The sequence below is a fragment of the Aquila chrysaetos genome, chromosome 4, assembly GCF_900496995.4.
Source record: "Aquila chrysaetos chrysaetos chromosome 4, bAquChr1.4, whole genome shotgun sequence".
In the NCBI taxonomy this organism is placed as follows: Eukaryota; Metazoa; Chordata; class Aves; order Accipitriformes; family Accipitridae; genus Aquila; species Aquila chrysaetos.
In genome coordinates this window covers 74,788,971-74,861,059 of record NC_044007.1, presented here as the reverse complement: position 1 = coordinate 74,861,059, position 72,089 = coordinate 74,788,971, and the positions used below count along the sequence as shown (strand labels likewise).

The window sequence follows — 72,089 nt, the reverse complement described above, 5'->3', positions numbered from 1 at the left end:
CTTTTCATCACACCTTCACAGGTAAGAAGTTCCTTCACGTTCAAACTATTGGCAATAGTTATGTGGTCTCGTTTACAGGGTGGCATGGATGAATAGAGCTAATACTGTGCAATCTGTGCTACAAGAAGCTCAGCAGCTAGAGAGGAAAATAGAAATCATCAGCTTCTTGTAGTGTAATGTCTCATTGCAACCTACTCAATATTTATGCAGTAGGCAAACCCATTTCTGAAAATCCCAGACAGAAGTTCGATATCCTCATTATTCTAGATGTCACTAATCCAAGCAACCCCAGTAGCCAAATGCTGTCCTGCTGCTAAGAGTCCTGGCCCTCCTGCCATTGCTACCACAGGCATTGCTGGGAGGGACTCGCAGCCCAGTAAAGCAGCGCTGCCGTGACTGGGAGCAGGCCACTGACCCTGAAAGCCCTCAGGGCTGAGGCCACTCAGGCATGCTTTGTCCAAACTTGTTTTTTGCTTGCCTGGAACTTCATTTTGGCATATTTAGTTACATCAGCAATTTCTCCAATGACTAGGTGGCTGTGCCTAATTTATTTTATTTCTTATCTTTTTATGGTGTAACCATAATTTTTATATACATAGTAGTAACAAACAGCTATTCTGTGTAAACTAGAATATTCAAAACTGCAGTATAATGATGCAATGTAGAGAAACACAGACCTGGTATGACAGCAGAGCCCTTGAAAGGGAGGACAAGGGATGCAGTGTAGGGGAGCGCAGGCATGGGATGGAAAGAGACAGGATGATGTTGAAGACTCCAGAGCTAGAAACAACTCAAAGGGGAGATAAAGAAATGCAACCATGGGAGCTGGGTAAAACCAATTTAAGGGTAACAAAGAGAACAACAAACAAGTATTCAACATATCTAAAATACACTATATATAGGAAATTTGAGTGTGACATGGACTTGCACACCAAGGAAGACCAGTGTGTAAAGCAAGTTAGAAAACATATAAAATTAGCCCCAGGTAGATCCCAGAGTGGGGAAAAAGAAGCCATTGTGATCAATTTCACACTTTTTCTGGCGAAAAAAGAGAAAGAAACCCCATCAACAGCATTACTGTCCTCCTGGTGAAGTCTGGGACACTGTCAGCTCCCTGTAAATCCCCTCTTCCACCTCCAGCCAGACTGAAGCCACTCACCTTAGGACTCAGAGGGCTCTGGATGGGTGAGCATAACAGCAGAGAAAAGGTGTAGGTACTAGAAAGTCTGCATATAACAATTTTAACCGTATTGTTCTTATTTATTGTTTTTAAGCCTTTTTCTGTAATAGCTTCTTTACTTTCATTCTCTTTTTTTCTATGTACTAATTAGATTTGTACTAAGAATTATTTGATTAGGCTTTTAAGATTTCAATTACACTAACAAATTCTTAGCTTTGCATGTAAGGTGTTTCTGTTTTGTCAATAGAATATTTTGAGTGTAACAGGCTATCTGAATAATGTAGGAATGTTCAGCGAGAGATCTATATCTGAACTACTCACCTTAAGCTTCCTTTATAGTCAATAAAAATCAGTCCATGATCAACAGAGTCAAAGATGTAATTCATCTTAAAGCAAATATTTAAATTATATCCTCTGTTTCCAGTGATTATAAAGGGAACTTCAATGTGTAGCTTTGACAGAACATATACGCCGAGGACTTCTGAAGTTAAAGGGATGAGTTTCATTGTGTTTAGTACATGAAAGTTAGCATAGCTTTCATTTTTGTATGGTGTCAAAAGCTTACATTTCAGTGCACATTCAGCCCAACAAAAAGAGTATAGCTTTGAACTAGCAAATATCATGTTGCAGGGATTCAAGTAATCACACTGCTTCAGTATTTGGATCAGTGGGAGCAATTCCACTCAGTGTAGCAGCAGAAAAATCAACACAGTGAGCCTCTATCTGCCATATACACCATCACAGTCTTTCGAGACTACGTACATATATAAGTAAATCTGGCAAGGCTGCTTTTCTCCATGTTCATGACACCCTTTTCTCTCAAACTTCCCTGCAGTTCTTTAATTCTTACAGGAGTATGTCTCAAAGCAGTACAAGTTAAATTATTGGATGTTGTAATCAGAGTAGGACTATTAACTGTAATGCTGTGTGAGTATTTACTAGGGAAAGATCTACTCTAGTGTTCAATATAATACACAGCAAGAAAGAAAAACTTAATTACAGGTCACCCAGTCTGGCATTATCTTCTCCCTCTTCCAGGCTCCTTAGCAGCAGAGCTAAGAAGCAGTCTTATGGTTTCCCCCATTCACAAAACACACAAAAAATAATTATTCAGTTGAGTGTGACACTGCTCATCTGATGCCTTTTTACTTCAGTAAGGGAGGCTTCCAATCCCCGAAGATAAATAAGAAACAGCAATCTCAAAGTTAAAAACAGCTGTGAAATATACCAAATATTTGCAAAAAGCTAATTGGTTATTTTGCTCAGCTCTACCTTCAAGAAATAAATTAATTTGGATCCTGTCTGTACTAAAGCAATCAGCTTCCTTTACAAACAGGCCCAACAAGAGAACACTGCAATTAGTAAGTGTGGGCACAGCCTTGATTTATAATGAACCATGAAATAAAATACTTTATATACATGAACACAAAACATTTTGCATACTTAGAGTGATTTGATCTTTAAATTTCAATTTGCTGTTTCTGAAAAAGTGGCTCAGGCCTTTGACTGAACAAGTTCTTCATATCCAAAAAACTTTGCTTACTTTCACTAGCTTGCTTTAAGTAGCCAATAAATGTTGCTTGCTTTCATTAACTAATGAGGACTAATATAAAAATATTGGTGAGAAATATAATTATTTTACCATTTTGATTAAATTTTAGAACTGCTTACAAGTTGGAAATACCTAGCCTCATATGTATTTTATTATCAATTTGTTGCACCAAGTTACAGAAGGTGCTTTAAGTTTTACTAGTTTATTAGACTCAAAATCTACTTATGGGCAAGAGGAACATACCCCAGAATTATATTTTTAGTCTAACTAAATCCTAACAGACTAACCAGAGAACTGTTACTAGTATCCTTACAGTGATCCTAATACTTGTAGTTCAAGCTAAATATAGTTAAAATGACACACACACAAAAACCTTCTAGGGTCTACCACCTTTTGCCATTATGCTCACCCTTCCACTGCCCCTTTGGCTCCTCGGTCAATCAATGGCTTCAGCTGGGGCAAGCTGCCAAGCGTCCCATGTCCTGTGCTGGGAGGAGTATGACACAGTCACTGATGATTTCTTCTTCCTCATTATAGGGTCCAGGTGGGGTAATTTTTATGTGTTTACTAACATGTTCTACACTATGCTCTTTCTTCAATGGTCTGTAACTCCACTTTACATCCAGATTTGCTATATATGGTTTTAGATACTTGTTCATTTTCTTTCCTTAGTTACCCCGAAGTCGCTTTAGCTGCCTCCCAAGGTTACCTCTCATTGATGAGTAGTAATCATCCTAATTGAGCTGTTTACAGCCCTAAGTCTCCCATACCCTCCTGCGCCTCTCTTACCAACTCATGCACATACTTCTTTAGGCAGCATTCTATTCTGGGATCATGGATAGCTCATTTACACAGAATAACTACTTATTATAACAAACTCTTAGTTATACATCTATGTATATAAAAAAGTATGTATTGTTTTGTGTGTTTATAAGATATATACACCATAGAATTGTACAAAAGCTTAAACATAGGAGGTAACACTCCCCTGGTTATTAGATAATTGTTTTTAGTTACACAAGCTAAAACATGGCTCCAGAAAGGCCAAGAGAAGTCCAAACATAGCCCAACAAGCACTGAAGCATGTGCTGTGAGCTTAATGCACAGCCTATGGTCTGTTACTAGCAATGCGACATCATATTTGCTGCACTACAAGGTTATAAATTCTTTTAAAACAGAAAACAAAAATTAGTCATGAAGAGGTCATTTCAAAGAATTTTCTTGGGCAATATTCAGGTCATGTTAGAAAAATCCCATTTATAGTTATAAAGTATAGCTTTCCAATAACAAAAAGCAGATCTTGGGCAATGTTCAGGCCATGTTAGAAAGAAATCCCATTTATAGAGTTATAAAGTATAGCTTTCCAATAATAAAAAGCAGAACTATGCATGAGTAAGAGAAGAGCACAAGCACAGAGCAGTAGCTTAAGCAAAGTCAATGACGAAAGAGCTGGGCTTGTGTTACACAGGATGGAAAAAACATGAAGGGGTAGACAAGGAACACTAGTACTTTCCACTGATGAAGAGGACAGAGTAAAGTGCTTTCTTCATGCCACTGGGGATAGAACAAAACATAACAGGGCTCATTTAAAGAAAGGACATTACATATATATATATAAATTCTAATTTAAGTAATATATGTACACATACATAGTTTTCATAATGAAGGATGGGAAGCAGGATAAATTGCCTCAGAAGGTTGTAAAATGCCATTCCTGTGTAGAGCAGCAGTCCAGAATAGGCTGGAGAAACATAATTAGATACAGCACAGCACAATCCTCCTTGGAGATAATAGCTGGACTTAGGAATCTTTCTAGTTTTTCTCCCCATAATTCCTCAGGTAGGCTCTTGTGAACCCAAAAAGTCAAGTACAATAAAATTAAAAATAATTCTGGGGAGGAAAAAAAAAAAAAAAAAAAAAAAAAAAAGAAAGTATGTGGGAACCTGCAATACAGCCCAGATGCCTCAGATTTCAGGAAAGAAAACAGCAACTTTGTTGGTGCCTTTGAAGACCCAGTGTCCCACTCTAAGGGAATACAAAGACTTTGGCTAGTATTGCACATTTCCTCAGATAAATTGACCTAAATGGGTGAGCATTCTTGATGTATTCAGAATCGAGCAGGGTTTAAGCAGTGACAGCACAAAAGTCCTATGTTCTTTGTGGTTCTTCACTACAGCTCTGCAGAATATGCCCAGTTCCTATTTTACCAGCAGTGTATTAGTTCTAGTAACAGGACTGATTCCAATGAACATATTCTTGTCACCCTGTAAGCAGATCTTGTGATTTTAGGCATAAAGATTCACTCCCCTCTGAAATAAAGTTCACACTACTTTACTAGCAAATAAATTTTTATTATGAAAATGCATTGCTGCAAAGTGTATGTTGCTCTATGTGAATCCTACACCATCATCCATAAACATGTATGAACTGGATGTTTAGTGGACAGACACCTAAAGGGCTTGTGCTCTTGATGAATTCTTGAAAATATATTGACTGGAGTTATGTTTTTCAGTGAATTATTACATTCAAAACATAATTAAGTTACAAATGCATAGAAAGCTCATGTTTTTTCTAAGTAAATTGATACTAACAAAACTACCATTCATAAGTACACACATGAACATCTGCTTATGCCAGGCAGGGACAAATGTCTACTCTTCACTCTGAAAAATAAATCTGGAAAATCTAAGGCAAAGAAAATTCAATTAAAGCATGCCATGTTACATACTAATGTTATGACAAAATATGCTGAACCATGGCACGCTTCTGAAGTTCCAGAGTGCTCGTTTTTGTTTTCTGTATATCACATGGTTACAATGTCAAATTTGTACTCTAAATATAATTTCAAGAGCACTGTTAGTGCGTAAAACTCTCCCTCTTTTGTAATGTATTTCTTTCTTAATTAAGGAGAAGGTAGGCTGAAGTTCAGTGGCTAGAAATGCTTACCCCAGGCAGAGGGTGGGTGTTTAGCTGCTGACAATGTTTGTTGGAGCACTTAGTTTATTACTTCAGGGTTCGAATGTGATCCTCTCCTTTATGGCAAAGCTGGGTGTGTTAATGTATCCTGCAGTGATGTTAAAAGGCTTAAAGTGGTGATGCTGTCAAACTAGCTGTTTCACCACATTCAAAGCTTTAAAGTGCAGTTACAGCTTGAAAAATGATTATGAAAAATACCATATTCTTACCCAACTGATCTAGTCCCTGTATACGCTTGATGTATATCTGCTTACTTTACTGACCAAAACAAATGTTTTGTACTGTTAGCACTGCAAAACCAAGACAGCTCTGAAAGATTGCACAGGATTTCCCTCTGGCTCATATATCACCAGCAAACCTGTCAGATGAATTCCAGCTGCAGAATATTTATTACTGATGACGATATAACAGAGAGGAAGAACAGATTCCTAGCTGAATTTGCACAGTAGGCAGTTAAAAAAATTCATCTTAACTCACACACAGAAAAGAAAAAAAAAAAAAAGGCAAATCAGGCAATCATTACAAGACAATGGAGAATATTTATCCCAGTTATTTTGGTCTTGAATGTCAGTGTCATTCAGAAGACCAAAACTGGGGAGCTCAAGTCCTCTGTCAGTCAATGAGAAAATGTAGGTGTCTCTCTCTGAGAAAAAGGCAATGTGTGTGTTTTGTGCTGTGAGATTTCAAGTTAGATATTTGAAACAGCCTAAAATGAATGATGTGAATTTGCATCAATGTTACTCCCCATCTCTTCAACAGTCTTTTTCTGAAGTGTCCACACTGTTATGAATGTATACATGTGAAGTTTATTAAGTATACCTTCTTTATCAAGAGGAATGACACTTTTCTGATGTACTTAATGACATCAGTTACTGAAGCTTTCTTTTTAGGCAGTAGCATGGGTTATTTTAATAACTATCTACCTACCTACCTGTAATCTTCAATCCTTTCTTAGAACCTGAATCAAGCAAAATCACATTGCCCTAATATAGACACTTTTATTGGACTCAGGACTGTCTACTAGTGTTCCCTGGTTATTCCTGCATGGTTAATACCATAGCCAGCTAAAGGGAAATAAGGGATATGGATGCTGTGTATGCCACCTGTAAGTATTTCTGAGACTGTTCTCACTGTCTGTGCAATGCAAGTCTCTGTACATGTTCCTGTAGGTTCTTCAAATCTGGTGCCTCAATGTAGTTCACACTGGCTCTTGCCCTTTTTGAACTGAGAGCCTGGACTTTATAACTCTGTGCCTTAAAAGAGCCTTGGTGCACCTCATTATCAGGAACCATGGCAAACCAGTAGCTCACTGTAGCAAAAAAACCTCTAGATATGTGTATATAGTCTGTTTTTAAACTCTCCTTAATGTGAAAAAGCACAGCAAATTTTTCCCAGACTGATGCAATCCACAGCTGAGACCCAAGGACTTTGTTCTTCCAGCTTCTTAGTTTCTAACCAGTACCACTAGCTGTATTATGAATTGAGATCGGGTATGAAAGCTACATAAGGCAATAGCTTTTCTTTCTCTCTGTTTGGTCAGAAACGAGATATGCTTGCTCAGTAGCTAAAGTATGAGTTTGTCTTAAGAACTTACGTGTCAAATTTCAAGCTCAAAAGAAAAATAAAGCACACAAAAAAGTTATAGACAGCTGAAACAAGCCTTAGGAAGAAATGTATGTGTACCCTTAATCAGCATCAGTTAATTTGCCTTATACTGCTTCTGTGAAGATGTAACTCCAGCATCTGGAATTCAGGCTGTTTCCAGTTTAAGGCTGATCTGCTGGTCTTTGGAGGCCTCCACGGGATCAGATCTAACTGCCAGACATCAGCTGTCACACTGTGACCATAAGATCCCAGCAGTAATGTCTTCTCACTGGAATCAATAAATTTGCTGTGCTGCAGGAAGAGGTTTGTGAATATGGGACACAGAATTTTCACAGGTGCTTAGCTGAGAAGTGACCCTTTTTCACTTTCAGCACTAAATACAAAATTCATTTCTTTCAGATGAGTTTTCTTCCATCAATTCTTCACACATGTAAATCCAATATCCCCTACCCCTTACCCCCCAAAAGAGTCAATTCTGTTTCTCCCAAAGGGTATAAAATAAAAAAGATTGTTCATTTCTGTTTTAAAATATTAGGGAGATTTTACAGGGATCAGGACTTAGAAAGCATGAAGATTAAAAAGAGACACAGAAGCAAAGGCTAGAATCATCCACAAAATTTAGATGGACCCATGTATTTTCACAATGAATAGCAGAAGAAATGTGGCTGACAGCTATTCAATGATTTTTGTTCCTTCGCTTATCCTTTTAGTAGGGATCTTACTTTGCTACTCCAATTTTACAGATAGGCAATGTACAATGTGATACATGAGGGAACTTCAGTGGTTTATATGTGGAAACCTGTTAGCTCACACTAGACCAAAACTCCAACAAAAGTTTTAAAAGCCAGCTTTCAAAAGATAAAGACTATTTCTTATTCTCCTAACAGGCTGTCTATTTCAGGGTAATACAGAATCTTCTATGTTCAAGTATGTGTTAGAAACATAAACCCCCCCTTGAATAGTGTTCACACAATTCAATTTCGAGAAAAAATATGCCCAGCAAGCTGACATACTTGAGAAATTTGTTCTAAATCCTGTGTACAAGCGACATCACACACTTCTGAGGTCTCTTTCCATGTTTGATTCATCTGCCTGAAGCTTCCATTTTTGTATGATACCATTCTTTGCATGAAAAGGCATAATTGTTTTGCTGTGGGTATCTTAATTTCTCTTTAGAAATATATTCTGAGGCTACAGAAGTGCTTATCTAGAAAACATCAGGCAATCTATAAAAAAATATCAGGAGAACATTCCCCTGACTTTGATGCTGGCACTGAAACTAATGGAGTTCCCCCCTCAAAAATCTTTGATAGATAGCTGGTGACACCAGATGACTCCAAGGTCCTACCACCTCCAGCAGCCACCATATCATTTGTTGTTCCTAAAATCAGCTGTTAGCAGCTCAGCCCTCAAATTACAAATTACCTTGTCTTTGGATAGAATCAGCAAGGAAAAAAATAAATAAGGTTACTGAATTTTTCTTAAGTTATTGAGAGTTTTATAAGCACAGCTAACCTCTTTTTCATACTAGCTTGTATGCATATTGCACACATATGCCATCTTAAAAAACACCCTCAGTGCCGGAAAATACAAGCAAATGACAGACATGCAGAAAAAGTCACCTCTGCAGCATTAATTCATTCTTGGGGTTTTGTTACTTGGTCAGATACTTACACATGACCCCTGCCTTGCTCAGTACAAGGATGGATTACATTCAGGAAAATAATGAGGTGTTCAAAAATTTTTCTATCGTCTTTTTTTGTAAAGTGTGGCCTTAGGTCTTGTTTGCACTGCATTATTCAAACTCTTCTTTGAAGCCATTTGTTTAGACTTCTCTGTGGTGCCCATGACTATATTTCATGAACAGCAATGCCTTTACTTTTACAACTGCCTATAAAGTATGACTATAATATTATCCTACACTGGGTAGATAAAGCACCAAGATTAAGCAGCACTGATCTGGGGAGCCTGCTGTCTGGGATGACTCAGACTCGAGTGCGCTGCCTGCTCCACCCTGCTCGAATCACAGCTCCCAAAGACGGCAGCCTCCACACCAGTCCATCAGCTGCCTTCCCATTTGGGGAACTCCTACCACCAAGTATCAAAGGCGGGTCTTAGCGAAATGTGAAAGGTCATTAGTCAGCACTCGGAAAAACGTGTTTTAAGCAGCTTGCCTAGCATCAGGCAAAAATTCTGCAGCAGTGTCAGGGACAGCAGTAGAAACCAGCTTTTCAGTGACCTCACCATGAGGTAACCTTTGTAGCTTTGCCTCATGCATGGTACGAGTTCCAGCTTCTGTTTGAGGGAGGCGGGGGGCCCTGAGGAAGCAGCCTCCCCCATGCTCCGAGGCACTTCATTCCCATAGCCCAGTCCGCCCCCTCCGAGACTGAAGTTGGGTCCTGCGATATAAAAGCACGCAGATGCGTCATCAAGAACATAACAGGAACTATGCTGGAAATGACCAAAGGTCACTCAGTATCGTGTCTGACAATAGTTAGTAGAAGTTACTTAAAGAAAGAGTGTAAGAAACAGATGAAATATGGACTGACATCACTTTCTGCCTTGCAGCAACAAGAAGGTTCAGGTGTCCCCCACCCATACATTTTTTTAATATTTTTTTTTCTTTTTTAAGCCAGAAGTTGCATCCAGGCTAGTACATTTAACAGCCACCAATGGGCATTCATGAAATAAAGCTGTTTAGTTCATTTCTGAACCTTTTATTTTCCCCCGAACAATATCTTACAGCAAAAAGTTTCACAGTTGAGCACTGCAACAAATACATTTATTCAAAATAGCCTACAGTCCTGTTTAGGACACTCCTTACAGGGTGGGGCTATGCATTTGAAACCCTTGGGTTCAGAAGAGAAATTATCCTGAATCCTGCACATTAAAGGATGAGTGCTTTAACCCAAATGTACAAATCAAGATATTGATTGCCATGTATAACCCAAACAGTGAATATGTCAGGCAAGCTTTTTGAATGCTTAGACCCTTCTGGCACCCCAGCTCATGTCCATCTCCCATTACAGACAGCAGTTTCTCTGACATACACCGTATATAGGAATAACACAAGAATAATGACTTTTACAGTTCCTAACTAACATGAACACAAGGTGCTCACATATAGTCAAGGGGCATTATATACTTGGAAGCAGATGGTATAGAGAAAACTTGACTGATATTGCTCAATAAAGCTGAATGCCCAGTAGAAATAGACCTGCCTACTTTCTCCCCATCTATAACTATACACATGTACACACAAAAATGATGCAGTCATTTTTAATATTGAAGAAGTGAATTTATCTCTGAAAGAAAACTAAAAAATGTTAATTTTTTTTTTTTTTTTTACTCTCCCCTGGAGATGCACCAGATGCCTTTTAACCATATGGTGAAATGTTGAGCATTTCACCTTAAATTCCTTGCTGAAGTCCAGGGAGGTTGCTAAAATATCGAACTCCAAATGGCTTAGGAACATCCAGCTCATATGATTAGAAAGGTTCTACTACATAACCTTGGAACAATTAAGTCTTGCCAGTAGATCAGACTAGTAGCCATACGCCCAAACCATATGGGTAGATATCAGTTCAATGAACCACCATTCAAGGAAATTATAAATGACTGACCTTTATCAGGCAGTCATAAAAGGAGGAGCAACTATACATCACCCCCAAAAGCTTTCTTTTTAAATCTCAGACACTGTTCAGCCTATTATATTTATCCTAACTTAGAAACAGTAAAATGTTTAGTGGGACAACTTAGGGAAGCAGAATGTATGAGAGAAATTATGCAGTTAATGGGGAATTGCTCAAGTTGTAATTTACTAAATATTGTTGCAGATTCCTTGTGTCAGGTTGCAATAAAAGGAAGATCTTCCTAAATTATTTTATACTGGTTAATTAACTCCTAGATAATAACTAACTATACTTTTACGCAACATGAACCCAATATTTTAAGCTGGACATCTGAGGTTAGACACCCAAAATCTCACAGTACCGGCTGCTGTACAGATCCTCAGCCTGACCATGGACTTAGATGGCTGAAAGCAGGCAGCCACATCAATATTGGTCTGTCACAGCGCCACTGTGTTGATTCAACAATTAATATAATTTGTTACTTCATTCTGATTGACCCCTGTATATCTGAGACATTTGCTAAAAAATTTGTTTCCTGAAAAATTAAAGTAAGGATGAAAAATGAAAACTGAGCTGCATGAGGATTGTTATAAACACTGCCCAGGAGTACAGAGGAGTATAGTAGGTAGTTATTTACTTGAGTGGCACATATTTACTTGAGAGTGCTGGACACTCTTCAATAATGCATACTACCTCAAGCTAGGAAAGTATGACTAACTAAAGGCAGGGATGCAAATGTTGCTGTGTAAGCCTTTTCTTCTGTTCTTCAGTCCTTTATTTACAGTGGAGAGGGGGGCAGAGGGGGAAGGAGGGAAAGAAATTATAAGAAAAGACTTGGTGTGCTACATTTGCTGCCTGGGCTTGCTCCTGCTGCTTACCTTTAAGAAGTTCTTACATGGCTGTTGCTCTAAGAATAAATAAATAAAAATAAGTAAAAAAGCCACACTTTCAAAGAATTTGCTTTGTGAAAAGCCTTGACAGATTTTTATAACTAACTGTGGAAAAGCAGCTGGAGAAAAAGTCACACCTGCACCCCAAATTCAAAGAGAATCTAAACCAAGGCATACTTAATAGCTGAAAAGGTTAGCTTTGCTTTTTTTACAGAATCCATTTTCCTATTCATTATCCTTCTAAAGTATGGAAAAGAGAAAGCCCCGATAAAAATATTTTTAAAATCCTGCCGGTAATTGCCTATCTCTGTGCATTTTTAATGCTAAGACTCTATAAGGTACAAACTGGAGCAACTCACTGAAGCTAACAGGGCTGAGGATTTGACTTGTACTCATTTTACACTGTTCCTCTGATATATGGCACTTCTAGGAAGGGCAGTACCACGCCAGGAAAGCTCAGTCAGGCCCTGGCATTACAGCATCACCCTCAGACGAACTGTGCACACGAAGTAAAGACATTGTGCTACAACAAGTGGGCAGTTTTAGCAAGTGGCCACTGACAAGTTTAACTTAGGACCAATACATCAGCTTTCACCTGTGAATTCCAGAGCTCTTTAGAAAGAGTTATCATCCTCAGCTTAAACTTGGTTAAAGGACTTCTTGTTATTTGCAGCCTTCCCAATGAATCAGAGCAAGTCAGTGCCACACAAGGATCAGAGCTGAGCTCCTCTGAATGCATACCTGATGGGGTTTAACCAGCAGGCTGAACTGTAACTTTCAACTAAAAGTTTATAAAACTGCATTTTGACACCTAGATAGCTCACTGAGGGGAAGAATTTCATACCGTGGGTTGGTGTTTCCCAATACCTCATGGACATTTCATGTCAATGTATGAAAGCATCATACCAGGAGGGAGCCTGGCCCTTTATTTGTTGACAGTTCTCTTTAATTAATTGAGTCTAGCTCTACTCTTTTTGGAATAGAGAAAGCCACATAACTAACAGGTGGAGCCAGCACGTGCTTTGGGACAGTGACAGACAGAGAAAGCTGTACGAGTTCAGAAAAGCGCCGGGTAAAGACAGCGTGAATGCCACCCTGCTCTCTGCCCCCTTGCCCCCCGACCTGTGGGCTGCTGGGGGAAGGCAGGCATCCCTCTGCAAGCATCACTTTGTCCTTTTTGAGGCCAAGGACAGAGGCATCTTCTTACACTAAGTGCAAGAAGTGTTGCTGCTGTTGGGCAACTTTTAACTTCCTTATCACTCTTCAAGGTACCTGCAGGAATCAGACCAGTGTGTTCAGAAGCAAAGTCCATCTTTCTTTACTTTGTGCTTTCACAGGCTGTTACAATTTACTAAATGCTCCCCGGGGTTCAACTTGTGTAGCAGCGCTGTGCATTATGTGGTAACTACCATCACAGTACTTACACCATCACTGGAGAGAATTACACCTGAAATGCTCCCTTTGGTTTTATAGTACAGAACAGTGCCCTCTGCAATGCCTCCAACTTTACAGTATAAAGAACTAGAATGACTCACTGTCCTACTTCAGATTCAAGAGAAGGCAGACTTTTCCCTTGCTATTAAGGAAAAAAAAAAAAAAAAAAGAAAAGAAAAAAAAGCTTTCAGGCATCTTCTGTTCAGCTGTAAAGATGTGGCAGGCAATGTAAATTGAGCATTCTTGGCAGGTAGCTTCTTCCTAATGTTTATGGGTCAGGTTGTCAGACATGAACAGCAGGGTCAGCCAACTTCTTTTCTACAATAAGTGACATACATTTTTACTTGTAGAGATCTAAGTGATTTTGTGCTCTGGTCACCTTATCCCTGTGTTTGTCTTCCAAGCAAAATTTTAAATGAACTTTTAAATGATATTTTAAATTATCTTCAATCAAATGGGTATGTCCTATATCTAGATGCAAAAGACATTTTGTTTTACTTCTTTCTCCGTTAGGTACTGTGCTGATAACTCAGGTTTTCTTAGCATTACTTTGTAATAATGCAAACCAGCCACCACTGACCATATTTACCTCTAGTGGATATCAGTGAAACAATTAAATACAAAAGCCTTCCGTAGATGGGAGTTTCCAAGTGCTGAAGGAGCCTGTACAGAGATGTGAAATCAAAGTCCTAGTTTCTCAGACTCAAAATTGTTTCTCTATTTAGAGAATACCGATCTGAAATTATAGAATCAGGCTATTAGGAGTGCAAGACACCACTTGAATTCAGGGTAAAACACCAATGACTTGACATCTCTCATGGCAAGAGATGAAGCTTTTGCAGTTTAAAGAGATAAATATTTCTACCAAAACCTTACCAAAATCTTCCTGAGGAATTTATTTTTTTTTAAGCTAAGAGAGACAGAAGTCAGAATCCCTTGATTTCAGTATCAGAAGAATCATTTTCTCAAAGCTTTCCTCTGTTGTTAAAGCTTAATATCATGGATTCAAGGAGACAACAGCATTCTCAGAAAACATCATTTACCATCAGCATTTCTTTTGTTTTTTTATAGATTTCTATTCCATATTCCATCTTATGATTTTTCATCCCATTAAGTGATTATATGAGTGTAAATGAATGTTAATGTCTTTCTCTTGGACTCTTATGTTGTGGAAGAATGGAGGGAACTATGGAAACCTTATGAGGGCATTGGTTGCCCAAGCACAGCACCTACCACATAAGTGGCACCTTAGGATATCCTGACTCATCTCTAGCTGCACTCTCAAACAGGTGTAGGATCACTCTAAGTTCTGTTGCACATCTGCCAACCCCATGCCCATGCCTGGGATAGTCTAGGGAACCTAATAATAGGAGCAGATATCTTCAGCATAAGCAGCTGGATTGCTCCCCTATTTCGGAGCAGTGTTAAAACTCCAACCAGCACCAGCAAAGCGTGGCTTAGGGATGTTACTTTCCTAACCCCTGTACCTAGAGGGCAATGGCAGCAACAAGGACGAAGCTCAAATACCTTCTGGTTCTCCTTTTAAAATACACCTCAAGTAGTGAGAGAAAAACCCACTGCCACCCAAGCTAGGTCCCAGAATTAGAGAATTATCTTGGACAGACATCTTTTCACTCTTCCAAATGCTGTATTAATTAAACTATCTTGTAATCTTCTGCAGTGGCAGCAAAAAGCTGCTGTTGTGGCAACCCTAGAGCTGTCCCTCATGAACAGGCTCATGCTGAAATCCCCAGTTTACAATATCTTCTTCTGAACAGCCCAGAAACTTGGCTTTAACTGGTATGCATTGCAGTTTTCAGAGTAATTGTGACATTTTATTTGTATGACTACAGAGAAAAATATAAATATTTCAACAGAGGGATGGAGCCAGTTTCCATTTAGATCAATGGAAATTCTCACATTCCTCTTCTGAAATTATATCTAGCCCTTAATAAATAAAACTTTATTTTACTTAAATAAAATATGGAATCATACTATTCCACAGAAGGTAAAAATAGTCTTTTTCTTTGAAATGCCTGTATCTGCAGGTTCCTTCCATTTCCAACAAAGGCATTAGCGTCACATTTCAATTTTGTACTTAATGTCAAAATATGATATTAAAAAAACCCAACCCTGGTTCCTTATTATGCTGAGCTGTACTTGCATAATTATTCTTCAGGCTTCACTTAATTATATGCCCCACCATGTGTTACTTTTCAACATCCTAAGTGGTACCACCATACAGCTAGGAATATTAAACAAGAAAGGCAACACTCTTTTGTTTGGTTACACAGCACGCTGTGTCTGAATTCAGTCTCCTCTCACAGGTGCCCCCTCCCGGCTTCTGAATTATATCCTTTATAAGTGTTTCAAAGAAGGGCACTTACAGTCATGCTTGCTCTACAATGTTAGGGTTGGTCTGTGACTTGTATTTCCTGTATCCCAGAATTTCCCCCGTTATTCAGAATTAACTTTTAAAAAAAGTAATGAAAGAGAAGAATGAAGAGAACAGAAAAAGCAAAAGAAACTACAGAGATTCAGAAGTTTCATTTTAGGTCATTTTTTTCTTACCCTGTCAAGATTACAAGCTAGTAATCAAGGTGAAGAAAGAAGCATTGGAAAACCTGCTTATCTACAAATGGTATTTCTTAGATATCCAACACTGTGTTACCCTAAAAGAACAGGAATGCTGAAGAATAAGTGAAGAAAAACAGGCAGTAACTAAAAAGATACTGAAGATTTTGCTCCAGTGCAATCGGATGGGAGTTCTGATCAAGCCTTCTGCATCCTGAATGTTTTTTCATCATAGTCCAAAAAACATGGGACCTCCTGACCTCACAAGTGTCAAACATCGTTAGATTGACTAGCCAACCCAGAAATACTATTTTTATAAGAATGCTTTTTCTGAGAATAATTTAAGAGTTTGATTCTGAGAAACACATTGGCAATGTCCAAGTGAGTGAGACAGATGGGATTTTTATATGGTCAACACTATTCTTTATCAGCCAGAGAAACAGTGACTCCTAGGCCATTGACGTTAAATAAGAGACTTCCATTGATTTAAATCAGCTTTGTGTCAAACTGAAAATGAGAATATATTAGGAGTATCCCCAAGACAGGAAGTTATTTTAATAGTTTAGCCCAATAAAAGTTCACTTTATTTTATGGCTTATTTTGTATAACAATATTCCAAATTACAGTCCTAAAACAAAACCCCTCAAAAAAACCAACCAAACAAAACCCCCCCATGCTCAGATTAAACCTTACTGATAAATCATCCTGAAAAACAAAGCAACCTATCAATCATTTCCAATCAACAAATCCTAACATTTAATCACAGGCATATTCACACTTCAACATGGATCCACTTCTGTCTTTAAGCTTCTAATTAATAATTGTGTTGTCAAAATGCAGAATCATGAATAGTCCTTAAGGCTTTTCCTGTACAGCAGATGATGAATACTTGTACTTAGCCAATCAAAACTTTATTTAATTGTTAAAGAATATGTCTCTTTAAAGTAGGTTCAAACAATCAAAATTACAGGCTTTTTGCCATTTTAAATCCCATTTTGAATGTTGTAGAAAGTGAATAGCCAATAAATAAGTACTGAAGAAGGCATTTCCCTCTGGGTTGTGGACTGCTGTTCCATGGATGTTACCTAGGTTGGATGGATGGATGATGGATTGGATGATGGATTTATTGTACCATGGTGGGTACTATGGGGCAAATTTTGTCATCCTTACTCACATTTCATTCCAAGGATATAATTTTCTTTACAGAGAGGGGATGCGTGCAAAAGTAGTGGAACCTATTCTTACTGATTCATTGGATAAGGAAGACTTAGTAAAATGTAAAAAAAAATGCTGAGAAAAAAAAAATCAGATTTTTTCCTAAGGTGACTATGTCAAAGGTTGGATTGTTTCTTTTTAACAAAGCTCAGATGAAAACTAGGCTGTGATGGGCTTCTGCTTACCAGCTACCTTTGTAACCAAAACTTTCCCAGTTTGCAATCATCTCTGAAGCTTCCAGTCCCCCTTGGCTTCTTGGTCCTGCATTGTGAAGATAGCCTCACAGTTATCGAGTCTACTGGAAAGCTACTGTCTCATAGGTGGGCAAATGCAGTAAAATAATGCACAAAGACAAATGCTGACAGTCTTGCTTTTTCTTTCACAAGGAAATATTTCCTTTCACAGACTGAAACTGCTATGGTAGCTGTTTCACTGAACTGCATAAAAATTAGAACAAAAGAAATACCTGTAGTTAAAATGATGAAAGTGGATTTATTTACTGAAAAAATGAATAATTTGTATGCAAATACCTGAAGCTATCCCAGTGTTTTTCAACATCTCTATGAAGATTTCCAACGTGTTGAAAGGGCATTATAATAGACATTTTACATTGTCACTGGCTTACCTCAAAAGGATATGCAATATCCATTGTTGACACAAACAGCCTGCTCTTTTTGAAATTCTTATATTTGCTCTCATCAGCAGCATAATGAAAGATTACAGTTTTATGAAATCAGAGAGCTCTCCCTTTTCAAGCTAGGTGTACTTCACTGCATAGTTTTGTGAAAGATGCTTTTCTTTATTTTTTATGTTGGTCTTAAATGAAAAAAGCATACAGGCATTTGGGGAATAGCTGAAAGGAACTGAATTCTGCAGATGAAAAGTTTTCTAAGTGCCTCATGCTTTTCTGGATGAATAATCACAAATAGTGTCCAGTGATCTTGTCCTATCTGACCATAGACAGAAAATGATCAAACAGTACTCCCAGTTTCCCAGCATGCTGGGAAAATTTGTAAACAACTGCCCCTATCCTCAGCTGTTCCTCAGTCTCCTTCCCTAAAGAACTGTCCACAAGAGGGCTAGGCATAGCCTAGATTAAAAACACAAACCAAAAATCCATAAAAAACTTAATATAGATACCAATGTCATAACTGGATTTTGATATGGACTGGGATTTTTCTGAAATGCAACTGCTATGGTAGGTAGAAATTCATAAGCCTGTACGACAGTTAAGCATGTACAACTTGTGCACATCCATAAGGCTTAACTAACAATTAGAAATTACAAGTTAATAAAAATGACCACAGAGCAATGCTGTTCATAAAGACTTATTTGAATAAATAGATTTTGTTTCAAAAACAAATTAACAGATAACACCTACCATGCAATAACAGAAAAGGTATTTTCAAATGCTAAATAAGGAATTTGTCTTGCAAGAAACCAGTTTTCCCCTAAGGCTACTCTGTACCTTCATGATTCATTGTAAAACTTTAAACTAAAAAAAAAAAACAAAACAAAAAAAACAACCTCCAAAAAAACCCCCAACAAAAACCACGTAACACCTCTTCTGCTTTCTTTGCTGCTATTTCAGTGTGCAGTTGCACCCAACATGCCCAAGCCAGTGAAGGCATGGAAAAAAGAGAAAGTAAAGAAGTGAAAAATATAAACTCTGCCAGAAGTATTCCTTTGTTACTCCATTAAGAAAATTAAGTATGCTCTTTGGGCATTATGAGAACTTTCTTCCTTCATCAGACTGACAGATCTTAAGGAATCAAGTACATTTTAGGGCTACCTCCACAAAAAAAAAAAAAAAAAAAAAAAAAAAATTATTTCATGGACAGAGTGTGATTGGCCTTAGTCTGGTTCAAAGAAAGGAATGAAGTCTTTTATCTGACCAGCCTGATAGCTGTCTCCAGCCCTCCTCATTTGCTTGAACCTGCTGAGTACACCTCTTGCTAACCACACACTAAATGGCATGGACAAACCAGCCCGGCCACTGTCCTGCTCTCCAGTGTGCCTTTCTTCCAAGAAACCCCCTCAACTATTACTGTATTGGGACCAACATCCTCAGAGATGCAGATGCAAAGAAAAAAAAAAAAAGAAAAAAAAAAAAAAGGAGAAATCAAACTGAAATCTCAGTGAAGCTTGAATTTAGAAAACTGCAGTCAATATCCATAGTTCAGACAGTATAAAATCCTACAATAGAATTTCTGCATCTTATTTTTTTTTGTGCTAAAAAGCTCTGACTATATGATCCTAAGCAATTTAGGAGCTCAAGTTTTTCAAAACTCACTTAAGCCAGAAATACTAATTTATCCACTGTAAAGATACTTCTACACTATTCTGGGTACGAACCAACTGGAAAAAAAAAAAAAAGGACCAAAAAAAGGAGGTTCATAAGACGAGTAATACAACATCAAAGCTTTCTGCATAGAACATTTTGCTTCACATGTTTTCCATAAACCCAGGGTACAGACTGTGCTTAAAACAGCTTTTTGGGTGGTTTTCTGTTGTTGTTGTTTTGCTTTTTCGCTAATAAAAAACAAAGAGAAAACCAAGAAAAAAGCATTTGGATTGATGCCCAAAGTCCCATTTTAAGGTTGTGTGAGTTTTTCTCCCAGCTACCTAATGGTAGAGAAAGACAATGGTAGAGAGCGAGCCATAAAATGTTCACTATAAGTAAAAAGCTGTACTGAAAGAGCATTGTTAAAGTTGAAAAATCAAGCACTCAAGAGACAGCAAAGCAAGAATTAATCTTGCCTCCCTTCATATGCAACATCATGTAGTCTTTAAATGCACCATGACACGGGTTTTTTTTCTAGACCCTCCCCCCACCTCATTCAGGGTACGTGGAGAATGGAGTTCAAGTAATGAGCAGGTCTTTGATATTTTGGTTATTTTTATTGTTCAGTGTGTGTCCCTAGGCCTCACCCGTGCACACCACTCAAACCCTGAGCTGAAGACAGAATTATTCATTTCCTTATGGGCTTCCCTATGGTGCTCATCACGCAAAGCTCTGTAAGCTTCATGAAGGTTAATTTATCTTAACAAAGCCTCTCCGAAGCGACAGGATAATATATCCCACTTTAAAGACAGGCAGCAGAGGCACACAGGCAACAGTCAGTGCCGAGCTACCCAGGACCCAGGTCACGGGCTTTTGTCACATTTTGTAATAATTTGCACCTTGAGGCACAACACCCATTCACTTCAATTGCAGCTGTTACTGCTCCGTGTTTCTTCATCTCAGCCCTCAGGATCTTGAGGTGGGCATTCAGAAATGAGAAGCACACCATTACTGACCATCTGTGAAACATCTCATGTAAGGGACTGTGCAGCATTGCTCAGGAACTCTGGCGGTCAGAGACAGGCTCGCCTTCTCCAAGCCAGAACTTAGCTGCCCTGAGGGGAAGGCATCCCTTCCCTTCCAACACTTGTAAGAAACAAGGTAGAGGTACCACAAAAAACGCCATCCTTTACTTCCCGGGCCTGAGCAGGAAGCCATCCTCAGACTAGGACAACTTTGTCTACTGAGTGAACTACGAGCCCATGTGTCATGGTTTCAGCCCAGCCGGTAACAAAGAACCACACAGCCGCTCGCTCACCGTCCCGTCCCGTGTGTCCCCCCCACCACAGTGGGATGAAGAGGAGAAAATATGAAGAAACGCCCGCGGGCCGAGACAAGGGCAGGGAGGGATCACTCCCCACTCATGGTCACGGGCAAGAGACGGGCTCGACTCGGGGAAGGAACACAATCAGTTTCACTCACTGCCGACCAAAACAGCCCGAGGCTATCGGGGAGTAAACCCAAGCCCGGGAACACCTTCCCCCCCGCCCTCCCTCCTTCCCGCCTCCGCTCCCGGTTCTCTCCACCTCCTCCCGCCGGCGGCGCAGGGGAACAGGGGACGGGGGCTGGGCTCCGCCCGCCATACCTGCTCTCTGCCGCTCCCTTCTCCTCGGGGGGAGGAGGAGGACTCCTCGCTCGGCCGTGGGGTCCCTCCCGCGGGAGGCAGTCCTTCACAAGCTTCTCCAGCGCGGGTCCTTCCCGCAGGGCGCACTCCTTCAGTCACAGACCGCCTCGGCGCGGGCTTTACCACACGGTCCCGGCCATCTTGGGGGGCCCCCGCTGCCCTCCGTGGGCTGGCGGACACAGCCTGCCGCCTCACCGCGGGCTGGGGGGGCATCCCCTCCTCCTTCCCTGACCTCGGCACCTGCAGAGGGGTTCCTCTCACACCCCACTCCCCTCACTGGCTGCAGGTTCCCCTTCTCAAACCTGTTCCCCACAGGTGTTACCACTCTCACTGACGGGCTCGGCCCGGGCCAGCGGCGGGTCCCACCTGGAGCCGGGGAAGCTTCTAGAAGCTCCTCACAGGAGCCACACCTGCGGCCCCTACCCCGCTACCAAAAAACCCCACCACACAAACCTGAAACACCATGTTAAAAATAGGAGGGGTTCACCTGAAGTAGAGCTTGCTCATAATTACATGCGAAGGAAAGGAATGACTTAAGATAATGGACAAACTTCATTATGATATTTTCTAACTTTCAGCTCCTTCATTGGTACTTCAGCTTCTTGTCACCCCTTTCTTTTCTCTTGCCTTTCTCCTGTTTCTCCAGATTCTAATTACAGGTGGTTTTGCTCAGCTAGTTCTTTGCATATCCGTTCACTCTGTGATGATGCCATATATGCACTTAGTCAGCATTCAAGGCTGTGAGGAGTTTAAGCACAATGAACACACACAGGCTTCTAAGGGATATGAGCTATTATTGAGTATATGCAACCCATATTTCTTCAGACCTTTGAATATGGCCAAATGTGCAGGAATTTTCACAAGAGTGGCAAAGCTACAATGTCCAAACACAAATGATAACTCTATAAAATATGATGTCCCTGATCTGAAGAGTAGGAGGGTGAAGGTATTTCAAAGAAAAGATCTTAAAGGTAAAGCAGTACTTATTTCTAACCTTTATTATAATCCCCTCCTCTTCCACTATTGGTTTCATAGATAGCTGTGGTGGGTTGACCCTTGCTGGACACCAGGTGCCCACCAAGCCGCTCTATCAGTGCCCTCCTCAGCTGGGGAGGGGAGAGAAAATAGAAGGAAAGGCTTATGGGTCAAGATAAGGGCAGTTTGATAAAGCAAAAGCAAAGGTCGCACGCAAAAGCAAAGGAAAACAAAAGATTTTATTCTCTACTTCCCATCAGCAGTTGATGTCTGGCCACTTCCTAGGAAGCAGGGCTTCAGTACACGTAGGGGTTGCTCCGGAGGACAAACGTAAATAACGAATGCCCCCCCTTCTATCGCCCTTTTCTTAGCTTTTATTGCTGAGCTGACACCATATGGTATGGAATGTCCCTTTGGTCAGTTTGGGTCAGCTGTGCTGGCCGTGTCCCCTCCCAAGATCTTGCCCACCCCCAGCCTGCTGGTGAGGGGGGAATGGTGGAGAGACAGCCTTGACGCTGTGCCAGCACTGCTCAGCAGTAGCCAAAACACCGCTGTGTTATCAACACCTTTCCAGCTACCGATACGGAGCACGGCGCTGTGAGGGCTCATATGGGGAGAATTAACTCCGTCTCAGCCAGACCCAATACAGTAGTTGATATACGCTTGAATAAACACGGGAAAAAAAAAAACCCAAACCTAACCACCACCACCTCAAACCCTGCAAGACATAGCTAACATAGAAACATCACAGCCCAAACGCTTAGTTTCACAAAATTACACATTTACAAACCATAAGCATGGGGTGTATGGCTTGTGTTTATGCAGAACAGTAATCAGAACAAGCAATCCCATTGAAGTAACAAAAAGCATCATTTGGCAAGAATTCTTCAGACTGGTAAGTGTCCCAAATGCTACTAGTTTTGAAAGGTCATACCTTTATTCTCTGTCATGGTTAAGGTTACGGTGTTACTTTCATTGTGAAATGGCTATAAGTTGCATTACTGTTTCTGGGAGCCCATAGTGACATCATACACAGATATGAGAAATTCTTGTCCCAGAAGTACTTAAAACATACAGATTTTTTTAACTTTTCTCTGTTCTTCAAAGATTACAAATTCTCTGAGCCTAATCAAGGCTCTCACTGGTCTGGATATTGGTATCTCCTTAAACTGAATAAATACGTAATTGTGTAAGAAGTCCCACTGATACGCTCAGGTTTGAAAGTTAACCCTCTACGATTTTTTTCAGAATTATTACCAAAATAATTACTGTTGTGTTATGCTGCTACTAGCTCTGCTAAACTTGCAAGTATAGAAACACTGAAAAGTGATTGGTTGTTTGGTTCATTGGTTGGTTTGTTTTCCCCATTACAAATCCAGCTTGTTCATAGACTTCCTATATATTTTAATTACCTATAGCAAAGATACAGGGATACTGTTGCAGAGAGGCAACCGTGATATGCTGGAAGAGGCTCATACGACCACTTGGGTTAACAAAGCAGTCCTCAGTGAAGAAAACTGACCTCCTTTTTAATTTTTATAAATCAGAGATTTCATCAGAAAATGCAAAATTTCCCTTGAAATAGTAAACAAATCTTTGAAATAACAGTAATGATGAAAAAAAGCCGAAAATATCCATCAAACAAACAAAATAATATCAAACAAAATACCACAAGGTAACTTTTTTTGTTTTCATCTTCCACTGAGCTTGTTGGAGAGCAACGCTCAGTCAAGGTCTCATGCAGAGAGGTAGGTCAGCAGCTGACCAGCTTCCTAAAGGGCAAGGCAGCCCATACCAGCGCGTCTTTGCGGGACCAAAGCACTCCAACCTTATTGCTGACTGGCAGCACAATAGCTTTCATTTCTAACCTGTATCGAGCTTGGAATCGTAACCTCCATAGCCACCTTTTTCCTTAATAGTTAAAAGAGATGCACAGACCTGGGGTCTATAAGCTGGGCAGAGGGGTGGTGAACAGGCATGGCCGTTTATGGTTTTGAAGGAGCACTTGATCTGGAACATGTACTGAAGTAGTAATAAGACACAGGATGAGCTACACAATTCAGCTCCAAGGCAGCATAAATGGGTCTTCCATTATTACATTTCTTTGGCGTGTTCAAAAAGTCATTCCCGTGTGCATGGACATTCTGGCTATGACCTGGGAGTGTCCAGTGATGACTCATCTGTTAGCATCATTGAAAGGGGGAAAAAGCGACAGTAAAGACCTCACATAAACCATATCATTCATGCCATAAAGCACAACTGATACTGCTCACGCATGTTAGGCTACACGAAAACTCTACAGCACAAAAGGCAGAGATTTCACACAAGGTAACTGGGCAAATTCACTGCCCAGATTCATACAGCATGGCTGACTGTGGACAAGCCACATCCATCAGGGTGAAATTTAACATTGATAGCATGAGGTGGATTACTTCTGTTTTCTGCTTGCAATATTTGACAGAATCATATGGCTTGTCGCAGCACGTGAATAAAGCAAAAATAATAAGTATATAACCAAGTTTTAGGATTCTTTCAATTAAATCCATTTCCTAATAAATACATCCTCTGTTTTGATATTTTAATAACGATATATATTATTTTCTACCTCCCTCTGAAAGTAATTTAAGATTTCATTAGTCCCATTGACTACAAGGTATCTGGGAGAATTATTCTTGTTTCTAAATTACAAACTGATAAAATTAAATTTACCTATCAAGTATCTTCAGTTGGAATAGGCAAAAAAAAAGAGAAAAAAAAGCGATCTATTTTTGTTTTCTGCTTTCCTTCTAAACCAGGTGATGCTGCTTAGATTCTTTTTTCCTCCTGTCTAATTTACATTTAACTTGGCTGCTGATAATATGTCTCTAATTTGTAATTTCAACTGATTACTGATGACGTACATGGGTTTGAAGTGAATCCTATAATCAGCCTTCATTTTCAGGAGTGACTTAGGATTTTGGCTGCCCATCTGAAAAGGATCTGATTTCTTTTATAGAAATTATTGAAACATTCACCATCTGAACCTGTAAAGACCCCTATAGTGTCTAATCACTGAATCACTCACAGTCCTTGGCTACTTCAGATAATTTAGGTCCACCACCTTTAAAAACTTGTGCTTCTCTCTTGTTTTGCAGGTTTTCTTTGGTTTTGTATATATCCATCATGACCTCCTTTAAAGTAATTAAAACTCTGTGGTAGTAGAAAATCTTTCAGGCAACATAATTATTTTCCTATTTGGGGGATCATTTTAATAGCGTCAATTATATTTGATTTATTGTACTCATTTTTTACTCCAAATTATTGCTATGCTTAAGGTATGACATCAGTGGAATAGACCATTACCATGGGGAAATGCCTCCCTTATTTTCATAAATAATGATGGGAACTCATGCACTTATAAAACAAATAAATGCTAAAATGTAGACAAAAAGATTGTTCTCCAGTCAGATGGCATTAGTTCTGTGGAAGAGATCTCTGCAGCTATGTCAGATGTCTTATATGCATGTAATAATTTGGATGGTGCAGTAAGTAAGGTGAAAGTTGCATCTTGTACCATTGTGGAACTGCTGCACTCCCATTGCCAGGAATGACAGAACCTGCCCAGTTCTTCATCCAACAGAAAAACATATCGCCCATGCGGACAAAATTCTCTTTAATTTGGTATGGCTTATATCTTTTTTTAGTCTGTGACTAGCAGTTAAGTTCAGCTACTTGGCAGTGTAAGTGATTATCAGGTGCTCTTTTCAGATTCTATTTATTCTTTGTCTCAGCCTTGTGAAGGTATTTGGTGTTTGCTTAGTGCAACAAGCACTTTCTAGATGGCTTCTTACTACAAGCAGCACCATGATTTTAGCCAGACAACTTCCCTCAGTGCAGATGTTTTTCAGGGTGTTTTGAACATCTAATACAGTTAAGGTTAGTCTCTTATCTAAACATTATTAATATACATAGGCAGAAAACAGGGAAGAGAGAAGGAAACATTCACTGCAGGAGGAAGCATTCTTTAATATGCTGTAAACACCTTTTCTGGTGTACATATATATGTTACTGTGAGTAATCTGTAGGACATCAAAATCCACTTTTATCTAGCTAAATATTTTTTCCATAGAAATCTATATAAGTACATGTTTCCAAAGCACACTCTTAAGTATCATCTTCTTTATCTGCCTTTGAAGACAAAATGAACAACATTGTAATGCAAGATGCTAGAAGCATAGTCATTTGGAGCAGGCAATAGCGAGTGCAATAGGATTACTGAGTAACTATTTTCCCCTCAGACCCTGCAAGAGGGAGAGGAAAAGGAGAAAACAGAAACAGCTTAACTCACCAAAAATCAAACCACTGCATTGCCCTCTTAGCCACTGAGTGTTTTGGGATGTAAGACCGAAGATTACATCAGTAAAATAAAGGCTCCCTGCTCTCTCTACAATCACAAGCTGTACACTATGCAAAAAAGAAAAAAAAAAAAAAAAACAAAAAACGCGCAGCTTTACCCCAGCATCAGCGCCAGTAGAAGTCAGAACAGGTAGAGAGGTGTGGAGAACAGGGGGAGAGAGGGAAGGGTTAAAGGCATTATCGCAGCCATTAGAGGGAAAAGTTGAAGCAATACAAGCACAGCAGACTTCTCTCTCTTCCCCCCCGCCCCCCCCCGCCCCTTTCTTTCCCCCACTCCCCTCTTCCCAAGCTGGATCAGTGTGTAGGGAGGGCAGTCATCACGCCATCCTGAGCAGCAAGAGCTGACGCTGGACGAAGCTGCCAGGTAGCTGAAAAAAGGCACAGAAGGCAGCTGATACCCACTTTTCAACGTGTTGGGTGTTTTTTTTTTTTTTTCAGTCTGAATCTGGACTTCAAGCAACACAGCGCCTGAGACAGCTCATCTGAACCACACTGTATTGCAATACTCGCTCTTCCCAAAGAAAAAGACTCCACTGAGTAGCAGAATGCTGCCAGTGTCGCAGCTAGGGCTACAATACAGAGCCTTTCTGTAACATTTTAAAATCTCTTTCTGTTCATATATTTAGAGATACATACCTACACTCACATATCAATTCTTCCTTTTTTGAGGGCACCTTTGGCTTTTGTTACCCTGATGTGACTTCTTCTTCGTCTTGGAATGATGGGGATCTTTCTAGCTTATGTTGGATTCATTTTCTTTTCAGTTATGTATATTCAACAAGGACTTTCTACCCAAGGTAAGATCACTTATTGTCAAATGTGTGTATGTGTTTTTCTATGCTAAAACAGACTGACAACAGTACTGGGGGGCGGGGGGGGGGGGGGGGGAGAAACGGACGACGGACGAGGAAGAAGAGAAAAAAAGAAGGAAAACAACCACAATGGATGGGGGACGAGGACACCAAGCATCAGATTTACATTTAGCTTAAAAATTGTCTGTAAATAGGAAGAAAAGTGAGAAGTTTCCCCAAAGTGGGAATAAAACAGGCTTTCTTTACTTGATTGCAAAGAGGGAAATGACAGGCACCTTGCAGAAGAGTAAAGGGGTGTTTGTGAATGGACATACATGTGTTTGGGTTGTCCATGTTTATATCTATGCATGTATGCATACAATAAACACCTACCCGTGCATGCATAACTATCGCATTCAGACCAAGTAGCGGATGGCTAAATCTACTGCCTCCCTTAAAATATTGCAGTCTCCTTTCGTGCTGCGTCCGCTTTCCTCTCCTATTACCCTGCTATCCTCCGAGTCAGACCTTCATTTCGATTCTGTGACTACGTGTATTTCTGCTCCCTCCCCCCAAAGAAAAAAAAAAAGGGGGGAAAAGAAGACAAAATCGACTTATTTGAAGACCTCCCCACCACCACCACCACCCCCGTCGCCTTCCTCCCTCCCCGCCGAAAGGCGCGCCTTGCATTTCAAGCAGCCCGGCCGCTGCGGGAACCGCTTGGTCGGGACCTCGGGGCTGCGGCGAAGCGGTCAGCACCACGGACAGATCCCGCGGCGCCCACCCCGCTTGTCCCCCGCTTGTCCCCCGCTGTCCCCTCCCCGCTCTCCCCCGCTTGTCCCCCGCTGTCCCCCGCAGGCTGTCCCCCCCTGCCCGCCGTTCCCTGCCGGCAGGCTCCCCCCGCCGTCTTTGCGAGCCCGCAGCGGGCTGCTCTCGGCGGTGCGATGGAGGAGGAGGAGGAGGCTGGCAGCCTTCCCCCCAACACCCCCCCCCCCCCCCCCCCCCCCCAATCCGCGTTCCCCGCACCGCTCGCACGCACTGACCTGGAGGGGAGGGAAGCAATAAACAAATCAAAGAAACCGAAACAAACTTGCAAGCCCGGGATATACAAAATGCACGGTCCTTTTGTCATTTTAACTCGGTGACTAGCAATCACTAGCTTGGGGGGGGGGGGGGGGGGGGGCGCAGAAAATGGGACACCGTGAAATATAAAGCTAGGAGCTTCGCTAAGTATCTGTTGCCAAGCACAAATATGAGGGGGAAAAGAAGTAGCACTGGTTGAGCATATTGCTAAATTATCCCACCTATTCCAGGTTAGCTAGGAACACTGGATAAAGAGAGAGAGAGATAGAGAGAGGGGAGGAGACAACGAGCAGTATTTCCTTCGCATCATAATATGCTCTAGTCAATCTGTAACAACGCATAACAGAAAGCAACATTGCAGGGTCTTTCCACATTTTGCCCTTCTTGAAACACAGACTTTATTTATTACACTGTTCGTCTGTAGTCACCCTCACCTGACTATCATGTTTCATTAGGTTGCACAATTTTAAAGTGAGCTATAGGAAAGGATGAGGAGGAAGTAAAGACTGAGACTTGAAGAAATACTGGTGCCCTGGACTGTGTTGGTCAGGATTAGTTTTTAAACCTAGCAGTCGTACCCTGAAATGGGCAGATCCTGTCTGGTAAAGGACTGGGACACAAAGCTGAAGGTTACTTCTAGAAAGTGTCTGCCAGGACTGAGAAACAGAAGATGTATTGCTTCCCAGTCTGTTTATGCAAGCAGAGGTTCTTAGAAGGGGTAACCAACTCAGGTAAAGCCTTGGAAATGAGCATTTTGATGAGTGGTTGTAACCCAGACCTCAGAAGAGTGCCAGTTCCAACAGCCGCTCCAACCGGCTGTGGAAGGTTTAACAATTTACACATCTCCAGCTCAGCCCTACAAAATACAATAAATCAGGTGGGGTTTTTTTTCCCTCTTCCAAATTGGTCTTGCACAAAATCCCTCAGTGAGTCTGGTGAAATACTGCATTCTGCCCAAGGGGATTTGGACCTAATTACATGAAACTTTACTGGTCCCTGGGAGCAAGCAGGGGGGTCTATAGCATTTCCCATAAGCAAAGCTTAGAGTGCAAAGAAGGTGGACTTGTGCATAAGGGAGGAAAGGCGTACCCAGGTGTGAGAGAAACCGGGGGAGGTAACGTGTGGGGAAACTGGGAAATCAGAAAAGAGGAGGAATCAGAAAAGAAAACAGAGATATTAACTAAAAAGGATTAAAAGGGAGAGACAGAAGAAAAAAGGCAACACAAAAAGCAGAGAATAAACAATGAGTAGGTAACAGGAGATCCCAACACGTTATGCATTTGTTTTGCAGCAAAATTCACTGAGTTTCCCAGAAATGTCACGGCCACTGAAGGGCAGAACGTGGAGATGTCTTGTGCTTTCCAAAGTGGCTCCGCTTCGGTGTACCTCGAAATCCAGTGGTGGTTTCTGCGGGCGGCTGAGGACCAAGAGGCCGGAGCTGAGGTGACAGGCACTCAGGTAATGATCCTCTGCCATGGGATCCCCAAACCACCCAGGAATGCCACAGGAGAAGGAGCAGAGAGGAAGGGAGGGAAGCAGGGCGAAGGGGAGGGGAGAGGGAGGGAGCAGAGGGACGTTCTGGATCTCCCCGGGGACTTAATTTTGACCATGAAATAACAGCGCAGGAACCTTCAGAGAAAAATGCCCACCTCAAGGGATGATGCCCTTGGTGCCTGTCACTCTCAGGATGCACCTAGGGACGTTCACAAACCCACACAGACTTCCAAAGTCTAATTTTTAATTTTTTTTCCCTCTCTCTCTCATTTTCCCTTTGGAAAGCAGCTGTTCAGAGACTGCTCCTTGTGGGAATATTTTATTTCCCAAATGGCAAGATCCTCCACGTGCCCTCCAATTTACAGCTGGTGCAGTCGAGTCGGCAGCCCTAACTCTGCATGCAGCTGCCGCAGGAGGGCACACACTTCGCGGGGGAGGGGGGGGGGGGGAAGGAGAGCAGGGGGGAACCAAGTCCCCAAAGAACCGGAAAAAGGAATCACACAACAGCTCAATTTCAGCCTTCCGAGCGGGACGGAGGGGTCCATGCCCACTCACGCTCCCTTCCAGGGACGCTCCTCCCTTCCTCCTTTGCCGCCACCTCCGCACCGCTCTCGGCGTTGAGCCGCCCCGAAAAGCCCCCCACGCGAGTCGTGTGGGTGGCGGGTCCGTCGGGCGATGCCCCCCCGCCGCTCTTCCGTGGAGGGGAGTCGGGCGGGGGTGGGGGGAACACGGGACGGCGGCTCTCCCCGGCGCGGCCCGCAGGTGGCAGACGCGGCGCGCCGCTCCACGGGCTTCCACGGAGGGGAGCGGGGGCCGGCGACCCACGGCGGCGTTCCTTTCCCTGCAGGTGGAGCTCCTGCCCGAGCGGGACCTGGATAACGACGGCACGAAGATCAGCGTAAGTGCCGCGGCTAGGGCGCGGAAAGCCCCCGCAGCGCACACGCACACCCCCGCGGCATCCCTCCCCATCCTCCCCGCGAGGTGAAGCGGGGCTGGCTCCTTCCTCGCCCTGCCCGAGGAAGAGGGTGGCGGTGCCGGGAGAGCCCTGCCCGGCGCAGCCTGCGGCCCTGGGGAGCTCCCGGGCGGGCACGAAGGCACGGGCAGGCCAGGCGCAGGCGGTAGACGGGCGGCAGATGCCCGTTTCCAGCCCCTGAGAGCGGAGAGCCTGCACCCATCCTTGTACCTCTCGTTTTCATCGGCCCTGGGCAGCTGCCGAGTCCGCCTTAGCGCTCCAAAGCTGGTTTTAAGGCTGAAATTTGGCCCTGAAGCCCCACTTCCCTTCAGTGGGGCGTGCAACTACTGAAATGGGTCCTTTCCTGGGTTCGTATCCGCTGGCAGAAAAAAAGCTCAGAAAGTCTTTGGACGAGACCCTCCTGTTCGGAGTAATCTCCGCTCCTGGCCAGTGAGACTCTTTTCTTAGGAAAGTGGGGTTCTGAAACCAGAGTTACCAGTCTGCCATTTGGAGATTAAACCAGAACGTTGCCTTGAGAAAATTATGAGCGACCTTGCTCCAGCCCCTGTCCAGGGGAAGGATGCCTTCGTCGGCAGACCCATATCCCGAGTCCGGCACAGCCACAGCCCCTGACCTCAGAAAAAGTTCAGACCCTCCTCCTTCAGCATCCCAAGAAATGTATGGTGGTGGGATCGTGGTGTCGTGCTCACTGCAGTGGAAAGACAGAGATACTTAGCAGATACTGCAGCATGAGCATTCCTTATGAGCCCAAAGGGGTTTTTCCTTTCTCAGACACAATCCCTTCAGAAGTGCCTTTTAGCTGCGGCCAAGGCTGTAAGTACCGGCAAAGCTTAAAACACCAACAGATAGAGGTGACTTATTTCTGCTAAATCCTTTACTCTGCTGCTCTTTGATGCCTACAAATAACTAACCAAGTAATTACATCAGGTCAAAGTGCAGCTAGGTATAGCTATAAATTATATATAGCGCTATATATCACAGTTATAAATGGGAACTCAGATAGGTTATATTCAAAATGATACATATTCTAGCCATACTTAGATTTCCCATTATACCTCTCACCATATTCTATAAACAATTTGTGTCATGGACCGTATCTTCAGTTACATTTGTAGGCTATCTTGCAAATGAGGCCCACATGTGGTCTTTGGATACTATTCCACTAGACATAGTGCTAGCAGCCAATTTATTTCTTATCAATACTGGCTCATTCAAAGTCCCCATAGTAATCCATAAGAACTGTGACACAGTATAGGCTGTAAAGCTTGTCCCATCTTTCACGTTAAAAATCTCTTTCTCTCATTATGTATGATAATAATTCACGAAGTGGTATTTATACAGTGTTTTTATAAGCTTGCATAAAACAGTTTATATTTGCAATAAAAAAAGTCAACATTAGGTTGACAGTCTAAATATACTTGTTACAAATGTAGCCTTCCTTTTTTTCTTTCTTGAAGGCACACAAAGAGTCTCCATTAGTATTACTGGGAAGTATCTTCATGAAGAGGACAGCAAACTTTTAAGTGCATTTAGTAAATTCTTTACAGAAATGGTAAAATATACTAAATGTATTTTTAAACTGTGCTGAAATACACCACTTCTATTGGTTTTAAATCGTAATCAGGCATGTATCGAAAACACGCATACATGCTGACTGCAACAATTTCTAAATTTCTAATGCAAAATCCCAAACAAATTCTGTTTTTCATTAGTGCTATGCAACACTGTTAACTTTGCAGATATTGCATGGGAGCAAGTGAAGGCAGAATATGACCTACAGATCCTCTTTCCATTCATGGGAAACTTCTTTAATCCTTTTGCTGAATATGAGCTGTTCAGTAGAGATATATTATTATTGAATATGGTTTAAATAACTATCCAGCACTTTCTGGGTAATTAATATTGCATACGTTATGCCTGAAAGTATGCAATCCATACTTTCAACTCAGATTGCCAAGTATAAATTCAGAGCTGGATACAACACAACAGGCTGTAAAGTCCATCCAGTACCTTAAAGCAATAATGTATTCACAAGTATTGCTCTTCCATTTATCAAGCAGGCAGAATAGGTGCTTTGCCAGCACTGGTGACCACAGCGTCAAGCTATCAGCAGCAGTCTGTTGTACAATCACCAGTAACACGTGCCTAGTTTCACCCTAACAGTTCTCCATTTTTGTGATCTACCATATATTCATCACCCTGATGTTTCCTCCTTGTGTGTCATTGATATGACACAAAGCAACATTTGCATCCATGTTTATGTAATCGTGGATGTAAACCACGTTCAGAAGTTCTTCAAAGCTGAAGTTTTCTGTCCCACTGCATCCCTTTTAACTGGCTTCCTGTGGGGCAACAGATATTAATCCAGATAGAGAGTAACAGCAAATTAATTAAATATAAATTCTCTAAAGTGATGAACATACAGAAAAGAATCTGTGTTACCTTCCCTAATGCATCTTAATACCTATCACACATTTCTGGATGCATAATTTACTCATGTGTGTTTTAATTATGTGAGACAAAAATATGTTGTTACCCTCGGATATTAAACACAATTAAAAATAAACCAGGAGTCTTACTTTAGCTCACAACTTTTAAAATTATCTTGAATATGTGCTACTTGAATATGTGCTGCTGACATTATATGTGACTTCTAATAAGTACACACTTATATAAATGAGACAAAAGGAACTACCTGACACAAGATGTCTTGTTACGGTTAATAAACAAAAAATAACAAAGGTTTGGACATGCTTGAAGGAGACAAATTGAATGTCAAATATGCAGTTTCAATGTAGTGAAGATTACAAGCTAATCTAATAAATTGTTACTAAAGAAGTTTAAATATTGGCAGACATCTCCAACAAAATTGTTAATGCACTAGTTCAAAAGCTGAATTATTCAATAAAGCCAACTAACTGGAAAGGTTTAGCCAACGAAGCGCACAGATATTAGGTTTATGTATAAAGCTCATTAAGAATGTTCGTGATCTTAAGCAATTAATTGGAATGAGCACGGTAGTTTGGGTTGTTTGTCTGAGGCCAATTAGCATTTCAGAGCAAACCATCTAAACAGTTTTGGAAAGAAGATGTCAGACATCATCATAGATACAAATAATCATACTCATCCTTGATGCAACTTCCCTGCAGTAAGCACAATCACACCACTGATTAATTGGCACTTGACTTCTCTGGACAGGCTCTACCTCAGTAGAGTCTTCCCAGAGAAAGAATAATACCTGACAGCATGTTGTTTGTTTGTTTGTTTTCCTGGCAAATTTGCAGACAGTGAAAGTACAAGGGAATGACATCTCCCACAAGCTGCAGATTTCAAAAGTGAGGAAAAAGGATGAAGGCTTGTATGAGTGCAGGGTGACCGATGCCAACTATGGAGACCTTCAGGAATACAAGGCCCAGGCATTTCTCAAAGTCAACGCTAACAGCCACTCTCGGCGAATGCAAGCCTTTGAGGCATCTCCAATGTGGTTGCAAGACATGAAACCTCGCAAAAACATCTCAGCAGCTGTTCCAAGTAGCATCCATAACTCTGCCAATCAGCGTGTGCGTGCCACCTCCAGCCCTGAAGCAGCAGCCAAAATCCCCAAACAAAGTCCACAATCAGGTATGGTAAAGCATTTTGAGCTTTCATTTGATTGCTTACCAGCATGTAAAAGGAGGCTAACTCCACAAGGTAACCAGGAATTGTGACTAGGAAGAGTGTGGTGCTCATTTATTCCTCCTCCTTTCTGGTTCTATTCCTCCTGCTATCTCCTTACTTCCTAAAAGCTGAAGATTAAGTTTGGGGGCAGAAGAAGCAAAAAGCCTTAAATTCCTATACGTGGATTTTATCTCTACTGGTTTTATCCACCTAAGGTTAGCTCTGTAACTGAAGCTTAGCTTTCCCTGTAGTGTGTGTGGAGAGAGAGGGGCATGTCAGCGAATGACTCATCTCATTTTAAGATGGCTGTGCATGATAAATTAAATAAAACACCCAGCCAGAAGTGTATCTTCCTAAGTTAATTTACACGAGTCACCTAACTTTTATGTTGCTAACATTTGGTGACATTAATCTACTTTTAGTATCAATCCTATTTTCATAAGGAACTTGACTTCTAAATCTAAGCAGACCTTAGGTACACCAGATTGTTTCTCCATTGTGTAGGCTTTAGAAAGACCATGGGTTTGTCATCTTCAGCTGCTTGACCATTGGCTTTGAATCAAGTGTTAAAATGGCAATGCCTCAATTTTCTGTCACATAGAAATTACCATAGTACATATTTTGTTTGGGAGATTTTGTAGAGCACTGTATAAAGAACCTATAAGCAATATAAGTCTGCATTTTCTACATTGATACAGTAAAATTCACAGTTATGCAAAGGTACATGAATATACAGGAGGTGCAGCTGTTGGCCACTGTATGATGGCAACAGAGATGGACAGGATAAAAAACTTGAGACATGTTGTAAATGATTAGAAGTCCTCTGGAAAACAAACTGTGCAAGTTTAAGGGTTTCTGGGTTACTTCTGTTTACACTGAGGGCCCAATGTAAGGCAGGAGATCACAACCTAGCTTAAAACACATAATGGAAGCTAGCCTAGTTTGTTCTGATGCATCATTTTTCTGCTAGCAAATGCCACGTCATCAAAACCAAAACTGGGAATACAACAAATTTCACAGCACACCTATTGTGAAATCACTTTCATCTTACAGGCATAGTATTAGAACAACATTTTGATAAGGAAAATACATTTCATTACAGATTGGAACAATATAATTATTCATATGAAAATTCTTATTGCTATTAGAAAAGATGATGCACATACTACCACCATTTTACCTCTGCATACATTTTTTTTAATTTATTTAAAAGTTACATTCAGTTCTCTTTCCCTGAAATGGAGCCACTTTCATTTTTTAGCTCTTCCAAAAAATGCTTAAGCTGTTAGAAGAAAAGAAATATTTCAATTGATTTTAAATCATCGTTCTACCATGGCTTTCCTTTCAGAGAAATCTATATACCACTTATTTTCCACTGGACTCATACATTTCAAAGTAGCAGACTTGTCCATAAAGTGAAAACTCTGGTTTCTGCTCAGTTCTGTGTTAAATTAATTAAAATAGTCACAAGTTTATGAAACATGTAGCTACAGACTACGCTGCATTGCGGCCAAAGTGTGCACACAACAGCTAATCTACTAAATCACTTTGGTTATATAATTGAATCTATAATATTGTTTATGTCTTTAGTCCAAACAGTGTCTTGCCTGATTACTGAACATTTGTTTTTTGAGCGCTAGTAGGTTATTACATGGAAGTCTCTGTAAAAAAAAAACCCATAGAAAAACTTGGTCTCTAATTTTTTCCTTGAGCAAAGGTTACTGCAGATCAAGTACAGACAATCCTAATCATAAATAATTTAAAAATTAAACAGATTAAAATATAATTTAGTTTATTAATTCATTTGTTTTATGATGAAGCACAGATTAATGCTGTATTCATCAGAGGTGAAACTCATCTACTGAAGAAACAAAGAGTGTACCAAGAATCCATATTAGGCTTAATTTCAATTTAACGGTCAGTTGCTACACAGTAATTACTGATGATATTTTTGATGAACATCAGTTTAACTCTTGAGAACCAAGATGTACTTTCCTTTACTTGAGAAAATCTGGGCCTGATTTTCCAGCTATGGTGTGATTTGGATTTTCACTCCATTTTACACTCACTCTACACCAACAGAAATGCCCACGGCAGCACAAGGCAGTGGGGGGTTTAGCTCTATGTAACTTTGAGGAGCAACTTCAGCTGAGAAAGGAGAGACATCAGTTGTAAGACCTCAGAAAGGCAGAAGGGAGATGTCATAGACACTAATAGTCTTTCTATCAACACCATCTCCTTACACTGTCAAATGAGAAACTATTCCCTTCTTCAGATTCATGCTAATTATATATGCATGCGCAAGACTGCTGTGTGATTATGTTACATGTAAGCAATGTGTCCATCCAGCCTAGAACACAGAAACATGGTTGAACACAAATTTATCATTATCAACCATCTTTGTATTTGAAAGACATAGGGCGTGTTTGTTCATGTTGAGTAATACACTGACTTCACCAACACTGTTTGAAGAGAGAAGTACTAGTAACCATAGGTAATTGTATCAAATGTTCCCCAGTATTAGAGAGCCAGTGCATGGTTATCGGCAAGCAATAAATTTTACTGCCATGCTCACAGACTAGTAAGAAATACTTTTACAGCAGAGGGAAATAAGACACTGCAAAACTATTGGAAAATCTGTGTTCAGTTATTTCTGAAGAACTCAGCTACTAATATAAGAAATATTGATTTTGATTATATGAATATTTTGTCCTCAAAATTTATTTCTGCAAGGTGGATAGCACTCTACTTAACTCCTCCTATCCTGAAGCACACTGCAGAATTTCATTTATTTCTCAACAACAGATATTTAATAGGTAGCTCTAGAAAAGCAGTTTACCATCACTGCCATTTTAAAATATCAGCATTTGCTAACTGAACAGGTATTTCTGCCATTCTCCTCTTTTACTCAAAAGTAAGAGTATCTGTGCCTACTATGAGGGAGCTATATAGCCAGGGCTAACAAATCAAAGTGATATGAGGTCCATTCAGCATTTTGCGCTGCTCTGAAAAATACTATGTGAGTGTAAAAAAGATATTTGTTATTGTTAGCATAATGGAGATTCAATATAGAAAGAAAGAGCTAAAGAGAAGACCTCCCACAGAGTCTTCAGAAAATATACTGAGAAGCACTAAACGTCTACCTCAAAGTCAAAAAAGTCAGGAAAGCAAAAGTCAAAGCTAATGCAGCTTGACCCTTTCTTTTCATATTCATGGGCTGCAGCAAATGAAGTAAACCATCACAGCTTAACAGGAATCTGAGTAATTTGACAGGCTAATCTGCATATATCCAGAAAATGTCCTATGTGGGTGGAGTGACAGACATTTTTTTTCTGCATAATTCATAACAACTTATCTTAGTCCAAAGGTAGAAGTACAGAGTGATCATATAGCCTTGTAACTCGAAGCAATGTTGCAATTAACTGAGGTCCAAGAGCTGCAATGAATTCAGGTAAAAGGAAGCTAAATAATCTACAGGCTGCACCAAATCTCACTGTTTCATGGATATAAATCTAGACAAACTCTGCTACCTGCATTCAAGTCACTCAACATTTATAGCAACACAAAGGGCTGCACAATTTGATGTGCTGAGAATGTGTACATCCCCCAAACTCTTCCTGTTCTGCCAATGCTCTGTTAAAGCACTCAAAGCCATTAGTTGCTTTTCAGACTCAAGAAGATCAGGCTCAGAGAACTCAAGAGGGAATAGCTACAAATGAAGAAGTGACGTTAGGTCCATTTTCTGACTGCTTACATACAGACTCTGCACATTTCTAGCAACTTTTTGTTCTTTCCTGAAGTTACACATTCAACTATTAACCTAACTACATGCCAAAACTGTTCCTGTGATTATAGCAGAGTTGCAGTGAGTGCCTTGAAAAGGAGCACAAAGACGACAGTGGTCCTTATCTAAGACAGAATGACCTGGATCCTTGGCGTCATAAATCGCACTGAGAAGCTGATCCTCAGGTGTGAACACAAAAGAAGAGGATGAAAATATATTTCTTCAGTCTGTTGATACTGATAAATTGATGACATTCCTTCCAGCCTCCATTTTTTTCTACAGAATCCAGGAATCTTTTATTATCAACCTATTGTAAGCACAAATTTTATGCCCAAATTAGAATCTTCTGTGGTATAAACCAACTTCTATGTTTTTTTTTTTACTTTTATGTTACATCTCCTCTTAATGTAAAGGGACAAAAAGTCTGCTCTAGCCTCCACCAAGGCGACAGCCAACATTACTGCTTTCTTCACTAAAAGGAAGACTTTGGCTTTTGCGGCTGCTGTTTTATAAACTGTGAGTACCCGTAAGGCTGGGAGGTACCAAACGTTACTGTAATTGTTGCACAGCAAAAAGTCAAATATCTGTTTCCTTAGGACTACATTAAAGCAAAAGCCTAGTGAGAGTTTTGTTCTTCTTTTTCTGAACCTTATTCATCTGTTCTTGGAAATTCTTGCAAGAAGATGATGCAAGCGCTATCCCACTTTACACCTATATACACTACCATCTCTGTTTTTACCTGAAAATTACACTTTGGTTCTCTCTTCCTGAAATGAAGTCACTCCACTTTTTTTAGATTCTCTGAAATAATGGAATAAATTCTAACCATGTTAATTGATGTAGCCCTATTAGCCAGTTAGCTGTTGACCTTGAAACTGTAAGCATCTTCTGAGAAGTGCTAATCTGCTCCAAATAACTTCACTGACAAAGCAAGGTCTTAACAGCAGCTAAACCGCTTTTTTCTAGGCCAGGATTTCCAATGCAGAGTGAACTCACTACTGCCTTATGATTCTTTCAAAAACCCCACATCTTAATTTCTTATATGTGCATAATTACTGATGGAACCAAATGCATACCAGTATTTAAACTGCTGTTCCTAGTGCTTAGTCCAACTCAACCCAGTAACAAACAAACAGTTTTCTGTAGACCTGAAGTTCTAACTCCTGTCATAAGCAAAATGGTATCTACTTTTTGTAACCATCCCTCACTGTCATTGCCAGTCGCTGATACTACACCACTATCACCTTTCTATTCATTTCTATTCCTCTTGCAAAAACACAAGTTGAGGAACTAAGAAGAGAAAGCACTCGCCAAGCAATATATATTCATTTTTGTTCTTCTACAGGTTTTAGCAGTTGTTCAATCCCACGTGCCCATGCCAGACTGAGTACTGCATATGCTTAGTTTCAAACACATCCTCTCTGAAATCAGAGATATTATTTTCATCCTTAGTCATGCCCATGGTTAAGCATTAATACTGCATCATAGAAGAAAATCATGGTCTTCTCAGATTTGTTGAGATAATCATGGATTCTGTCCTTAAACATATGATATCTCCACTGTAACTCATACTCCTGTAAAAGTTTAAGAAACTCATTTTGCCCTTTCTCCATCTACATTGTTGTTTATGTACACACATGTATACTGAGATCTTTCCTATTCTTTTAGTAACCTTACCAGTGTATTTCACTGTCCATCTGCCATTGCTACCTTTGCCTTTAATCACATCTGTTCCTTTCTTTTAGCTATTTAAAAAATGAACCTTTCAGACTCACCTTACTTTTAGAACAAAACTGATATATGAAGATCTGGTAGGGGACCCCACAGGAGTTCCACAAGTAGCAGAATCACAGTCATTCTGTTCTACATGCCTGATACAACTTTTTTTGGTAACTAACCACTGGAAAGACTGCAGATGGGCCACACAGTAAAGAAAGAGAAGAAAATAAAGGAAGAAAAGAAAAACTGAAGGGGGAAAAGCTGTTTATGAGTTGTCAGCTCACTCAAATTGCTTTTCATTGCTACACAATCAGGCAGCTTGCACTGGGTCATCAGAGACTGCAGCACACGTGACAGGGCCTGCTCTTGAAATAACTGATGGGATTTCCTTGCTTCAGAACACAACCCATTTGTTACTTGACACCTGTACAGCAAAGCAGAGGACGTTTTTGCTTGTTTCAGATGAGAAGCAGGTGCCCTACTTCATTATGAAAATCCTTTGCATCACTTGAAATTAAAAAGAAATGGGTAGAATTATCCACTGGTTGGAATGGATACAACTCCGCTGAAGCCAAAAGAATTGCATTCAAAATTTGCAAAAAATTTGCAAAACAGCAAAAAATTTGGCTCAAGCAGGGGGATGAAGATGAATTCTTTTCTAATCATAAAGTGAGAGTGAATTATAAGGAGAATCTAAACTTTACCAGCCTGTACCACCTAAAGAAGTTTAGGACAGTGAAGCTGTCTGGGAGCAGAATGAAGGGAAGGAAAATACCTGAAAACTGCTATTTTCAGCTCATTCAGATTCAAGGGGTGGGGGCATTCTTGGTGGTGGGTTTCGTTGCTTCAGCTTTTTTGTGCATTTTTTCTTTAACTTTGATCAACTTTTTTCTAGTGCTTATCTTTGAAACCTCAGGCTGGACTTGATAGAAAGTTCAACACTTAGTATTTTCTTATTCTCTGGACAGGGATTTTCCAGTGGATTAAATAATTCATGAGCTTCAAAGATATTCCAGACACATAACCTTCTTTACAGCTACAGTAATAATCAATTAATCCTGCTTTGCTGATGATAAAGCCGGATGTCATTTGAAGAGCAGCTGATGATCTTTCCGTTGGCCTTGTGAAGAGAAGACTCTGCCCCAAACCCTTTAATTTCACCTTATCATAAGGAAGTTACCATCATACTTTTTGGCAGCGCAACTTTCTATCTTGTCTGTGTGTGGGTGTTCCAGTCTGATCCACCCCACCAAAGTTTGTTCCCCCATCTACTGACAAATGCTACTGTCTTGGAACAAAGCTGCCTAATGTGCTGAGGAGAATAAAAATGGGAAAGTTAACTGCCACAGCCAGCATTCCCAGTGCTTCATACATACGAGCTGTGTGTTCACCAGCAGTAACAAAAATACAGATAGCAAATCTGGATGCTACTTCTGCTGCCAGTCCTATTTCTACTGCTGTTATTCCCTCAGCTGCTGTTGTTGCCTGTGACACTGCTGAAGGCTTTTGGCCACCAAATCACAGCCATAGGGCTATAATAACTACAAAAGTGACTTCTACATCACTACAGAAGACATGTATCCATCTCCAGTTCAGTCTGTGCAACTGAAAAAAGAGCTAAAAGGGCAAGATGTTTTGTCAAGGAGCAATAATAAATCAATTATGAAGCCAAGAACTAGCAGTAGGTCTCACAGAGAGCTGGATATTCAGATGGTGCAAAGCCCTTTAGTAGAATAATACCATTTGAGAATATGGCTACACAGCATTGTACCTGTCTGAAACTCTGCCAAAATAACAGGTAGATTACCTATTTTGTACTCTGTTGAATTATTCACATGCATACAATATGTGCTGATCAGTGACCATCTTATGCCTGAAGAGTCTTTGAATAACAATGAATGACATTTCATGATTATGATTGATCCCACATCTCAGAACTGTAATGAGAAAGGTAAAAAAAATCTGAAATAAAAGTAGAAAAATTCAACAATAGAGAATGTGAAGGAGATAGAATTAATATAGGATTCGGCACAAATACTTCAATCTTCAGTCTCACAATCCACCATTTTCAAACTAGTGCACTGTGGTTGTAGGGGTCATAATGTTGTATTTTTTTTATTTGTATCACAGTAATAGCAAGGGTGAAGGCTTTGACTTGTGAACTCTGATTTAGCTCTCGCAGTTTAAAATGTTGCCACCCAAAGTCTCTGTCTTGCCCCAATCAGAAGTTATTGCCCTAAAACATCAGGCTGTTAAATTGAGATGAAGATGATGAGATGGCATGGGGTTTGCTTGTACCACTCCTGCTATTGGGGGTTTAATTTCCATAAGAGGGGGAGGTAGAGGGATGGAGGTACTATCATCTTAAACTGCTCCAGCTAAAACCATTAAGAGCTCCTGAGTCATAGCCCTTAGACAGAGGTATGTTCTGTTAGTCAGAGGCATTGTTCTAATCTCTATAACAACTGCATTACCCACCAGGCAAACAAAGGATCAGAAGAATGGTCCCTGCCTCAAAACACTTACCATCTAAGAATCAGACAGAAGAAAACAGACTCATCCATTCGGATGGGTACAGATAAATGGGAGCTTAGCTGAGTTCCATGAAAATAGCTCTTATATAAATGATATAAATAGAAGGAGATCAGGTTGACTGCATGTCAAACATAAGCCTAAGCAGTGTCAGGTGTGAAAAGCGAGAAAAGGGATTGAATCTCTGATGCTGAAATATTTACAAAGAATGATAATTTTCCTTCTGTCTCTGTTATAATAACCCTCTTTGTATGTTTTTCTTGGTATGATGGTGCTGTTGAAGATGATAGAGTAATATTAAGTATTGTCACACTTAAGATTTTTTCCTGATAGATGAAAGGATGAACAGGATGCAAAAAGCACAGGAGGAAAAAGATTAGTTCAATTCTGTTTTTCTCCAGATAAAACTCCTGTTGTGACTTTATGGTATCTTTCAGTAATGGGTCTGTTAACAGTTCAATTACAATGTGGCACATATCAAATATACACACATTTATATAATACAAAAATGCTGAGCAATTTGTGCTGGAGACACGCTTAGTTACAACAGAGGAAGCCGGTTATTAACCAAAGAGTCAATTCAAGAAGAATTTTTGTTAACAGCCTAAGTTTCTGCCTTCATTCAGGATGCAACATAACTACATGCAAGTAAACAGATGAGGATGGGTTACCACCTGACAGTCACAAAAAACTGCATTTGCTTTGGAACCAGCCATTTCATAAATAGATAAATAGAAATGCACTGATTTATATATTTTTTTCTGTCCCACACTAAAAAAAAAGTCTAAGCAATTTTATATCCATGGTTTTCAGGGATAGGATGAGAGAGAAAGGTGCCCAGTGCTGATAAGAGCAGTCTTACAGCATGCTGCCAGTCGTTCTCAAACAATACCAATTAACAAATTTAGGGCCTGCATTTGCTTGAGCTTGCCTCCCTCCCCCTTAGCTTTTAACTGTTGCAATGGGCACTGGATATTAGACTGCTTCTCACACTAGTTTTATTTAAATAGCTAACGCTGGTGTTTCACAGACTATTTGCAAACACCTCTTTTAGCAACCCTTTTCCCCAAAAATACTCTCTAACTGAAACAGAAACAGCTGAAGTCAATGTATTACTTATACGTGTGAAGACAGAGTTCAATGTAAAGAAAAAACCCACCAAACCCACGAACAAAAAAACGTTAAAACTTTGCAGGCTTAAACACCAACTAAAGGGAGGAAGAGAATTAGGGTATCTGCTACAAATGGCTGATGCCTGAACATTTGTGACTGAGACCCCCAGGCAGACAGAATGTCATTTTCCTAAGAAAAGAAAGTCAGTCTGGGAAGTTTGAGTATCAAGACAAAAAAGCTTCCACAATATAATAAATAGATAGCGATGGAAGCAGTCATAGTTGTACAGCCACTAAACAATTCAGAGACATCAAGAACTCACTATATCCTTGGCTGAATACATGAAATTTGAGGTAGCTGAGCACAAAAAAGTTTTAAGCTGCTTGAAGGAGGAATATGCTTCTGGGTATGTCTCAAGCTGTAAGCTGTGTGCTTAGGTTCAAAATCATTTTGACTCTGACATGCTCTACCCCTCATATCACTTGCAGAAACAATACATCTACACTTCATTTCACTGAATGGGTATCTAACCTACTGCTACTTTACTACTCTGAACTTGTTTGTGAGAATATCACATGAAAATGCTAGGGAAATTAAAATTTTAGAAGCTGAATTTTTGATGGGATAGTCTGTCCAGATAGCTAGACTCACTTTCAGACCAAAACAGCCTAAATAAGTTTCCAAGAAGCATAAGCAGTTGAACAAAACTTAGGATCACTGCTACAGAAATGAATGACAGTCATGAAGCCAATGCAAAACTGTATCAGGATTTCCTAATCATGCTAGTATGTAAAATATTATTTAGTCCTGAACTACTTATTAACACAATTTAAACAAAGCTACATATGAAAACAGAAGGAAATGCACTGGTGAGAATGGAAGTTGTGAATTACAGGATAAAGGACATGAGAGAGCAAAAATTAGACTAGAGGTGGACTAAGACAACTACGCTATCCAGTTCATCGTCCTGAAAAACTGTATTCAAACTCAACAGTGGTTTTTGGCTATTTTCGTAAGAATAGTATGAAAATCTATAAATGTTCATGCACTTCCCATTTCAGTTATATGTTTAGGGATCTCACCCCTCCCTCCTGCCTGTTCAAGGTAAAAGGATGAAAAGGTCAGATCATATGATGATTTCATTTTCATCTTTGAGAATGATAGTAGAGATCATTTTAGCTTCTTCATAGTGCATGATGGCCCAATTAGGAAGCCTGGTTCTAGTCAAAGGGTTAAAGAAGGAGAGGTGAACAAGAACACTGTTTGAAGAATTAAAAAGAAAACTATGACTCTCAGATACATTGCAAAGGAAGAACAAGCTTTAAATGTTTCCCTAGGTATGGGTTGATGTAAGGGATGATGCAGAAAGAGGTCTGAATGTAAAATCGCATGTTTGTTCACACCAGTGTACCCATAATTCTACTTCTGTCCATCTTGGCATTGTGAAATTGCAGGAGTCATTGAAAGTCCCACTCTTCTTTCTTTCTTCCTTCGTACTGCTATGTCTTGTCCTTTTATAGATTTACTATGGCTTGTTCTGGACCACTGCCAGAAGCCAAGTATCATTTTACTACATGCTACCTATATTTGAAGTCTCCTCAGGTTTTTCCTCTACCAAGTATTTCCATCTCAAGTTTGCATTAGAATGTGGCTTTAGGTGCAGCTGGCAGCAAGTAAAAGGCTGTGACCTGCTTTAGCCCAGAAAGAGCTCCAGGAGTTATTGTGGCTCAAACCTCTGGCAGAATTCTCTCCTCTACTCAGGGTTGGAAAGTTGTCACTTTCTTTTGTCCTGTGACAGGACTGAATACCTCTGTTTGCCTGGGCACCTTACCTAGTGAAAGCTAGGGAATAATCATCCATCTAAGATCCCATCCCTCTTCCTCCTCTGCTCTTTTGGGTGTCACTGGCAGAAAACGAACACACAGCAGATGAACAGAGCTACACACTGGATGCAAAGTCTAAGGAGACTTCAGGGAAATTCAATACATAGCCTATTCTAAATTTCTATCAATTTGGAAGCAGTAGTTTTCTTCCAAAATGCAAAAAAAAAAAAATCAGAAATTCAGAACTTTTTTTCTGGTGTGTAAGATGAATTAATTTGCCCTGTGTGGTATGTTTGCCCGAGACAGTGATGAGCAATTCACGCTATTTTAGCCTGACTACTGTACAGCCAATGGGGAAAGATGGACTGGAAGCGTAAGCAGAAGTATCTACACGAGGAGGCTTGAATATGATACTTACTGCTTGTCTTTTGTCACTCAGTTCCCCCAAACCAAACACAGGTGATTGAACCTTAAAACACATTAGAAGTAATTCCCCTGAGGAGGGAAAGGGGGACCTTACGTCTGTGGAAGGAAAATTTTCTTCCTGAGTGCAGGTATATTCCAGCAGTATAGGACAGCTATAGGTAACTGTGATTTTGGCAATTCAGAGGAATAAAAACAACAGCAATTGGTAAGCCAGAGAGGAAGAATCTATTTATTTAAAACCTGTGTGAGACATATTCAAATAAAACTTCGAATAAAATCAACCACACTTGGTTTCACCTATCTTTATGGATGTAAAACTGCAAACGTCTTCCAATAAATCTTATGGGTCATTAATATCCCACGTAAAATTAAGGCAGGTATTTAATGAAATTTTACTTACTTTACATGGAAATAATGCAAAATTATGATTTCATGTGATTTCAGCTAGGGCTGACAAGAAGCCTATTTCAAATCTAACACTATAAAGCAAAGCTGAGTATTGCAAAAGAGCAAGCCAGGCACTTAAATGGACAATATCAGCACATATACCTGAAACATGAAATTTCCAAGGTTTCAACACCTCTGTGATTTCAGAAACCAGTAGTACAACAAAATTAACTCATATTCAGCACAAGCTGAATACATATCCCCCATAAATATGCGGGGATACTTTGGCATCATGTCATACATACGGAGAATCTAGGATGGACTTTGGGGTGACTGGCTGTATTTCTCCTATACTGGTCAGCACAAACCCAGGACTCTACTCAGGCATTAAAGTTCCCTTATGATCAGTGGCTTACTAATTAAAGGAAACTCAAGGATACCCTCACTTAACTTACGTGTTTAGTAAAATATGAAAGCAGTGCTGTTGAATTCACAGATTCGTTCTGTTATTTATATGACGATATAGTACTCATTAGAAGCATAACTGTAAGAATCCAGTTTTCCGAGGCTCTGACAGGCATTGAGGCTCAGAGCACAGGAGGCTATTACATCCCAGAGACCTCCCAAACCTTAGGAACCACAAGGAACGCCAAACTTGCTAAACTTCAACTCCTGCAGATGCAAACTGCTTGAGACCCAAGGTGGTTAACCATGTAAGGGACTCTTACAAATAGGGGATGCTAAAACTGTAGGGCCTGAGGTAGCTGCCTAGTTTACAAATCAATGTTTTGTCCAGTTGCGAAAAATAAGTGGGCAAAATTATGAAACCAGCATTTGCTTTTCTCTGCTTGCGTCCCAAAATCCCATGTGTTTTTACACAAATCTTGTCTGATCAGTATCTTAGTGAAAGCGAGGGATTATAGTCATTTAGGCATGCAATGAGTAACTAGTTTTTTGATCAGTTAGGGTTTACTAATAATTTATAACTTCTGCTGGCTTTATTTTATACTTAGATGCTCTAAAATTAATGTCATTAACAGAACAAAGTTGATGTTTAGCTCTTTGGTCCATACACTATGAGCCATGAAATATGATTCAGCATTTGTGACAGAAATTATTTTATTATTTTAAACACTAAGATCACAATTATTTACCGCTATTTTTTTTCCTGTTTTCCTAGCATTTAAGTAAAACACATATTTGAATAAATCACAGTTTCAAAGTTTCAAAGACGGCATGAACTACTCTTTCATGCTGTTGCACAGAAACCTATCTCACGATCACATTCCTTTGGCAATATAGCATTTGTTTACAGGAGAAGGCTAACTATTTCATGGACGTTTGCTCTTTTGGATGTATGTCAGTGGCAGGAAACAAAATACAACACATGGGCATTTACATCTCACAGGAAGAATTTAACTGGATCCCAGTGGGTAATAGGTCAAAATGTGAAAATCCCTGACCCACACATCAAGTACAGTTTAACTAATAATGTAGAAATAATATATGCATACATACTACTGCTCTTCTTCCAGGTTACTGTCTTTGAGGGTAACATAATTGTAGTCCAGCTTTGCCCAGTGTTCTTGACCTGCAATAAAATTTATTTTAGCTCTCATTATGTTAATTAGAAAATAATGTTAGAAATTACAGGGAAATGAGTAATCGATATAGCAAATCCTCAGCCAGATCGACAGGTTTTTATGTATATTGCCATGCTTACAGTTCCAGTAATACTGTTTAAGTCCTGGTCAGAACTGTACACCAAAAACACATCTGCATGAAAACTCTGAATTTGGATACTCTGTATTTCCGAGATATTTGGATTTGGATTCTGATCTGTACTTTGCCTCTGACTTAAGTCTAAAAATAGTGAAACTAAATCTCTGATTTAAACACCCTATGACTTTTAGATTCGTAGTCAAAATGGAAATTTCTGATTATTTCTGGTTGCTTATCCTTTATCAAGTTGGAAACCAAAAGTAATAGAGTATAAGCAAATATGACAGAATACAAAAAGGAAAAAAATCTAAAAAGGCTGCTTTTGGTTTTGCTATGTTATTATTCTACATTTGCAGATTTCACCCTTCCAAAGTCTAAAGAAATACTTGGGTACATGAGAGAACAAATACAGTTCTTTTACACATTTCCAGAAAAAAAAAAAAAAAGAAAAAAAAAGAAACCTGAGTATATTTAAACTGCAATTCTATTTCATAAAGAATCACTGAAAAGATGAGAGTGCACCTAATAGTCACATATGTCATTATATATTGCAAGTCAATTTTACTGGGGGTGATATATTACTGAAAATGTATCAGTTTGGGTTAGACAGCATTTTGGAAACTATTAAGCCGGTAAACAGTAAATTAAGATATACTAATCAGTTCCCGAAACCACACAGACGACACTGTTTATGACAGTGATTTCCAACAATCCTAACAGCCCCTTTCTTTACCTAGAAGCTAAAATTATTTTAGTTGTATTTCCCCTAACTTTTTCTCATGTGTTCAGTATTGCTTCAGCTTGTACTTACTGCATGTACTCTAACGTAAATCCCTTGCAAGATAAAGAAAAACAAACTTGTTTTTTTACAGAACACCACACGTAGAACATGTGATGTGAATTGGATTGAGGTCATGATTTATACAGAGACTGAACATTACAAATAGAAAGGTTATCATGTGTGTGCAATATATGACCCCTAATTTGGGGATCTACAGATTGTCACGTTGAAAAAAAGCAAAACAAAACAAAAATCAAAGAATGCTTTGCCTGCAAATATTATGGTGCTACTTTTCCCACTGTGAAACAGTTTAAGTCAAACCTCTTTTGTATCATACTGCTTCTCTTCCACACATTACAGCTTTCAAATTCTCAAATTATAATGCCATTAATTGTTAAAAGTCCCTTTTAAAAATATCCGTGAGACTCTTCAGAGTATTCATCCCTATTTGCATTGTACATATTTTGTGCAGAGGAAATGTATCTCCAAAGACCTCTTTAGAATTGTCTTGAGCAGTGTATTTCTCTAGTTCAATCCAAAAAAATATTTAAATGGAATAAAATGAGTGAAAATAGTTCAATACATCATGAAATGATCTAACACTAAGAAAGGTTCTAACTCAGTTCTGCTAACCTAGTTAGGGAAAGAAAAGCCTTTATAAACATCTGTCAAATGACGAATTTTACACCTCATAAAAAACGAGAACATAGCGATGCTGCAATAAAACCAAAACCAGAAATTGAACTCGACCCTTGGGTGCAAGCTTGTAAATACTACCTGTATGAGAACAACCCACAGGAAGAAGTTACAGCAAATTTGCTTGTGTGTTTGCTTGTTCCTAATACAGAACAAGTGTTTTGAGAAGCCCAGCAAACTACTGCAGTGTAGTACAGGTAGGCTGGCTTTATCAGATGGGCAAGACAACAGTAGGCTTCCCACTCCTGTCTACGTTCAGTAGGAACTAGGCTTAGAGTTCCCTTGGACTTCTTTGAAAATCTTAGGTAATGTCTTTGAGACATGTTTCCATTTAAAAGTTAATATTCATTTAGAAATTCAGTTCACACATGGATAATTGAAATATCACTGTTACTTAGAAGCTCTTGTATATGTGACAGAGGACTAAGAGTCTTTTATGGCAACTACTATGTATGCAATGTCTCACACTATGTATTTACAAAAGGAAGCAGTGTTCAGAGATCTGGGATTTAGTTTAATCCCTGTTTTTGAAGGAAAAATTTACTAAAGACAGGAACAGAAATACTTCTTGCTACACTTATAAACATAGTTAGCAGATACAGAGAAATGTTTTACTGATAAATGTCTGAAAACTTTAAAAAAATGAGCATTTGCCTTGAGTTCTTTTTGATTTCACTATGTATATTCTTGATAAGAAGATAAATGTGCTTTTGGGGGCTGCAGTGGAATCCAGCATTCAGTTTAATATTACATTTTTTTTATTAAAAAAGCTTATACATGATTAATAGATTTCTTAAAAATAACCAGTTATTAAAAGTCTGGCATTATGATGGACTGCTTATAACACCAATTACTTTGTTACAGAATTGATGCCTGTAACCATCAATAACATTCATACTTCTCAAGTATACAACACAGCTATAAAATCTATTAATCATGCATTAACCTGTTATAATTGGAACTTTTATTTCTAGCGTAACCAAAATTCATTTATGGTTTTCACCTCAAGTAATATGTTTCAAATTCTGAATGTAATTCTTTATAATATAGGGAGTTATCAGGCCCTGAGACTTGGTACGTAAGACGTCTAAATACTTATGTCCTTGGTGTGTGAACATTGCCATTTAATTAGTACAGTTTTTATTCTGATAACAGACTTAAAATATAAAGTCATGTTTTCAGAAATAATGATATTTACCATTGTTTTCATAGCTTTTTACAAAGAAAAAAAAAGGCATGGGAAAATGTAATTTCTCAAAAATAAATACTCCAAACCTTTTAGCATTCTGTTCTCCCCATATAGCACAGCCATTTGCCAGTATCTCCTCTGTTTTACAAGAAAACACTCTTTAGCTGCTAGATGACTTTTTTGTTAGCAGTCAATGACGTGATGCTGGAAATGATTTTGTAAAGAACACTCTGATATGGAAGGTGTTTGGGTTTGTTCCTCTTGGTATATGGTTTCACTGGATAACGTTGTTTAAAAAGACAGACAAGAAACAAAAGCAAAGCAAAACAAAAAAACCTCCCTGGGACTGAAATACTTTGTATGTGTTGTTATTTGCAGTGCATGCCAAGACATTCATGGGCACCAGAGCCAACCTGGCGAGCTAATTAAATATATAAATGTATGTGTTTAAAACAGCCTTATAAGGAGCATTGGAAATCTGCAAGATGAGCGAATATCTTATAACTTCTTCCGCAGGTGCGAGGATAGCTACAAGCCATGGACTTTCTGTCCTGCTTCTTGTTTGTGGCTTTGTGAAGGGTGCTTTGCTTTAATCTAAAAGTGCTGACTTTTTCCAATATCACTTTCTCTTCTTAAAGCAAAGAGCAAATCGCCTGTAAAATCCACGGAGCGGACAGCAAAGTTGACCCTAACCTCCAACCACCACTCTGCACCCAATGTACTCTAAATCTCTACACAAGGAGCACCTTCTTCAGGAAGTACAAACAAAAATACTAAATAAATAAAATAAATAAATAAATATTATAAAAAGAAGAGGATACCACATGTTTTCTTGATATATCTTATTTTCTTTGGCGTATCATTGATCTTTTATTTGAAGAGAACTGGTGTGATGTAATCAAAAGTTTTGTAACAGCAAGACCTAGTTTCCTTTTCTTTCGGCAAGGAGAAGCCTCATCCTTGACTTCTCAGGGGTTGGCCTGCGAGTCATCAGTATTACAGAATTAACCATGGATGACATTTGGTTTCCTACGCTGAAAGAACCGTTCCAGCCTGGAAGCAGAGGCCAAATAATGAAACAAAATATAGTGATTTCACATCAACCCCAATAAAACACGCCACAAACTTTTTAATAAAGTTTGTGGTTTTTTGGTTTTGGGGGGTTTTTTTGCATGAGGAATAGGGAGGAGAAAAGAAATTCTACAAAGCAACTAAGCAGACTAAAGGACATTGTTTCTGGAAAACAAATGAGGATACTTTTCTTTTGAGTTGTTTGGGTTTTTTTTTTATTATTATTCTTCCCCTGTGGGTTTTTTTCCTGTCTTTTTTTTTGTTTGTTTCTTGTTCAATGGTGGCAATTACTGACTTAGGCCAACCCCTGATGATTGCGTGGAGGTTTATATATATACATCTCTCTTTTTTTGTGTGCGTTCTATATTTCAGTGTGTTTTCTCTAATTTTGCAACTCCTGTATATGCAAAACTAACTTAAATTCTGTAAATTGCTTACAGTCTGTGTGATATAACTTCAGAGTAGACATTCTTTGGTCCTCATGCAAGCCAGTTTTTAATATTATCTATACGTCGTGCCATCAATAGAAATCTTTATTTCCTTTTTTGAGAAAACATCACTTTTTAGTTTGTAATTCAGTACTGTGTGGATTTTGTAATACATACCTTCACTTCCACTGGTTTGACCCCTTTCAGCCCTCTGTTTACTCTGTAAATGCACATTAAAATTTGTTATGGTCTCTAGACAATGAATTATTTTAGTTTTGTGTATGTTGTGTTGGAGTTCAGATGCTGAAAGCTCTTTTAATTTGTGATGTTTATAGAGGATGAAGTGATTTGAATACTAGAGACTGTAAAATGCAGGTTTGCAGTCAAGTACTGCATGTAAAGGAAGGTTAGAATGGGAAAACAGACAAATAAAACAGAACATGGCTTAAAGGATATTCTTTTGGAAAAGAGTTTTAGGAAAGTGAATTTATTACACTGATAAACTATATTCACATCACAGCTCCTTTTACATGGCCAAAGATGCGTCTTTCTTTGCTTTTTCTGGAAGTGGACTGTCATTACTCATTGATATTCTTAATTAAAATACTTTATGTCTGTGAACTGAACATGAGAATTTTGCTATTGAATGAAGTAATATGCATTACATGAATTACATTCATTAATGCAGGAAGGGAAAATTGCTACCATTTGCAGCTGCAATCCGGAAGGTTTTTTTCTTGTTCCCCTCCTTCCACTGATGCTGAACAATCCACACCCTTTCATTTATCAGCACAGACAATCACGTATACCACATGCTTATCATGATCTATTTATAGCAGCATTAAGTAGCTGCAGTGTGGTCAGCTGTATGATTTCTCCTCATTTTGTAAGTATTGTAGAAAGAAGTAAAAAAGTATGTTTAATATCTCACCAGTCCATGGCCTACAGGCCTAACATTTTATTTCAAAATGCCCACAAGTCTGAAGTCTTCCCCCATTAATTTCAAAGAAGGATGAACAAATAGTAGCATAGAATCAAAGGGTAACACACTAACACTTTGGAAGAGGATAACATATTTTTGCAAATCTTATTTCCCTTAACAATATATTCTGTACTATAAGCTTGACTGGGAATAGTCAGTCAGTCTTTGGTTTTAGAAAAGTCTTAGCAGCAATAAAGAGAGTAGAAGTTTGGTCTAACACAGACAAATCAGGAACAACTGTCTGGAGAAAAAGGGAAAAAGTTCTTTTATTTCCACGTAAAATTAATGACCCACTAGGAATATTGTGTATTGGAAAGGTTTTGCTCCATAGTAATAACAGTTTATCAGCCTACTGACAAAGAAAATAGAAACAGTCCCCACTAAAGTGTTCTGAATCAAAACCAATATTCTGGATCAAAAAGGAAGTAAATGAAAAAAGAGCCAGAGCTTTTTGAAGTCTCATTTTCTGACCACACCTATGGAACCAAACTTTCAGAGCTCTGGAGGAAAGGCTACATTTTACCCATGAAATAGTTACCTATGACTGGATGCTGTGAGAATCTCCCATGTGAAGTTCGGACACCTCAGTTTCCATTGGTCTTAACCAGAACCAAATGCTTAACATCACCTGTGTTTCATATGTTTACTGTATACATATATCTTGTATGAATATTCTGTGTATGCATATAGTCATATAGACAACCTGCACTGAGAGACAGCATTTTTCAGAAGCAGTTTAGCCTCAAATTGTTAAAATTAGCCTCTGATTACTATGTTACACTGATAACTGTGTTTTGCTTTATGCTGTTAGCTGCTTGGATATAAATAACAATGTACTAGGAAGTAAGACTAAAGAACCAGCTGAAATTAAAAGCAGAATTCTAGACCGCTCAGACTAATGTGATACAACAACTCAGAAGACATTACCAAGGAAAGTGCCATATTGTGATCTGCCATTGCTCTTCAACAGTGTCAGCAAAAAAAATGGACAAACGAAATCTGTAGGACTTTTGAAAAGCCTTTAAATCTTGCACGAGATGCTAAGGGGATACAGTAGTTGTCCTCCTTCCCCCCTCCCCAAGATAATAAACCCAAGTTCTTCAGACGAGGCTGGTCCAGCCCTTCTGGTTGCAGATCTAGAGCCTAGCTTTACAGTTTCTGCCAATCTGTGGATGCAGCAGCAACATCTCCCAACAGGAGCAAGTGTTGTATTTCTAAATTCTATGCTGTGTCTTAACAGCCCTTCTTCAAATCAGGAAGCTGCCTGAAGCTCCAAGAAATTCTCAAAATGGAAGTTAAGCTGCAGTAGCCCCCCTTTTACCTAGGAATTTAGTTATGAATAATTTTTGGTATAGGAACGGAACTACTGCCATTTTCTGCCCTGGCCCAGTTCTAGTTTGGATTTAACACTAACAGAGAAAAAAAAATGGCTTAATGATATCCTTAAAAGCTCCATTGAGTTAGGTATTTAAAAGGGCAACTTCTAGCAGTGGCAAAATCTCTCAAAACCCAATGTCCTTAACCTTTCTACAAAAATACTCTCGTTTTGAGGTGGTCATTTACACGACTCATGTTTCTCACTTGGTGTCCTCAAGGCCTCATTGCATATGTGACTTCCTTCAGATTGTTCCAACAGTTTTTATTTCTAATAGAAGAGTAAACATGGGTGAGTACGAAACACTTTTGTATTTCAAGGTATATGCCACCTAAATACACCTCACATGCTTTCAGATGTTATGTCTTGTGAAGCTAAAAGAAACATATTCCAACTCTATTAAATCTCAGTGACAGCTTTTGTATTACATGAAAAGATCTGTAACACTTTCTTACTACTATCAAGGAATAGTACTGCTACAGAGCCTGTCCCATAAATTCTCCTCCGTTTCAATGGTTACCAATATTCTTTTAATCTCTGGAACTTCATGCATGCAAGTTGCTGCATAACATGTTTGAACTTTCCTTTCTTAATTGCTTTTTGTAGATTCTTCAAAGAAATTTATGGAGCAGGAGGGATGCTCAGACCATAGATTTAAAAAAGCTTGGCAGAGTAATTTAAGATTGACTGTTTGTTCCTCAGAACTCCTGTTAAGAAAGGTGCTAGAAAATTTGAATGGCAAACACCGAATATATAATGATTTATTGTTATTTCTTTGTCATTCTCAATTTTGAATATTTATATTACAGTACTACCCGAAGGCAAAGATCAGAAGTAGGTATAAACATGAGGCACCAAAGCAAAAGCACTGGGACTGCTTGGCAGTTCATACCTATGCACGTAATTCAGTGCCGCTGTGATTTAGGATCAGAACACACCCTAGTAGCAGTTTTTCTCACATGCATTCTTTAAAGTATTTTGGCTTCCTTCAAATAAAACAAAGAAACAGTGGCCACTACAAAAATCTGAATGCTTGCCTAATATTTTTTAACTTCTAATGGTCTCTACAGTGATGTCATCATTTAATTTACCATTAAAAAAAAAAGACAAAAAAAGACAAAAAAAAAAGACTGCACTGATACCAATCTTCAACTCCTTCCTCAAAAAAAAGGAACAGAAAACAATTCAAACCTTTGTTATTTGCAGGACAGGGGAACATTTATCCATGACATTACTATTGGTAAATGTCAAATGTTGTTTACAGAGCTAAAAGCATTAAGAACCAAGAATGGGATCAACATACTTTGCAATATGAATTTTTAAAGGTTAATCTTCCATGATTAGCTTAGCTAAACAATGCTAAGCACAAAGTAAATTGCTTAATGCAAGTCACCATAAATGGCTTCAGTCTTTTGTTCTGAGCTTCCTAAATATTGATTTATTTGATTTCACAGTCATAAAGTTTGCACATACATTCACATAGTTGAAAGATTATACATAGTTTTCCTAGTGCTCTTCATCTAAACAATACAGGAAGACAATAGCAAAGAAGAAAGTTAAATTTGTCTGTAATAATGAATCACAATCAGTTGGTAGAGTTACTTGCAAAGAAAGAGAAGTGTGCTTTCTTGAGAGTCAAGTGTAATTGCAATCTTATTTCATTTTCTCCTTTTTTTGGTTTGTTTTTTTTGTTTGTGGTTTTTTTTGTTTTGTTTTGTTTTCAAATGCTTCAATCTAAACAACACGACAATACTGTATTTCTTACTAGTCACTTCTTACAAGGTGACAGAGGACAAAATAATGTCATCTTTGTTATGAAAGAATCTGGGGAAAAAAAGAATCTTTTCATTTAACAACAATCTAAATGTTCACGGTGTCCTGTCACCTCAAAATATCTCTGTTCATAGGTTTAAGGGGAAGGAGCGACAGAGAAAGTGTTTTGTGTTTCAGCTTGACTTCCCAGCTCTAAGAGGGTTCTCAGTTAATTGTCATCCTACAGCTAAGGACAGGAGTCTTCTGTAAGTTTCACAAATACAGTCATTTTCCCTGTAACTACCAGTGACAGATGGTTTCAGTTTTGAAATGATAAATACTTGCAACTCAATATTTTTCCATACAGTTATAAATGTTACAAGGAATAGCAAATATTAAAGCCATAAACAAGTCTGGAAGAATACCTTGAACTAGTAATCTCTCAAAAGTTTCAAAATATGACAAACACTTTAATCAAAAAAAGGCTTTTGGTGGGATTTTCTTTTAAAGTTATTGTAACTTGCTCTTATCCATACAGCTATAAATACTCTGGATTTGAATTCCAACTATATTGTGCTGACAGTACAGAGGGCCTTCAGAATTTTCACTTCTTAAAATGCTCCTTTACATTGATATTACAGCACAGAAAGAGGTCTTATGTGTATATGAGACTATTTACAGTGACAGCTCATAAGGAAGCCAAAATGTACATAACGGACTATTAATTCCTTTCCTCCTTTAAGATACCATGAACTTGAAAAACAAGAGAGAAGATTGCATTAGACATCTAGCTGCTTAAAGTAAACTATTTCACTTAAATCTTTGAAGAAGCAGTCTCAAACATTCCTTATTAAAAAGACTTGTATAACTATGACCTTTTAAATTATATGGGGTTTAGATTTTTAAGCAAAGTTATACATATTGTATATGAAATCCTTGTACATAAAATTGAGAAGGAAGGAGATGATGACTTCTTTTGTTACTTCTGATAGAAGTTTATGTTAATTGTTGCTGATTGTTTTCATTATCAAATGATTTAACAGACCCTCAAATCATTAGCAGCTATACTTCTTAAAAAAATAGGTGCCAAACTTTATCACCTGCACTAGACTTCAGGTTTTGGATGTTAACCAACACTGGTTCAGGTTTCAAAAATGTTGCTGATTCACCATAAGAGAAAAGGAGGAATGCATACTTTACTAAAAATTAATGTCAACATATCTACTAAACCACCTCCATGTCTTTTTCTTTGGTGAATCAGGCACGAGAAATACTACTTTTGTCCATATGTGGCATTGCCTCAATGGGGCTAGGCACTGACAAAGAAGATGTGGAACTGTGGATCCTAGTTGTTTTGCCTACGAATTGGATTCCTGTATAAGAGACAGAAAACAGAAGGCGTGATTCTTTCTGTTTCCCTACAACAGCCAACAATGAAGGACCTTTACAGGGACTACCAAACCAAATCACTGCTGTGAAAAATGAGGTTGATGATAGTTCAACTCTGAAATAAGGTGAAAGACTCAATGAAGTTAAATACAATTTCTCTAGCAGAATGCAAAGGTTTTTCTTCCAAAACTACAACTCTTTCAACTAATCTGGAAGAAGGTCTTGTAATTAGGGCTTTGAACAGGGAAAGGTTTTATCTGTCTTTTGCAACTGCACAATGGCAACCCCAAAAAGACTGTCACCTGCCTCCCCTCCACCATCACTGCCCTACACTTGATTATCAGTGATGAGGGCACTCAGGAGATGAATATATATTACACAACAATAATTTTCTATACCTAAAAAAAAGATTTTTTTTTTACTATTTCTAGTTTTATAGCAGAAAAATCTTATTACATTGCTCAGCTATTTTTCTTTTTAAAAGTAAGGCAATGTCTGCATAATTTCATAAGAGTTGTAGGTTGTTTTAAAAAAAAAAATAGTTCTTGGCACTCAAGATAAAAGAAAAGGCTTAAAAATTGACCCAACAGTATTCTAAAGCTGTGTATGTGTCAAGGGCTACTTGCATTAATGGAAAAAACAAACAAACAAACAAAAAAACCCCAAACCAAAAACCTCCTGGCCTGGAGTTCATTCTATACAGGTATGCAAAATGCTGGGGAAAGGAGGTGGCTGGGAGAAAGCTGTTGGAGTGATTCTGGTGATGGTGATCTGATCTTTGTCTTTCACCTTTTCAGTATATTTCTTGGACCCAGCAAGGGAATAAATTCTGAAAGGACTTATTATGCACATGCAACAGCAGAAATAATGCATGCTATCCTGCTGACAATCCTGTGCAAAGTACAGGATCTACTGAGTTGACACAGAGGCACTGTGCACACGGGCAGGATATCTGAATTCTAGAAAGGCTGAATGCCTGGTATGTAGTGGAGATCTCATCACACATCACAGAAGGAGCTGCTAGATATAGGCTGCTCCCGCCTCTGGATGGGGTTTGTCTAACTAGAAAAGTTGCTCCCTTTCTAAGGCTCCTAACGCAGAGGACAAATAAAATATAGAATACTGAAAAATAAAGAATATTGAACAAAATTCCTCAGGAGCCTCCCTCATTTTCTGTGTTTGTGATTGACACTTCTAATATGGAAATTCAAGAAAACTACTCTCCTCAGCAATAACCTCCACAGATAGACTTGGAGAATACCATTTTACCTGAAGTTTACAGTCCAACTTAATTGCTTTCACTTTTGAAAGGTATGTCAACATTTAAATAGAATATAAGCAAATAAAGAGAAGCAAAAGTGGCACATTGTGCCAAAATCCTCACTCAAAACAATATGAAACATAAATTATCAGGTATATCTAATACTAAAACACATTAAAGATTCACTGATTTATCATCATGAACTTTAAGGAGCCATCTGGGAATTTATGCTCTATTATTGATTTGTTTCAATATAACAACCTTAGAGCTGCTTGTAATTTGGTAAATTAAATGCTATTTAGTATGGCTACCTATAAAGTTAAACAATATAGGTATCCAAGACATTTGTCATAAAGATGTATGCAGAACACACAGAATTGTAGAGACAGACTTGCTAATGGTAACACAGTTCTTTTTCTCAGCAGATGGATGAAGCAGATGGATGACTTGTGTTGTCTTCACACTTTTCCTACTAATCAGTAGTTGCCAGCAGTAATATCAATGTCTACCCTGGAAATATATACATGCAGTGATTTTTTCTTTTTTTTATTAGCCACTTTTCCTTCTTCATCAGACTAGGCTTTTGGTAGTCCTTAAAAATATGCAGCACATAAAAAAACCACAGGCAGTTGTATAGAAGCATGCGGGCCTTCAAGTATTTTCACTGGACAAATAAAACTAAGCTAAACATTTCCTTAGGAAAAGAAAGACATCATGTTATTCTGTAAGATGAGTTTGTTATATACAAGTCATGTTTGAGACTGTTCAGAATGATTTGCCATCACATATGCCACAGTGGAGGCTCTACTTGAAACATTCCCATTGCAAAATTCTAAAATATCCTATTTGTCCTCATTTTATTGTGGATATCTGTATTGTATTGTGTTTCAGCAATTCAAGCTACTAATTCATACAACATTGCTGAAGCGGATGAGAAGCACTTGCACAACCTGTTTCACAAGGTCAGCTTTGAGGGATCTGACCTCCTAGCTGTAGGGTGGTAACAAGCAGGTGGAGTGGCAGAAATGTTTTAAAACAGTCACAGCTATCTCTGATCATCCAAAAAAAAAAAAAAATCCCAGCCATCTGGGGGGATTTCAAAGGAACATCACTGAGGAAGCTGGCACAAGATCTGCTGATGAACCAGCATACAAAGCACCTAGTGTAGGTAAAGCTATGCCGATGGAAGAACACAACACTGGGGAGGCAGGATGAATACGCCAGCAACTCCTTTGCTCTGTCTGCGTTCCATCTACTGTAGAGGGCTCTTCCAGCGACACTTATATTAGCACGGGTATAGGTTTTGAAGATTCATTACATAGACAAGGTCTTAACAAATCTGAACCTAACACTGGAATGGTTTGTTTCTGTACTAACTGTAGTCAATCCAGAGAAAGACTGGTGCTCAGTGTGACAGGATCCATGAAAAACACCATTGTAGTGGTTAATGGGTAAACAAGCAGAAAATATATTATGACACATATGAAACAAAATACATAATAAACTCTGAAAATAATAAAATTACATGACATGTTTCTGCTGTATTCTGCTGTATTTCTGCACGTTTGGAGTCACTATCACTGACAGCACCGATACCAGAATGTGGCAATGAGATAGACCCCCTACCTCAAAATGGAACTGTGATGACTGAAGCCACTGTATCCTAAGAAACAACTATATGAGTATTTAGGATAGGCAAAAAAATTCCAAAGAAAACTGGACACTTTGTAAAGACAATAAAATCTACAGATCTAGCAGAAGAGGTTTTTTAAAAGGCTTGTATGGGTGTGTGGCCAGCAGGACTAGAGGAGTGATTGTCCCCCTGTACTCAGCACTGGTGAGACTGCACCTCACATACTTGTGTTCAGGTTTGGGCCCCTCACTACAAGACAGACATCGATGTCCTAGACTGTGTCCAAAGAAGAGCAACGAAACTGGTGAAGAGTCTAGAGAAAAAGTCTTATGAAGAGCAGTTGAGGAAACGGGGGTTGTTTAGCCTGGACAAAAGGAGGCTGAGGGGAGACCTGACCGCTCTCTACAACTCCCTGAAAGGAGGTTGTAGGGAGGTGGGGGTCGGTCTCTTCTCCCAAATAACAAGCGATAGGACAGGGGGAAATGGCCTCAAGTTGTGCCAGGGGAGGTTAAATTGGCAATTAGGAAAAAAAACTTCACTGAAAGGTTTGTAAAGCATTGGATGGTTGAATCACCATCCCTGGAGGCATTGAAAAGACATGTAAATGTGGCACATAGGGACATGGTTTAGTGGTAAAGATTTCAGGGATTTTTCTGACTGGGAACATGTATAGAACCATGACCACAGCTAAGACTGTAAAGCTGTAGCATGCCCTTTTAAACTTCCCCAACAATAAAGTCTTGTTTCAAGATTTTCAAGTTTTTTACACTGTAACTCCTACACCCCAAGAGGTATCTTTTGAAGAGAACTGTGAAAACCAAGATTTTTTTCATAGCTTTCTCTGCAGTATTTTTCAAGCTCCAGAAGGAAGACTTTGGTGGTTTATGAACTTAAAATAATGAAAAACAATTTACTGTCAGCAATTCTTAGCAGGAAGAAAGGTAGATTACTGGTGGTTACTTCAATATAAAGCTGTACTTCAAGTAGAGCATTAGCACCAGCACTTTAAGGCAGTGTAACTGAGAGTTTTTATTTTTAAATTCATAAGATGTGATAGTATTATTTTGCCCTGGTTGGAAATACAAGCAAATAATTGTCACAAGCCAAGAAAACATAGAAGAGTCAATTCAGCCAAAGACATTGGGACATACTGCTAACTACGGAGTAGCCTATCTAGGAGAAACATACCTTGTATTGACTTTTCAACTGATTTCTATCCTCACTACGCAGCACATATTTTAGCAGAAATAAGCAGTCTAGACTTAATCCTAATGCAGTTTACAACAATCTTGCCACTGATTCACTTGAGCAAGAGAGAACGAGCCACGTATGAAAATGGAAGAATGTACAAATTAATACATAAAGATTAAACACAGGTAGATTGGCAGAAAAGTTATCACTACCAGCTCATGCGTTTCTTGCAGGATCTACCATGGAAGCACATTTTTGCCTTTTAGTATCCCAAGCTGCTAATCCTTTTCTTTGCCCACCCCCTCCATTTTTTGTTTTCTTCTCATGAATCTATTGTAAAGGACTGTATAAATATGATGTGCTCAATTATTAATCATGTAACATTCAAGCCTGGCAAGCAGCTTCAGAAATAAAAATGCAGATAAGACTTAGAATTAAATCCCACTTCAGGAGTTTTACCTAAAAATAGCCAGTTCCTGTATCAGCCATATCCTGTTGACTTTTATCACTGAAGTATCAGGCTGGAATTCTAAGTATTCACAAACTGTAAGAGATACTCACTTTTTTAAAAAAAATAATTGAATGAGTGAAGCTAGCCCAACGCAAACTCAGGTGCTTTCTTCTGCTGCACTGCTACAGAGAACCTACTGTCTGTTGAAACTGCATGTAAAGTCATCAGTAATAGGATTTGTTTGCCCAGATTACAGAGGACTAACATTAAGAAGAAAAAAACCCAAAGTTCTAAATCATAGTCTGCTTTTGGGTGGCCAGCTTGAAGAGGCCTGCTTAGAATTTACTAAAACACTCTTTCTGTATTGTAAAAGGCCAGATTATTTAAAACATCACCAACATAGCACCCACTAAAAATAAGAACAAACAAGCTCCATTTACTTTTGAATATACAGGTCAATTCTGAGAGAGGGAGGAAAGGAGAAATGGAAGAACTGTAATTGCTGTTGATAATAGTAAGGGCAAAGTAGGACAGTATGCTTCTAGGGTATACTTTTTTCCTAATCTCTCTTCCAGAAAAAGCATCTGCTTATTACATAAGGAGACATTGCTTCCCTTGGTCTCAGACGGGGTATAAATGACAAGGTTTTGGTAGTTTGGGGGCTGCAGCAGTGGCCTCTGTGGAAAGAGGTCAGGGACTGCCCTGTGCTGGACACTGCCAGTTCCAGTCAGCTCTGCAACAGATCCACTGCTGGCCAAAGCTGAACCCATCAGCCACGTGTATGGTGCCTCTGGGAAAACATATTTAAGAAAGGTCAAACAATGCTGGGGAGAAAAAGGAGGAAGGAACAAAAGAGTAAGAAACAACAAAGGGAACACCAAGGTCAGAGGAGGTGCTCCATGGAAGAACAGGTACATCCCTGAAGGGACTGCAGCCCATGGAGACCTCACACCAGAACAGAGGGAAAAAAGGGAGAAGTAGGGAGTGGCAGAGGGAAATCACTATGTACTGACCATAACTCTCCCACCCCACCAACCTTGCATGGTGCGCTGCCTCGCTGAAGGGACTGAGTGTAACCCACACCAGTAACAAGGACAGAGGAATTTGGAGTGAAGTTGAGCAAGAAAAAAAGGGAAGGAAAGGTGCCTTCCCTAAGTGTGTAAATGTTTGGTTTATTGTTCTTTTCTTTCCAATACCCAAATCAGTAATTACATTTATTTTTATTATCAATAAATTAATTTACACCACATCAAGTCTCATCCACCCGCAATGGTAATTGGTAAGTGATCTTCCTGTCTCCATTTTGGTCCAAAAGGTTTCTCATTCCTGTTTTTCTGCTTCTTCCCCTGTCCTACTGGAGGGGGTGGGGGAGAAGGTATCAGAGAGTGGTTGAGTGCGAGTTTGGTTGCCAGCTGGGACCAACTCATCACAGCTCTCCTTGTTGTTCTGGAAAAGAGGAGTGAAAAAAGGAAAAAAAAAAAAAATGACAGTCTTCTCACATATCCTCAGTTGCAGAATGCATGGGATGACGTGACTGACTTTAATTTCAACAAAACGTTTCTGGTTGCGTCTAAGGTTTTTGGTAAATGTTCTTGAGTGCAGGGTTGGATCTCAGAGGCAAGTGACTCAAAGTCATATATGAGACACTTCCTAAACCATGTCTTCCTACCTGGCTCATTCCAGATTAGAGCAACACCCAAAATGTAGGAATTGTTTAAGCAGTCCAGGAATTTGCATTCAAGTGCAATCTCAGATTGATCTAATCCCCATCCTGTCAGCAACAAAACAGGCAATAACAATAAAACAATCCCTTCATTAGTCATTATGAGAAGAGGAAAGATATGAGAAAGAAGAATCATATTTCAAGTCTTTCAAATAATACAATGACCAAATTAAATAGTTACTAAACCCCCAAAATATGACTAGGCAAGAGAGGGCATTTAGAAGAAATAAGGAACTGATTACATTTGGAATTTAGTCTTGAAAACACAAATTCTCAGGTCTTTGACTATATACTTGGGCCACAGTTTTTCTTCAGTTAGGTAAGGGACTTCAACAATGATAAGAGAGAATTTTTTAGCTGGTAGGTTTTTCAGTGTCGAATTCTTCTCTTAGAATTTGTTCTGAAGTTGATTTTGTAGTGACAAATGGCAGGCATTGTGAATTGCCTCTCATACTGCTATAACATGAGGTTCAACTTTTCTTCAGAGTCATTCTGAGCAGCGATAATGACGGTGTTAAATAGCATGGGGGAAATCACTAAAACGGCCTCATTCAGACAAGAGTGAAAATATATAAAAGAAAGAAGTTCAGACTGCATAAAATAGGAAAAAAAAAAAAGATTGGTAACTCTGCAGTGAAGGGGAAAAAAAGCAGAAGAGAAGGAAAATTCTGATAACAATAAACCTATTACCAATGGTTTAGAACAGAAGAAAAATGAAACCCAAAATATTCCAGTTTCTCTGATGAGAAAGTTGATTAGCTCAACAATCAACTGCCTCTGTACTTAACCCCGTTCTGTGGTACTAGTTAAACTATGTAACACACAAAGGAAGACAGAGATAAAGAGAAAGCACTCTTCAACACTTGCTCAATTCTGCATGGTAAAAGGAACAGAAATTGTCACATAAAACTCTACATACTACCAATAAAATCAACATAAGTATATTGATCTGGCTAAATCTCTAAGAACATGTCACATCCCTCTCCAGTTATTTTGGTGTGTGCTAAGTTGGTAATCACACCATGCAATTAATTGTACTTTAAGTTTGGCCACATACTAGAAATATTTTTATCTCATAAGAAAATGTATCTATGTGTGATTTCTGTACACTGAACTATAAAGTCACTTTCTGCTTTTCCTTGTGGAAGAGAAAACTGAGAGGAGGTATGATAGAGGAAAATAAAAATACAAGTGGCATAAAGTAAGATGGACTGAAATTGTTCACTGTCTTTTCCAGTGCAGGAAACAGGAGGTGTCCAATTAAGCCAGTACGAACACATTTCAAAACAAACAAGAGTAGGTGCAAAAGACCTTGCCAAAACTGATGTGGATCCTAGAAGTTCATACAGGTTGATTGGGAGACCGAAAGTGTTTATGGAAGAGAAATTCATTATGGGTTACAAAGGTATAGAACCACACAGAGTCAGGAGGTTTCTAAAATGAAAATAGCTGGAGGTTGAAAGTAGCATTAGGCAGAAGTATCATATTATAACCTTGTCCTGCTCTTCCTTTTTACAAGCCATTCACTTCTGGATGCTTTTGGATACAGTACACAACTAGGCCTTTGGCTTGAGCCACTACAGGTATTAAAACTGTATTAAGTTCTCTAACTGCCATCACCCACTGATGTCTCCAAGTGAAACTGTAAATGAGTCTTCAAAGATATTTGACTCTATTAACTTCATATAGTCTAAATAACTACTTCAGGAATTCTTAAGACTTTTTTAATAACCTGCAACCTTTTTTCTATTCCTACCAATTTCATAAGGGAGATTTATTTATTTATCATATTTTTTATGTATTAACCAAAACCTCTATAGCCACCATACTTCCTCCTCTGCCTGTCTCTTCTGACAAAGCTTTCCACCCCTGTTATTCCTATCACTTTCAGCTTCTCAAAGATTCTGTGCTATATGCATTGGGTTTTATAGTTGTACTGAAATCACATTCTGCTCTGCTTTTTGTCTTCTACCTGTAAACTGAAAATTTGCAATACTTTTCTGGTCGGGTGTCAGCTTTCACTTGTGAACAGTTTTTCTTAGATTCAAATTATCTTTTTAATCCTGTCCTCTGTATATATTTAGAATCAGTTTTAGATAGGTAACTGAAAGGAGAAACTTGCAAGTCTCTATAAAGATAGCAAGAAGTAGAGAAATATTTTAAAGATTTGCTGATACCTGGAAAATTCTACCAGTAAAGTTTTAAAAATAAAATAAAATGTTTTATCTCCATATTTTTGTTTCCCAACAGCAACCATTCTGCTGCACATGACTTGTTTAGAGGATATATCCTTGGCCAACACTTAGTCTCTTGCTAGTCATATACATCAAGCTGGCTATTCTGACAAGATTTTGGTCTGGAATGGATTCTAGAAAATTTTTCATGTGCATACAAGATACTGAGACTTTGCTGAGCAATGGAAATCCAGTTAAACCGTTAATGTAGACACAGTCATAATGTTCCATTTTTATGCACAGAGAAGCAATACTAATTCTTTCATTTTAAAACTTGCTTTGTATAACTGTGCAAATCTACCAATCTCTCAATTTCTCACATGGCAAGTTTTCCTCTATACAACATTTTTCCTATACCTTGATGAGATGAAGTAACACAAAGCTTTCCATTGAATAAGATCATGAACTGTCTTTGGTTGCTTTCCAGGGTGGTAAATTTGACTTTAGTATCCAATTTGGCTATCTTGCAGTTTATCATTGGCCATATATAACTTCTTTAATTTTCTTTCTTTATTAATACTGTTTCCTATTAATAATAATGATGATTTATATTCATATAGTCCTCTCTTACGCAGTCTTGATGTACTTTACAAACTATACATTAGAATCACTATTTTTTACTGAATTTTATCCACATCCCATCTGAAATAACTATCTAGTAACATTCTGCAACACCTTCACAGTGGCTTAAAACAGAAGAGAAGGTGAAAATGTAAGAATAAGTTTTCAAATATACACAAAGTAAGTAGCTAAATTAGAATAATGGTCAATACACTACCTTTACTCTTACAGAGAGCACCAAGGAAAATTTATTAATCAATAATAGGCAGAAGCTTTCATTTTATTTGACATTTTACTTTTATGGCTTACCATTTATTAAACAGATCATTGTTTAAGAGCAAACATTTACCACTCATTTATAAGATATCATACTTATTTCCTTTTTTAAGGTTAGAAAATTATCATGGCATTAAGATACTGCCTTATGGTAACTTTGAAAATACTGACTCATTTTGGCAACAACAGTACAGCACCAGTTCCAAAACAAACCCAGCTTTCAATATGCAGCATTGCAGTGGCCAGGCACGGCTTGTTTCCATCAATGTCTCCCAAATTCTAAGAACAGAATGAGTGGATATTTGCTTAATACTAAATTAATACCTGTAGCCCTAGGTCATACAGTGCTTAACTGTGTACCTGTATAAAGTTACATCATCTTCACTGACAGCACCAAACTGTATATATTATGGAAACTCAGAGCTGCTTACTAGCTTGCTTGCTTCTAACTGGTGAAGAATCCAAATCACTTTTAATACCAACATACTGTTAATAAAAATCAATGAAGTTCACCACCTGAAAAAGCAGCTCTTCTATCTTAAAAAATACACAAGCTTTTCCATAAAGTAATCCTAAAATATTGAAGTATTTCTTAAAATTACTCAGTATGTCAAACTCAAAAGAAAAAAATCTTACTTCAAAAACTGACATCCAGAAAAATTACAATTGACATTATTTATTTCTACTTTCTACTTTGTGCAATACTATGGCTTAATAGCACCTATCCATTGACTGCTCTAAATTTATATTTTATTTCTGTATCTATCCACATGTACAGCTAGACTAGAAATGGTTCAATGAACAGAGTATGCACTATATGGTAAAGGCTTTTCTAAGTCATTATTTACCTGTACAACTTTGACAGCTCAAAGCCCTTTTTCTTTTTGCATTCATTTACTGAATGTGACTAGAGAGTCTCTTTCATTAGAGGCTTTTAGAAGCAGATTAGGCAAACAGTTATCAGAAAGTTTGTTGTACAATTCATCCTGTATTGGAGCAGAGGAATGAACTCGGACACTCTCAAGGTCCCTTCGTCCTACATGCTAGGCTTTTACAAAAGTTAACAACAAAGTCAAATGTTAGAGATGACTTTGACAACTTTGCGCATGAACTAATGCCGTGTCATATCAATGATAGCTTTTTCAATCAACTGCAAACTATATAGGATTAAGCGACAGAACAGTGATTATTCTAATCCATATTTTTACAGTCTTTTATATCTTTTATCATTATAGCATAAGTTGTCAAAGAGATGATGATAATAGATATCGCAAACACATTTAAAAGTATATTTGGACACATACATACATTACAGAGTATCAGACAGCAATGTGTAATCTCACTTGTCAAATATGTTTTGAAAGCTATGTTTATAGCCCAGAGAGCTGCTCAGTGATTTGTTGAAGGGCAGACATCTGGATCATTATAGTATCTGTATGAACAAAAAAATAGAGAGTTGATTTCACAGCCATTTTTGACCCCTCTGAATAATTTCAATCTGACTATGCAAAAACTCTTCCCCAAGCAGACAACAGCATTGTACCCATGTCAATTATTGTAGGCAGTCAATGTATGGCTGCTGAATAAGTGATTCAGTCCTTACAGAATTGGTATTTAGATCTGGCATCTGTTTTTCTTGGCTTCTTTCTCTGCTGACTCTGCCAGCTTCTTAATCTACCTCCCTTTCTTTCTCTTACATGCATAGACATTTCTCCTTTGCCTCTCCATTTTCTGCAGCAAGCAACACATTGACCTGTCTGCTTTTCTGTGATCGCTTTTTTTCAGATGCAGTGTGCAATTCATTCAGTAATTCCAACAAGGATGTTTCAAGTTTTAGCATATTGTTTGATTTTGGTTCCCCCTGCCATTGCTCCATACACAAAGGACAGTGAGACAAAATACAGGAAGATCTGAATTCATTGTAGGAGGTAGAATACTTAAGTAACAATAGGAATTTTTCCTCCCATGTGCATATTCCTTAAACAGATGATTAAAAAATGTTAGGACACCATAAAAGACATTCAAAACCTACAGCTTCAAAACTCAAAAGGCTGTAGAGGCATCAAAAGACTTGTTGATGATAGTTTTCTAACCAGGTTTCCATAGCCATTTCACCACTTCCTTCTCTTTAAATTAAAGAAAGCAATGGCCATTTCATCTATATGTATCCCGAGAACCTAAACAGCTATAAAACTCAGACGCAGCAGCTGCCTAAACCTCTACAGACAATGCCAGATCTATCCATGGTACAGAACAATATGAGGTAATACAACTCAATACAGTGTAATATTGCTTAAAACTGCCCAGAATCTAGCAATCTTCTCTGTAACCTACCAAGCTTCAGGCATAGTAGTTTAAAATGTAAACACATTAATAGCGGTCAAGGTCAGAGACAAAATACAGGACTAAAAGGCCCTCAGCTCTCACTCTGAAGGGCATTTCTAATGTTACTCCAGAGCTCTAATTAAGTAGCCTTACAAAAAAACTCCGCTCAAATAACCCGTTAAGGTCACTAAATTGAATAGATTCCAGCCACCACGTGGAACAACTCTAATCATATGGCAGCTGTATTCGCTGTTCACTTTAGTATTACCAAGCAAAATATTTGCATGCAATGTAAACAGAATGAGAAGGCAGTTCAAAATGAAGTCCTTGGAAATATAAAACAGAAGAACAATTTGTAATGATGACCATTACGACCAACATTTTCCACACAGATGTGCATGCAGGTGGCTCACAGACATGAGGAGATAAGCTGAAGCCACGTTTTTGGGAGGGATTTTAGAGAGCGTTGAAGGGACTGCTTCCCATGATAACAAGAGGATGGAACAGAATTTCTAAAGGTGTCTGTTTTGCAAGGATCTTGTGTAACGATTATTCTAATGCTACTGAGCTCTTCTTGTCACCACGAGTGGCAACAAAAAGGTGCTTTGAGAAAAATAAAATGTTAAGAGACTAAGGGAGGTGACTCTAATGACCTATTTTATTGCTATTTATCTGGCATTGATTCAAGAAAGGTCACAAAACTCTTGAAAACGTGCTTAAGTTTCTGCAGAACCTTTCAATAATGTCAGGGCAAAAATTAAAGGAAGTCTTGAACTTTGACTCCTTTAGAGACCTTGGAAAATTATTATCTCCTCGGTTTCAGCGTATGCCTGCTTCCTGGACTCTTACCCACAGAAAAAAAAGCCAACAAATTCTTAATCACCAGCAGTGTAAAGAGAATATTTTCCTATTTTTACCTGTGGTATTGATACAACTTCATCTAATCAGTCACTTACCCCTCTGACTTTCACAAGTCCCTTCCAATTTATAGCATACTATTGAATCCTGAAGTACAGGGTCTGTTGAACCAACTACATTATCTTCTACTGGGCTGCTCAATTAAACACCACTACTTTTCCATGTGCAAATAAAGGAGTTTTTTTTCATTGTTTCAATACTTTCTAACCCTGTGCTGCTTTCCCTTATTTAAAGAAGTTGGTCTTCATTAGCTTTCAAACTTAATGACATTTGAAATACCACACCATTCACTTTCAGCTCTGAAAGTAAAATAGCAGGGCTGACTTTGGGAATTCCATCAAAATCCAATAATCCAACTCTTACATTCTGCATTTGCTCTGCCACTCAGCACATGAAGGAAGAGAGCTTCTGCAGATGTCTACTTTACAGACCACACGTAGTAATGGCATGCTTTCCCCTCCTGTCCTTCCCCAAGTAAAACGAACTTGTACTCTTAACCCAGCAATACCTCTCTGTGTGTGACCGGTACCCCCTGCTCCTGACCCCTGGTAATATTCTGCCAAGGATGCCCAGAAGAATTTGACTGTCCCCATAGCGTCAGGTGACCCTACGTATCTGTCTATTGTACCTCGTCTTTGAACACTGTGGGCCATAAATTCCAACATTTCATAGACCATTTTGTAATCATTAGGACATGCTTTTAGAGAAAAGTGGAACAACAGAAGAGGTTGGTAAGAGAGGAGAATCAAGCAGGCACATAGGTCATTTGGCTTGACAGACTTAAGAATTTTCTTCCAGCTGCCAAGACTGCAGTTAAATACAATAAAGTTAATCCCTGACAGCATATCTCAGCAAAATTTTCCAGAGCTTTTACATTCCCTTTAATAAAAACATTTTTAAGAGGCATGCCATTATTTCTTACTCTCCAAATAAGTTATTCACTGACCTTTACCGGCTATGAGCAATCCTAGTAACATTTCAAATGCTATCAGAATATTTTTTTTTTTTTTCCAGCACTACCTTTTCCTATTTTTGCTACTGGATATCACATTACAGAAAATGAAATGGGTAACAATAATATGCAGAGAATTCTCTTTGAGAAGGCAAATCTTATTCAGAAGACCATTCTCAAGAGAAATAGATTTGAATTCAGAGGGGAATTGTTATTCTCTTCAAATCTTTCTTTTCTGTCTGATATATATTCCCACCACTCTTGCAATTCCATAAACTATGACTGAAATTATATTAGCCTTTCATAGACAGTGTACTGATGAGAAAGAGAGAAGGATCACCATTCTCTTGCTGTTTCCACGTTGTGATTTCTCTGTTATGATCTCTCTAACTCCATCATAATTGTTACTTATTAAAAGACAAGATTCATTAATGGTAAGACCAGGCTGTTTCACCTTGGCTAGCATTCATAGACCAATATGGTTCTTCTGATGTTTATGGAATTTATGTATTAAACATATAATTATCTGTAAAGAACTCAGGTTTACACAAATAGGCAAAGTTTGCTCTGCAAAGTCTCTATTTTGAATTAAAAGGAGTTAAACAGTGCTCACCCAAAGCAAAGTCGATTTCTTATAACTTGTCAGCAGCTTCTGCATATGACAACGAGTGGAATTATTTTTACCTGTAAAAATACACTACATCTTACTCTATAATATGTCTATAATATTTTACCTTTTTTTTTTTTCCTGTGGTTTAACCAAGAGCAGTTTGCCAAACTGATATTATGGTCTGTGACTCCCAAGCCTAGTCCTCAGCTATAAGCAGGAGTAACTCTGAATCCAGTTGAACAAAACATCACGGTCTCATTCTCTCTTAATAATTTAGAATTTAGAGTGAGACTATCGCCTTAAAGACCCAGACTGATTTCAAGCTCTGATTTGCTTCTGTTATCTGTCTTTTTGTGCAGCTGCAAAATTGCAACAACTAGGTGCTCAGCTG

The 72,089-nt window shown here is 38.9% G+C and overlaps 1 protein-coding gene across 3 annotated transcripts; it reads left to right on the top strand.

Annotated features, from left to right (window-relative positions):
* The first annotated feature begins 26,621 nt into the window (after positions 1-26,621).
* On the top strand, positions 26,622-52,691 carry VSTM2A (V-set and transmembrane domain containing 2A). 3 transcript variants are annotated; one of them, XM_030012098.1, is made up of 5 exons: positions 26,622-27,193; positions 29,562-29,728; positions 30,612-30,662; positions 34,022-34,358; positions 50,945-51,076. In XM_030012098.1, the coding sequence occupies exons 1-5, from the start codon at positions 27,115-27,117 to the stop codon at positions 50,989-50,991; spliced, it is 681 nt and encodes a 226-aa protein (XP_029867958.1). In that variant the 5' UTR covers positions 26,622-27,114; the 3' UTR covers positions 50,992-51,076. The 3 variants fall into 3 exon arrangements, with proteins under 3 accessions (XP_029867958.1, XP_029867955.1, XP_029867956.1); XM_030012095.2 differs by lacking the exon at positions 50,945-51,076 and adding an exon at positions 51,205-52,691 and having other exon boundaries at positions 26,623-27,193; XM_030012096.2 differs by lacking the exon at positions 50,945-51,076 and adding an exon at positions 51,083-52,691 and having other exon boundaries at positions 26,625-27,193.
* Positions 52,692-72,089: the final 19,398 nt, after the last annotated feature.

What these genes read in the sequence shown, in the direction of transcription:
- VSTM2A (XM_030012095.2), top strand. Translation starts at nt 27,115, where the DNA reads ATGATGGGGATCTTTCTAGCTTATGTTGGATTCATTTTCTTTTCAGTT. An exon ending in CTGAGGTGACAGGCACTCAG is followed by an intron (nt 29,729 to 30,611) that starts GTAATGATCCTC and finishes CTTTCCCTGCAG; the next exon opens with GTGGAGCTCCTGCCCGAGCG. An exon ending in ACGACGGCACGAAGATCAGC is followed by an intron (nt 30,663 to 34,021) that starts GTAAGTGCCGCG and finishes GCAAATTTGCAG; the next exon opens with ACAGTGAAAGTACAAGGGAA.